The sequence below is a fragment of the Centruroides vittatus genome, unplaced genomic scaffold, assembly GCF_030686945.1.
Source record: "Centruroides vittatus isolate TY-2023 unplaced genomic scaffold, ASM3068694v2 contig_1114, whole genome shotgun sequence".
Classification (NCBI taxonomy): Eukaryota; Metazoa; Arthropoda; class Arachnida; order Scorpiones; family Buthidae; genus Centruroides; species Centruroides vittatus.
The window spans coordinates 27,988-92,206 of record NW_027120716.1 but is presented as its reverse complement, the minus strand read 5'-3'; the positions used below and the strand labels follow the sequence as shown (position 1 = coordinate 92,206).

Sequence of the window (64,219 nt, the reverse complement as noted above, 5' to 3'; positions counted from 1 at the left end):
ATTAACCGTCAAAGAGGCGAAGTGGACACTTTCGTTTTATAAATATATATCTTTTGCCAGTTAATTATATTTTTCAAAATGTAATTTATACACACGTCAGGATTTCACTGAGTATCTTCACACAAAATCATCAAAATCTAACGTGAAAATGTTTTTCTAAAAACTCGGAAAAAGGTGAAAATGATACCCAAGTAGCCTGGGCTACGCCCAGGCAATTATTTACTTATACGTTACGTGTACAGAGGTTGCAAAAATCTCATCACATGCTGCATTCTGTGTTAGATACTGAAGGCAGTAAGCATACTGCATAAAGCCACCGTGAATCGTTGTTAATAATAAAGAAAATTTCCTGTGAACAGAACATATTTATTTAATTGACTGAATTCGAATAAAACAGCTCCTAACAAAACTTGTGCAAAGAAAAAGGCAGATTGACTGCTGTATCTATCGTAAACAAAAGGAGGCATTAAAAACAAATATCAATCAAAAAGGAAAATTTGTGCGGCCATAACATCTGCTGGCACTAATAGATATTGGGCCTTTCAATGTCCTTGATCACTCCGCGGCGCTTTTGTACCACCGAACAGACGATGCAATCACTCCCGCGTTGCAGTAATAAAAAACTCAATTTTACCGATAGCTGATGCAACTTTATCAGATTATTGCGCAATGTTATCAGATTTTCCGAAAATGTTAGGGTGATGCATATTTTTTTGCACATCTCTGTAATTTGCATATTTCTGTTTGAAGTTATGATCGTTCAGTTTTTTAGAATAAACTGGATAAGCTTACTAATGGCACAATTCTTTTCATTTAAAACGAATTATGTCATTTGTTTTCTTATCAGGCAGTATTAAAACAGCATTACCAAGCAACGCACCCAATGTAGTACGAAATGAGCGATTATAAACGAAGTAATCGTTTTTGCAGGCAAGTAACACGAGGACTTTAAACATTTAATTTATCTGCTCACATGTAGGCTCGCATTAAGAGTCTTTTGCCAATGAAATAGCATTTGGCATTACTAAAGGCCGTACCTGAATTTCATCTTTTATGTAGCGAACACATTCTTAATTCGCTTGTGCCAGTAAATATAGGTGGCGTATGAGTCGACCAAAATGGCTGCCACGAAGGGTATAACGTGCTTGACAACGTACGAGAGTTACTTGCGTGTTGTCTTTTTAATAACTTTTCTCTCTGTAGTCAAAACGTTTTATTCGCATTTGTATCCGACATTAATCCTAGTTGATTTCGTAGTTGTTTAAGTCACGATGATTACACTTTGTGACATTTTAGAATATGTGGCTGATCGAAAAAGATGTCTTACAGAAGGAGAGGAAATACTAAAACTGATAACTTCACATCTATCCAGCTCTTTCTCAGCAAACAATTCACTTCAGTTTCACCACAGCTAATTTTTCTGAGCTTAAAATTCTTTTATACAAATGTTTTCACTCTATCTAATATAGGCCATCGTCAGGTTTAATATTATAAATGTTCCAAAATGGAACGTACCGTTTTCGAATATTTTACATATTTAAAATTTAAAAAAATAATTTAACTTTAAAATAAATTGAAAGAAGTGTGTATATTAAATAAATAAATAAACAAATAAAACATAGAAAACAAAGCTAAGTAGAAAGAAATGATTTAAGGGTTTTTAAATGCCATTCTTTTTTCTATTATATATTTCTACGCTGTTGGAAGCGCATTAGCATCCATAGCATTTAGGCAACGGTTTTTCATTTTACTTTTATAAATTTCCACTTTTTCCATCTCCAACGCAATGAATAGAGATGGAAAAGTTTAACTGACTTTAGCCTCTTCCTATTTTACAATCGCTCCTTCAGTCTGTGCCATAATTGCTAATAGTGTTGTGTCCTTTATCAAAATTGTATGTATGTTCTCGCAGACGTACCGCCAGGTTTCTTCTAGTCACACCCACATAATCTTTTTCGATTCTTAACTGTTGATTTTCAAATGGAATTTTATATACCCCAGCTTTACTTTTCTTTTTTACACTGTCTTTATCGTTCCGTAGCAAGCTACAGATATCAGGTGCTCTTTTATAGATCATTCTCGATTTTTATAAAAAAAAGAGTATTTGATACAACTTTGACAAACGACACAACACAATATTATCAATTATAGCACAGACTGAAGGAGCGATTGTAAAATAGGAAGAGGCTAAAGTCATTTAACGGTGCACTCTCCATCTATTGCGTTGGAAATGGAAAAGGTGGAAATTTATAAAAGTAAAATGAAAAACCGTTGCCTAAATGCTATGGATGCTAATGCGCTTCCAACAGCGTGGAAATATATAATAGAAAAAAGAATGGCATTTAAAAACCCTTAAATTATTTCTTTTTACTTAGCTTTGTTTTCTGTGTTTTATTTGTCTATTTATTTATTTAATATACACATTTCTTTCCATTTATTTCAAAGTTAAATTATTTTTTGAATTTTAAATATGTAAAATATTCGAAAACGGTACGTTCCATTTTGGAACATTTATAATATTAAACCTGACGATGGCCTATATTAGATAGGGTAAACACTTTCTATTCTAACAAACTATACCCATAGCAGCCGCCATTATGCAGTTCGCGCTAATACCGCTAGGTGTCAGATCTATCGTTGGCACAAGCCAAGGTCTGTATAAGAAAGTCAGGACACGCTCCCGTGATTCTATGCGGCAGCGGCCATGTTGGGGCATATCGGTAGAGATCACCATACGTGGTCCCTGCGTGAGTCGACTATTATTACGTATATACGTACTCAGAACGTTAAACAATGGGTTATTCTGTGGCACCTAGTTGTAAAAGTAAGTCTACCGACCTTCGATTGTTTAGATTTTCTGCAGATAAGCGGAGGAAAGCGAAATGAGTGCAGAACTGCAGACAGGATAAGTGGCAGCCAACTGAACATTCTAAACTATGTGAGAGTAGTGTATATTATGTATTTTTCTATAGGTACTGTCTTTGAGATGTACACTCAAACCTGTTTTTGTGCGGTGGATAGGGACCGCATAAAAGAAAACGCATAAAAAAGTCGCACAAAACTTCACGAGTAGCTATAAAAAATAGTTTTCGAACACAATTAAAAAGTATTTTTTATGCGGTGGATAGGGACCTCATAAAAAAGTCTCACGTAGAAAATAACTCAAAACCGTACGAAATAACTAGGAATTGCTTTTTTAAACGCGTTAGTAACGAATCGTTCGAAAAGTAGTAGTCTCGCTCAGTGCGCACGCTCCGCGGTGATGACGTATTGAACGAAACCCTAACAAAGCTCACGAAGGAAAGAGTTAGTTTACTTCGTTATCGTGGCGCCCGACGATATCGATGTTTCTAGATCTACTCGAGTGTTTAAATTGTGAATTAAAAAGTGAAATGATTGAAATAACTGTCCATCCGAAGCAACCTAAGAAAAATATTTTGGATAAGGCTGCACTAGCAACATTCATATCCTCGATTTTAGAAACAGCCATTTAGTCATAACGAATCGTTCGAAAAGTCTAACGAAACAAGAATAACGATGATGTCATTCTCGTTTAACTCGTTTGACTTAACGAACGTACTCAATATTTTCATCGTAAGAAAGTGTTTAAAAATAACAATTCTATAAAACATCGATAATATATTAGCGCGATATTAATATTCATTTCATTATAAAATAGCTATCAAATGAAAATTCCGTTGAAGTGATACCCGAAACTCCATTCAAATCCATAATTAAAAACGAGAAAATGTGAAATCATTTGCTAATGTAAAAGCGAAACAATTTGAAATTAATTATATGTTTTTAAATGTAAAATTATAAAGTTTCTATAAATTAATATTTAGAATAATTTTATATTTCCAAAATTAAATATAATTTATGGTTTATTTCCAATTATAATTGTTCATAATTTAAAATCATTATTGTTTGTGTATTTGGCAACACTTTAGCCTTGTGCGGCGAAGTGAAGTGTACGGTAGTGAAATGTTTACGAAAAGAATCTGACGAAGAAATATTTCCTAGTGCTTGTGATTAAGTATGATTTACTATTTTTTAACATTATACAGTCTATTTAAGTACTATCATGGTACTATTTGACTGAAAATAAATTTTTAATGGTTGATTGTATATAGCAAGTGGGTAAGATACGTAGTAAGAGCCTTGTAATCTTAAGAAATTAATCAATTAAAAATGTGATATATTACATGGATTGACTGATAGGCATTTAAATGTTTCCTTATCTGTTTTGCTATATTTTTTATATGTACTTTAACACTTTAATAATGGTTAAATATTAAAAACAAAGGTAATATGTAATTAAAATAGGGGTTAATGTTACCTTAGGTAGCCAAGATGGCGGCTCGTCTCTGATTCCAGCAAGGAAACAGTGGGACTCACGTACAGATAAAGTGGGAACTTGATATATAATTCGTCAATATTTGATCCTAGATAAAACTTTTTTAAAACACGTGGGTCCTATCATTTGTGTTTGAAGAGATAAAGCCTTTCAAACTTGATACTTTATATATGCTTTTGACTCATAAATTTCTATATAATTAGATAGTCAGTTTATGATTAGAAATGACGATAATTCAACTGAAAAAGAGAAATCTGTAAAGTAAAAGAAGAGATCGAATTTGTGACCGAGTTGATACTTTAAGCACGTTTTGTGATGTAAAGAAAGTAGGGCAGACAGTTTGCTAAAGGTGGGTAGTTTTGGATTGGAACCATTCTGGACTTGGAACTATTAATATGTTCTTTGTTTTATACTTTTACGAAAATGGCTTAGCGTGAAACTGAATGCTTTATATGTATTCGTACTTGATTTAAATGGAAATGTTCTGTGAGTTTTTAGGAATAATCAAATTAGTTTTGGGTATTTTAAATTTGTAAAGATATTTTAAAAATTTATGTTTTTATTAGAGTTTGTAATTTGTTTTATTAGTAATGTGCAGATATTTGTGGCATTGTCTCACCAAAAAGTAAGAACACTAAACATTAAAATGAAAACCATATTACAAATTTGGTTATTTTAGCATAGGGTTGTTGTGTTTATCATGAAGTGTCAAGGAGATCAAATTGGGGAAAGAGTTAGCTATTCAAATTTTGTGAAAGTCTACATTTTCCTCAGAGTCCAAGAGAATAAATATGAAAGATTTGGTATGGATTGGACAAAGGGTTTAGGAGTTAATAAGGGGGGATTAAACCAGGGGGCCCAAGCTGTCTTCGTACCCTGAACACTGGGAGTTCGGTTGTGGGTTTGCACCTTGCTTGGATGGGCTGGCCACATGGAGTTTTCCGGGTTTTCTCCACGTCTGTAATGCCTAAATAGAGGCCAGTTTCCCTTAAAAGACCTCCCAGAAGGCATCCCCCTGGCCAGGGATGGCAAACCTTTTTGAGTTTGCACAAATCATTTGTCCTTGTCGTTGTATGCCATATTGTAAGCATACTTAGCTTTAAAGATGTTAATGCGTGCTAAAGTCTTAGACTTCTAATAATGATATTTAAAGAAATTAAACGAATACGCTTTAATTCGAATAAATGTAAAAAATCTGATTGAAAAAAAGATGATCAGGTGATCAACAAAAAAAATGATTGAAAAAGACAAATCATATGATACATTACATGCCAGATGATTTCTCTTACGTGCCATAGGTTCACCATCCCTGCCCTAGGCAGATCGCCCAAAGTGTTGTGTTGTTATAACTTAACAAACAAACAAATGTTAAATCAGGGGAGGGATAATGTATTTAGGGTTTGCAATATTCTATATTTTCTTCAGAGTTTGAGTTAAGCAAGAATAATTTGGAGCAGATTAGCCAAAAAGCTGAGAACAGAGACACACAAACAATCTATTATATATTTAAGACTGATGAGGGATCATTTAGTCCAACAGACTAAGCAGTTATGCTGGAAAATAATGGTACTGAGGAACAATCTAGTCTAATTGTTCTAAGGAATCATCTGGCTTAACGGTTCCAACAGAAGTGGTCTGTTAGATCAGTTCCAACAGTTCCAGTTTCAGAAATGAAAATGGATTTCCCACTTCTTTAGTTCACAAATATAATATCGTTTCTTTGCCACCACTTTTACATATATTTGTTCATTTTCTAGGTGTTGTGATTTATTTGCACAAAAAGACACACACAAACACACACAAACAAACAAACAACTCAAGAGGAGGAGGAGAGATATGGAGGTATATTCATGCCAAATCACCTTAGAATTCCTGAGAATCTTATCCAGACTTGAGTTTAGGTCTTTACAGAAACAGATAATTACTTTAGTTTCTCAATTGTCATCCTGTGCCTCTGCATTTGTTGCAGAGGCACAGGACCCAGGACAAAAGGGAGTCCTAAAATGAGGTATCAAAAAATGATCAGTATTATACAACAGACTCGGTTAACTGGCATCAATAGATGCTGCATAAATATAGTTTCTAGTTGCTTGTAGTTACTATTAAAAATAAGCCTAACTCATACTTTACTCCATACTATATTTTACCATAAACTTTTTATTGACTTGATATTAATATTGAAATATAGAAATTAAAAGCAAATCTGATCCATTGGTTGGATCAGATTTATGATGATAGCTGGAAGATAACATATGAAAATGCTTCTATTAATGGGCACTTCATCAAGAGGATGTGCACGACAGTTATCCAGGAGCAACAGAATTTTACAATTCTCTGGTATTCCCTTGTTTCATAATTTCTTTTAACATTGAGGACAAATGAATAAAGAAACCACTTGCAAAAATAAAGTTAGGTACTCACGCCAAGGTTTAACTAGCTTCTGGTAAAAGATTTCACTGAGTTTGGTGTTAAGTGCCTCGCAGAAGCAGAACTACAAATGTATGAGACGCATCTACAATTCTCTAAAGCGTGTGACTCTTCTACCTATATGTTCAATTAGGAAAAATACAGAGCATAGCATCCAATTCTATGCAGGCGATAAGATAGAAATTGAGCAAAAAACTGCAATGGTTAATTTGTTCATCACACACACAAGAAAGGGTGCTAACAACCACTCCATATTACAGTTATGTGGAAGAGGATGTGCCTGTTGAAGTGCACGACGTCCTACAAAGGGGACCCAAGTACATTCCCCCCCCCAACAACACCGACCTTAACCGGTTAGTGCCAGCTGCTTTAGCAGCAGTGAAGTCCTGCCAGGCAGCAACCATGCACCCACAAATGGTATTAGAAATCATCACGAAGCTTGTGGCGGTGAAGCAAGTAGCTGGTGCACCTAAGCGTTACGTGAACCAAAAAGCAGTAATGCAATTCCTAGCTAGGAATGACTTGAGGCTATTGATTTCTGACAAGGACAATTGATTCGTTCTGTGCAGGAAGGATGATTTTATCATTAGAGCCAATGAGTTCCTATCGCAATCACACTCGCAGGTAGTAAATGACGATCCAACGCCAACAGTACTGCGAAGAGCAAGGAAAATAATAGCATTACCAGGAGTAGCCTCGACCCTAACTGGATGCCTCGATCCTTCCACAAATGTAGCATGCCCTAGTCTATTTTTCCAACCAAAAACGCACAAAACAAACTGGCCATTACTTCCACTAGTAAATAAGAGATCGCATCCTACATATTTCCTAGAAAAGGTGCTCGCAAAGTTCTTGCGTGAACTTCTTTCGGATTCACCATACGTTACCCCTTCGTTGGTGGCTGCTAAGTCCTCCATTGTTTCCAGCATAAGTAGAAAGCATGAATGCTCCTATACTTTCTACAAATTGAATGTGGTGTCCTTATATCCATCTGTGCCTGTTTTCAAAGCCATAATGCTTGCCAATGCCCTGATCATCAGCAAAGGATTTAACATACAACAGGTGCTAGACATACGTGACGCCCTAACTTTCATCACCGAGCACAACTATTTTCTTTTCAACAAGAACATCTACTTGGAAAAGCGAGGAGTTCCTATGGGCTCCCTGCTATCTGCAGTCTTAACTGAGCTCGTTATGAGCGAAATCGAGCGTAGACTTTTCCACTCCCCTCTTGCCATCAGTTATCCGTCACTATATCTGCACTATGTCGATGATATCTTAATAATATGGGAGAACACAGAGGAGGAATTTTTCAAATTTGTGCAGCAACTATCAGGCACATACCCTACGATCAGTTTCACTTGGGAGAAAGAGCAGGATGAATCGATAATGTTCTTGGATTTGTGCATACGAAAGTTGGTTGAGAGGCCACAGTTTGTAGTTCATTACAAATCTAACGAGTTACCGTCTATTATCCCAGCAGAAGCTTTTTAACCGTTGCGGTATATCAATGCTGCCATTGCTGCACTTGTTAGAAGGGCACTATTGCTTCCGTCGACGCAGATAGCAGTAAAAATTGAATTAGACATTGTGAGAGTGGCGGTATCTTGTGCAGGATTCACGTATGGCAAATATGAGCATGTACTCCGCAGGGTAAAGGAGAGTCTATTCCCACGTACCATGCTGCACAGAAAAGAAAAAACATGTGATCCAGATTTCGTTGCCGTATCTCGGACCACCCTCTATACGCATCAGCCGCATCTTTCGGCAGTACAACTTCACTCTACCTATAACCCCTCTATCAAATCTACGTAGGTGCATCTGTAATGATCCTGACAAGCTAACCACTTTAGAAAAATCAGGAGTTTACGCAATACACCTAGAAAATCCGACGACGGGAGCTAGCACAAGATACATAGGAGCAACAACAAGAATGCTCGCCTCCCGTCTCGCAGAGCATCAGGACGATGTAGCCAAGGGAAAATATACTACAGAGCTCGCTAAAAAAGTTCTCAAGCAAGGCTACAACCCCCTGTGGTCCAGAATGGAAATAATAAAATGTTGCAACAATTGAAGGCTTGTGTTCATCTGGGAAGCACTACTTGTAGCTACTACGGAAGCATGCACTGTTCCCACCCTAGATCTACCCTGGGTGTGGGTAGCATTGTATCGGCGTTTAAACAACGAAACACGCTTAACATCGTATTGCCATCGCGGTGTCAATTCCATGCATGCACCGCTCACACCGTAGATTTAAGAATTCGAACATGTCAAAATCTTTTTGCACGTTCTTAACGGAATTACCGGATGCCTGTTTTGAATTCAAAAATTCTGTTCTCCTTGGAACATTCTGCACGTTTGTTTTATTAAAATCGTTCTTTTCACTTGAAGACTACGATTATAAACTTGTTGAAAGTGCTTGTGTTAATGCCAAAGGAACTATTTTAATGCCGAACTCAGTGAAATCTTTTACCAGAAGCTAGAAACCACTTGGTAAAAATTTCTTTGTCTATCCAATTGTTACTCTGTGCATAGTAATTTACAGAGAGGTTAGTTATGCCTTTAAAGTACTTTGGTTTAGCAAATTTTTTAATCAGAAATAACTTTACCTTATGATTTCTTGATGTATTTGCATAAATTAGCATAGTTATATGTTCTTGATTTAGTTTTTGAACCCATGAGCTACCTTCTCATCAACATCAGCCAAAGTAGAATTAGGTAGACACTTCCATATTAATCCAGTCTCATCTGCGTTATAAATCTGCTCTTGGGTTTAAGCTATTTTCTCCATCTGATTCACTAAACATGTCACGAAATGAAGATGCAGTTTTGAAATCATCTAATTTCTGTTCTTCCAACAAATTCATCTTATGGATATCATGACAAATCTTGAATCTGATAAGTCAGCCACTTCAAAATGAACACTGACCTTCAATATTTATTTTCTCATGAAATTTTTACTTTTTTATTTAATATAGGATCAGAAATATAACTAACCTCAGATCTGTTCAGTAAAAACCACTTATATAGGGCCTGGTCGAGCACTTCTATTTTTGAAAGAATTAAATACCTTCTAAAACCGATAACCGGCGTGAAATATTTTCAAAATGGCGAACGTTTTCGCTGCCCCTTCTGGGTTCTTCCCCAGGCAAATTCTTTTTGCTGGAACTGGATTCGATAATCGAACAGCATAAACAAATGGAATGTGTTCCATATTTAAAAGATCGAGTATGTGTGACAACCGCATGCCATTCTAAACATTTAAATTTCTTTTATTCCGTTGGGAAAACGATGCGTGCATCCTATGATTATTACGTGTGACGTTTACCGCTTTACGACCTTTCTTCCAATAAAAATTGCCAAGCAGTGGAAAGATTTATTTTTTCTTTGAAATTGATGCATGTTATTGTGCGATCGGCCTTGTAAATTTCTATCTCTTCCAAAGTTCTCAGATGTTCTTGATGTTGGGTGGTGCGGATCACTTTTTCCTCATTAAAAATCGGTGTTATATCCGGGTTTGCTGCATACGTGGACAATGCCGTTGTGTATTTATGGCGGGTAATGTCGGATTTATGCTCCTTTATTCTAGTGTATAGTGGGCGTTTAGTGGACCCTATGTACAGTAATTGTTTCCGCCATCTGTCGTCCTGTAAAGGGATACTATATACTCCCGACGGGAGTATATAGTATCCCTTTTTAGAGATGACAAATGAGTCTGGCATTTGTCATCTCTAAAAATAACCCATACTTCTTTCCAAGAACTGCACATTTTGAACACTTTTAAATGAATATCTTAACTCGGGTCCCACCCAGTACACCAATAACTACCCTTTTCTTAATGATGAACTTGTCATGCTGACATACCGGATGCTGAGTTAATGGACTTTCACTGCATATATTATAATGGTGATTTGAAAAAATAAAGCACTGTCTGCAAACTATTTTTGAGTTTTTTATAATTAAAAGGTTGATTTGTGTAATAGTAAAAATATAAATTATTGCATAAAATATCATTTCTGAACATATCAATTAGTAAAATTGCTATTGATGATGTAATAAACTAATAATTATTTATAAATTATGATAACATTTAAAAATTTTATTATTTTCTTTCCAGGTAAAAATTTATCTCATGAAGCATAAATTGATATATTGGGCCAAACTGTTATCTAATTCTTACCATAACTGTAATCTGTATCAAAATTATTCACTACATTTTCTGAAGAAATCATATTTGAATAATATTTCCTACAGATATTTACATAAAATGAAGCTTTCTACTCCATTATTTCAAACTCTACTAACGCCAGAAGTTAAAGAACTTGCAAGTATATTTCAACGTTATGGCTATGAATTACGTGTTGCAGGAGGAGCAGTTAGAGATTTACTTATGAACAAACAACCACTAGATATTGATTTCGCATCAACAGCTACTCCTCAACAAATGAAAGAGATGTTCACTGCAGAAAGTAAGATTATCTGTGTTATAAATTTATTGTTTATATATCACATTTTTACTTTTCCAAATGTTATATATAATAAAGGGAATGTATGATGATCAGTCCAAAATGACCACCCTAGATTTTTACATTTTTGGACTTGGGATCTTGAAACATTGAGAAATGCAAAAAAGTTGGGGATTTTGTGTGTATGGGAGCATGATTTTGTTTATCTACTTATCTACTTTAAAGTTTAATACCTCCTGTGTCTTTTTATCAAAAACTAGCAAAGAATGCCCAGAGTTGCTTGGGAGGAGATTGAGTTGTCCTCATTATAGGGTAGAATATGTCTGCCACAGGATGGCAGAGAGTAACTATTTAAAATTTGATGCAAATCAGTCAAAGGGTTGGCAGTTTGTAAGGGATGAAATCAGAGAGGAGTGAGGGATCCTAATTTTATGGTAGTTCATGTTTCCCCATATGATACCAGAGATGCAGGTGCCAACCTAGTAATTGGGCAAGATAGTTATTTGTTGCCATTTTTAAATATACATATAGTATAATTTTAAGGGCTCAGATCTCACACATTTAATTACTTAATTATTTCCAAAAAACTAAAATGATTTATTATCTGAAATTAAGAATGTTTTATTAATTTAATTTTTGTTTCCAATTTTGCCACCCCTAGCAATCTGCCTCCCCTGGCAGCAAGCCCACCTTGCCCACCCCTGTATTGGTCATTGCCATAGAGTTATAAAGAATTTGGTCTAGATCAGTGTTTCTCAACCTCTAACAAATCGTCGCCCCCTTCAATAAAACCGCTACATAGTATCGCCCCCTTCATTTCGAAAAAAATTTTGTTGGGCGTTAGCCTCGGCCCTCAAATTCGTATTGCATTGAATAGAGTAGTGACTAATATAATGTTATTTGTTTAATTATTGTACGATATAACGAATAAAATATCTAATTATTCTTAATATAATGTTTTACTATATCGCCCAAAAAATTTTTTGCCCCCCCAAATATAAATTGTTACTAATCGCCCCAACATAGAAAATCGCCCACATGGGGGCGATATCGCCCCCGTTGAGAAACACTGGTCTAGATCAATCAAAGGGTTTGGGAGTTTGTAGGGAAGATGAAATCAGCAGGTAGGAGTGAGGGATCTGAGTATTAAGGTAGCTTATGTACTATACAGTACATCAAAAAGTAATAAGCTTCCAATGGTCCCTTGACAGGGATATATTTTGTGATAATTGCAACTTTTTTTAAGGCATTTTATTGTTGATATGATTCACTTGCACATGTGTAAAACTGAAAAGTAACCGAAACAACTCACTTAATGTAGGTAGATATCTGATAATATAAGACTATTTCTTATTTGTAAATAGTAATTACAGTAGAGCCCCCTATAACACAGTAGATACGTTCCGTGTTATATGAATCCGTGTTGTACGAGTCACTTAAATACATGAGCTAATCACAGCCTGGCACGTGTGCAGTTAGGGGCTATGGCTGTTTGAAAGGTTTTCTTCCATAAAATTAACTGATTCTAGACTAATTTGACACATTTCCAAATCACGTATAAGTTTTTGGGAATAATCCATATAAACTATGCTATAAAAAAATTGTAGGATTACTTACTGAGTGCACACTGTTTGGCGACACCATTGCTTAAGCTTGTTTTCATCACGGAGCGGCTCATCGAATGGTGGGCGCGTTTCCTGATCAGCGAATTTTTCGCAGAAAAATAACTTAACTTTGGCAACATCATTAATAAAACTATAATTTTTATGGCCATTGAATAATAATTGTTTTTTAGTAGGTCCAGTGCTCGTCTAAACTCAACTGTTTATACGATATCCGCTATTGGTCCAGATTCGACCAATCCTGTCGCGACAAGAGTCGGCTATGACGTTTTACTGTGTTATACGAGTCTCTTTTAGCGTGTTCTATGAATACGATCACAATTTTTTCGCCGTGTTGTATTAACCTGTGTTATAGGGGGGGTCTACTGTATTTACAATTATTTACATTTACAATTCTACTGTACAGTTATTGTATAGTGGGATTAATACTAAGACAATGAACACACAAAAATGCTTTTGGCCTACTTACAAAAGGAAGTAAATTCACTTCTTACAGTTGTAAGTATCTGATAGCATAAGAGTATTATTATAAGAAATGAATGCTCAAGAAAACATAAACAATTCATATATACAACTACCCAAAACTGCACAAATAGAAACTGAAAATATACAGTAATAAATTTAAAAAACCCACCAGGTGGTGAAGGACCTTGAACAGAGCAGATGAATGGCAATGCAAGACAAATGTAGTGGTAAAGACATTGTTCTTGTGCATTTTCCTTGTTTAATATGATAATAGTATATAGCCTATGTATGAATCATATGGAAAGAATAAGCTTTCCAATAGTGAAAAAATTTTAAAAATTGGTTCTGAGATTATCTCTAGCAAACAAACACTCTTGCTTTATATATTAGTATACGATTTCTGAAATTTTGTAGAGAGGTTTATGTATTAGGGACTGATGCTATTAAATTTTGTGGTTTAAAGGTCAAGGGGTGAGGTATCATATCTCAATTGAGGGTTTGACTTTATGAAGATGTTACTTTTATTAACATTTATATTTTTTTTTCTTTTTATAAAACTTCTCTCTATTTCAAAATTAAACTTTTTGCCATTTTATAATAATTAATAATATAACAAGTTTTTTTTAAAATAAAATCTCATAACAGGTGATGCCATAAGCAATTTTAACTCCTTTCCAGAAAAATTATGCAACTTGTTGTTTGATTTTTTCTTTTATAAAATTTACATTTTATGATAAATTAAAAATTCCATTTTGAATCACTAGTCTTTGTAAAATCAGATGACTTTTGTTATGCTTTCTCTCTTTTTAAAAATGTGATTATTTTTGCCATGTCTCTTTAAAACAGCTGACTTCTGCCCTGAATCTCCATAGCAATAAACCAAACAAACAAAAACAACTAAATAAATAAATAAAATAAAATTTGTTTTTATATTAATTACAAGAATTATTGTAAGAATTTATTAGCAGCATTTGATCTGGGAACCTATTCTGAGCTCTTCCAATAACTCAATGAGAGCAATACACGGGACATTTGATAAGTCTTCTTAGCAAAAGGCAGTTAACAAACCTTAGACAAATTACTATTCTCTTCTCTTCTCCATATTAAGTGGGTTTTGCTATGGGTAGTCGGTCGAGTTGCATCTGGGTTCATGCTATCGATAGCTGTTACACTTTAAGCAATCCCAATCACAGTTCAGTTAATATTGTATTTTTGCCATGTGACTGAAACCTGCTGTTTTCCAAGTGAAGCATGTGTTTTTAGTTTCTGTAGCCAAATTTTTGTTAAAATGTCATCAAAGAAGGGACAATGCAGCCAGCAAACTATAACCTCTCAGTTCGAGATATTAATTAAAATACTTTGGCTCTATCCAGAGTATTTAGGCATTTCAAGGCCCTTGAAACTGTATGAGGCCCCTTATCAACACCTTACAATTTTAGAAATCAATCTTATAAAAAAAAGAGAGAATTAACATAAACATATTAATTTTAATAATACTTTTTAACAATAAAACATTTAATTGCAATATATTATAAAATAAGGTATAATTTAAAAAAGGGAAACACTAAAATTATCGTTTTCATCAATTTTTGATTGCAGAAAAGTTACTACAGAGCTATAGGTAGCTTTTCTAAGCTACCTATAAAACTCAAATAAATTTTATATTAAAAAGAAATCACTAGAAATGTAATATAAACAATATTGGTTATTAATATAATTAAATTCTACACAAAATAAAAAGTAAAGTATATTTTATTGGTTTGTAAAAAAAAATAATTATTACAAAATTTGACTTCAATTTTTTTTTTTGTAGAAATTTTTGAGCTCCCTTGAAACTCAGGTCCTAAGCTACAGCTTACATAGCTTACTTGTATATCTGGCCCTGGCTCTATAGCTTTTCTCATAATTCATTGCATAATAGTAATGGCTTCAGAAGACGACAAATTTCTTTAAAGCATGTATCATTCAGCCCAAAAGCATTATCTCAAAGACAAAAAACTGAGATTTGTGATGTGTCATGCTAATTTTCTCTATCTCCAATTGCTCATGAAGTAATATTGTCCTTACACCTAAAGTTGCCATGTTCTTTTTAGTTTCATTACATTCCTAACGGCACCTCAAGAATGATTGATAAGTAAAACTTGGTTATTGCACATGGCTATTGGAACTGAAAACAAAACATATGGCTCAGAATAGCATTTTCACAGTTGATTAAATGCCAATCACATGGTTCCAATAGAATCTAGTTTTTATCATATTCGTTAGCTTAACAATACAACTCAGAATAGGTCCTCTGAACAGAAAGAGGCAAAAGCTGAATGAAACAATTGTTTTTAAAATAATTTTATGTTTGACTCAGAGTACATTCTACCTTTTGTTAAAAGCACATGGCATTTGCTTGATTGTAAAAGCAATAGATTTTATCTTACTAATCTTACTATCTTACTTATCTTACTGCTTTTTCTTTTACTTCATATTTAAAGCTTTTGCAACTTACTTTTAAGCTTATGTTTGACTTTAATTATACAATCCATTATATTAAATTAATCTATTAAAATGCTATTTAACAATTAATTTATTTGCTTCAATATTTTTATTAGATATTCGCATGATAAGTGCAAAAGGAGAATCACATGGGACTATTTCTGTTCGAATAAATGACAAAGAAAACTTTGAAATTACATCATTGAGAATTGATGTTAAAACTGATGGCAGACATGCTGATGTGGTGTTTACAACAGATTGGCAGTTGGATGCTAGTCGGAGAGATCTTACAATTAATTCTATGTTTCTCGGTAAAAATATATATTGTATTTATATAGTTCTTCGTGTTTTCTGTTTTATATAACTACTTAAAATATACATTTGTTTTAATATATTCATTTTGTATCAGTACTGTAGTTAGATATGCATTGATTAAAGAACTGAAACTTATAACGATGAAACTTTTTAAATAAGTTACATACAGACATAACCATAAAATTCCAAAATGTATGTTTTTTTGGCTAAAATATTGATTATTTTTTCTAGGGGACAATATTTTTGGAATTACAAATTGAGAAAATTAGTCTCAATTTTTCAGAACAGTTTTGAAATTATATTCAGGATTTTATAATTTAAAAAAAAATTTAGTTGCCAAGAGTTGAGATGATGACACATTTTCAGAATTTTTTTTAAATGTTGGCATTTTTCATAATGATAAAAAAAAGAATATTAAAAAGACTATATAATGTAGAATTTGCATTTTTTCAAGTATTATATTATATAATAATTATATATGTAATAAAATATTATAACAAAATAGTTTATGAATAAGTTGTTATGATTATTATTAACAGATAAGTTATTACAAGATTGTGATTTAGACAAAAATAAATTGAGTATCCATAATAATCAAATTATTTCTGATCCAGAATGAATTAAAGTGAATTAGATAATTAAAAAAAAATATATTGAAAATAGTTTAATTGAATTATATTTATTATTCTGAAATAATTCCAAAATAATAAACTAAATAGAAATACAAATTTGAGATTTATAGACTATCATTGAATCAATTTTTAGAGAAGTATAAGAATTAGTCAAATGTTTATTACTTAAGATATCAGTATGTCAGAAGTTTGATTAAAAGTAAACAGTTTTCAGAATTTATTCTTTTATTTCTTGTAGGATTGGATGGTACGTTATATGACTATTTTAATGGCACTGATGACCTTAATAAGCATAGGGTAATTTTTGTTGGTGATCCTACTTTACGTATTAAAGAAGATTATTTAAGAATATTGAGATATTTCAGGTAAATTAAATTATTTCTTAGGTTAAAAAAATTAAAATACAGTAAATCATCGGTTATCCAAATACTGATCAACCAAAACATTAGTTAATTGAAAACATTCCAATTGGCAAATTCAACTTTTTGCTAGTGCTGTGGTGCTGCAGCACTCTTCCCCTCCCTGCCAACCTAAACTGTAGGCCTACTTTAATGTACTACTTTATGTAAGGTATGTATTTGTAAGACGTGTGATACAAAACATATAGAGTACAGTTTCATGTTTACCATATTTTTCATAAATGATCAGTTATCCGAGCAATCAGTCCTGAATTGTTTGGGATAATCAATGCTCTACTGTATGTGATTTTTTTTCCTCATATACTTTCAAATTTTTTTGTAAAAATAAATTATTTATTATTTATTAGATTGTCATTTTACAAAAGAATTTTAGTAGTAATAAATTACATATGAGAAAATCACAATGACTATGTTAATTTGAAATACAGTAGAGCGTCGATAAGTGGAACCAATTGGGGACTGGGGTCCTTCCAGTTAATGATTTGTTCCAGTTTCCGACTTTGTACGAAAAAATACATTAACCTGTCCTATGTTCAAATTTTTCTTTGTTGCGTATCGCTTCCTGTTGAATTTTTCTCCGTTGCGTGTCGCTTTGTGTACAATTTTCGTCGATTTTAAGCCTAACGAAAATTTTTATAATAATCATCGAGGCTATCGTATTGTTAAAAATTATTTCTGCATTTTGTACAAACAAAATAAATATATTAAAGAATATAAAAAACATGAAAATTATACTTTAGAAGTAAATTTAGTATCAAAAACGTTCGATTCAGCACGACACAGTCCGACTGAAAATCGTTCCACTTTTCGGCCATTCCACTTACCGACGTTTTACTTATCGACGCTCTACTGTATTGAGTAATATTGTGAATGAAAGAATTTAGTTAAAAGATTTGAGTAATTGGATAACTCTGAAAAATTTTTAAAAAGTCTCCAACCATTTTGCCAGTTTAAATGATTTTTGCCACTTCAAATTATTTATTGCCATTAGTTTTACTTACTTATTAATGCAGTTGCTGGTAGCCTCAGTTTGGAGTATGGAAAGCAAAAGTAACATGTTAAGCTGTCTCCTAGAAATAGGAATCATTAAAAAATTATTCTAAAATGAATAATTATGAAAAACTTATTTGATTACAATGCTTAAATGGTATTTCACAGGTTCCGTCATGTCAAAATTTTTATGCTTTAGTCTACTGAAGAAAGACTCAAAGTGAAAAATATGTCACTCCAAAAAGTTTCCCAAATGTTGTCAGTCAATAAAAAAATTCCCAATCTGGAAACGCCTGGTGGTATTACATGAAAACTATCTTTGGTTCTTAACATTACTCTGCTTTCCTGTCTGAACTTACCATGTCATGTCATAACATTGCCAGGTGTGTGGTGCATGGGACTCCCATTGCACCAGAGCTCAACATTCCTCTTTTTCTTGAAGCATTCTTTGAGATTACGTCTCATGCTGAATGTCAAAGTTTTATAGCAATTGGTTGAATGGCCTAAGAGTGTACAGTAAACAAACATCCTCATTTATATGTATAGATCATTAATTTTATAAATGACAAAGAGTTATATAATTTGCTTGTTTGTTAATTTATGGCAATGCAACACTTGGGCGATCTGCCTAGGAGGTTGCCTTCTGGGAGGTCTTTTTAAGGGTAACTGGCTGATGTTTAGGCATTACAGAGGTGGAGAAAACCCAGAAAACTCCACACGGCCAGCCCGTTCTGGCAAGATGTGAACCCACGATCAAACTCCCAGTGTTCAGAGAATGGAACCACTTTGAGAAACCACTTTGAGAATGGAACCACTTTGAGAAACAGAGAATGGAACCACTAATGAGGCCACTGGTAGGCCTCATTATATAATTTAGTTTTGAATATAGGAAATTATTAGTTATGTATTTGTTTCAATTTTTATATTCTACATAATATAAAAATTGAAACAAGAAAAGATTATTAATTTCACATAATATTAAAAAGTTTTCTCTCAGATTAGAATTTTCATTTGAACTTATAATTTAGGTTTTATGGCAGAATAGCAGTTGATCCTAATTGTCATGATGCAGACACTCTAAATGCAATAAGAGAGAATGCAGAAGGTTTAGGAGGCAAGTATTGATTATTATATTTAAAATTAAAGTTTATATATAATGAATAAAGCTTTAAGAATTGATTGCACACTGTGCTTGAATTATAATACAGTAGTGCCTCGTATAACGTACGCCTCGAATAACGGACGCTGCGAACAACGGACTTTCTGTTTGGCCGTTACGTGACTCGAGCAATGGACTGGCTGCGAACAACGGACTTTTCGGCATAATTGGTGACTGCTCCATGGGTGCGTTCTTTAATAGCAGTCGCTCTGCGTCTCCGCTACTATGAGAGTGTGCTGCTGTTTGTAGGCATTTAGGAACGACGGTGAAAGAAAGAAAGATGGCAGCGTCAGCACTATCGATAGTATCGTGATAGAGGAATCTATAATTCTAAAATACGAGCTTTTAAAGGCAAAAGAAGGGTCTCAATTGTAAAATTTAACCATAAAATGGATTATTTGTTGAAAGAGCATTCAAAATAGCCACGAAAAAAATTAGAATGCCGGCTACCATTCGAAGAAAAATTCGAAAAAAACACTTACATCACCACGTGCACTACTCGCGCTTTCACAATTTCTAAATTTTCATTCATTAAACCACATAATGGACCCGGAAACGAAACTATCTGAGCCATGGAGGACGCCATGTTGCTTTCCACCGTAAACTACTGCTACAAGCGGCCGTTTTTGCCGTTCGACAGCGCGCACTCCCACCGGAATTTAGGAACGCATTCCGCAGGAATTTTTAAACGGATGTCGCTCGCGCAGAGTTACGCGGAGGAATAAAAGAACGCACCCATGTTCATTTTTTTAAATGATACAGTACGGTTATTTTATGCTGCGGAACGAATTAGATGTTTTAACGTGTATTTCTATGGAAAAATGCGTTTCGTATAACGGACGTTTCGCTTAACGGACGTGCACCTGGAACGGATTAAGTACGTTATATGAGGCACCACTGTATCTAAAGAATATGAATGAAGGAAAAGTATTGAAGAATATAACTGAATTATACAAATAATAATTTTGATTGTTTATAATTATTAATAAAGTCTTTTGTTAGAAAATTAATTATTTCAATGATGAAGTAAAAAATACAACTACTTGTCATTAAAAATTTTGTGAATCTTACTGTTCAGAAATATGTTGTTAACATTGATTTTAAAAATAATTATTGTATAAATTTTTTAAAAATTAATTTAATAATTCTCTTAGAAATTGAAGTAAGTTTAAAAGAATAATTGTAGCTTAATATATTATTCACATAAATATATGAATATAGTTAATAATATATCAGTTTAATAAAATTATTTTATAGTCTTACTTTTTATAAATGTTTGTAATTAGAGATAAACTAAATTATTTGTTAAAATTAAATTTCTTTTACATAAAAATCTTATGTATATACTAATAAGACAAGATATATGAAACATATATTACTAATATAAAAGCTGTCGTGTATGTGTGAATTCCTTATAACTCCTGCAATTTTTGTCCAATCTAGATGAAATTTCAATTATATTTGTTTTATGTTCTGATGGAAAGTATAGGCTACTTATTTTTTAGAAATATTAGATATAGAATAAACATTTTATTGATTTTGGATCTCTGGTCACACTTATATATCAGTGATGTCAGTGACTCATTAGTTTATGCTTGACAAAAGAATTTCCTTTAAGTTGCATTTTTAAATATTTGGCAAATGGTAATATATTCGAACATAATTTTCGAATATATTTTAAAGCTAAACGTTCCTTGAAGGATAATTCAAATAATTGGAAAGCCAGTTTTCTTTTGTTCTTGTGTTCTTTTAACCTGAAGCAGACCTCGAGTGAGGCCGAAAACGTTTGTTTTCTGGACAGTGAAGAAGTACCGGATACAAAGGTTCAAAAAGTGAGTACATATTATACGAGGACTATTTTTTAAATAAGGTCTGTTTGTGAATGAAAGTGAGAATAATGCGCAATCACGGCAGAATGCATGCGCTTCTGCTCCGAGCAAGCTTGGCACGCGTTTTGACGCCATTTGCAGCCATATTGTCTGTCTGTATGCTGAGCTGTAGAAGTTTAAAATGTTTAAGAAAATTGAGTCTCCCGCCGACTGTGAGATACGATCTGTTATTCGATTCTTGAATGCAAGAAACTTGGCAGCAGTGGAAATCACCGTCAGATTTGTGAAGTTTACGGTGATAATGGTATGAGTGACAGTAAAGTTCAAAAATGGGTAAGAATGTTCAAGGATGGGCGAGTTAATGTGCATGATGAACCACGCCCTGGCCGACCTTCTCTGATTTCTGAAGATTTGATTCGTGATGTGGATAACAAAATTCGAGAGGACCGACGATTCACGATTTCAATGTTATCAATTGAATTTCCACAGATTTCAAGATCAGTTTTGTATACCATTGTTTCGGAGAAACTGAATTATCGAAAATTGTTTTCTCGGTGCATTCCAAGACTGCTTTCTGACGATCACAAAACAAAAAGATTAAACAGTGCTTTATCATTTTGACTCGATACAATCATCCACACAGTCCAGACCTTGCACCCAGTGATTTTCACTTGTTTCAATACTTAAAGGAGTTCCTTGGTGGTCAACATTTCAACAGCGAAGAAGTGAAAACTGCAGTTGTGGATTGGGCTTCTTGACAGGCAGGCAGATTTCTTTGAAGTCGGAATTCAAAAAATTGTTGAGCGGTATGACAAATGTTTAAACAAAATGGAAATTATGTAGAAAAGTAGATAAAAGTATGTAGTATATAGAAAGAAAATAATTTTAACGATATTTACAGTATTTTTCTTCTTATTAAAAAACGGACCTTATTTAAAAAATAGTCTTCATATTTATACTGTTATGATTAATTTATTGAGTTGAAATGTTTAAAGAGAGAGTCTTTCACTATTTCAAAAATACTTATAACTTATTAAATTTTGATGACTTCTATTAAAATACTGTTTTGTTTTTCTTTTATATTGATATATATTGAATATTGTATGGCAGGCATAGTCAGCAAGTTGATTGGTTGATGATTATATTATTTTTGGTCAATCGCATATAATAGAGCCTATTGAAACTCTAAAAACATTTGTAATTTCAGTAGGAATATTAATTTCATAATTTGCATGGAGAAATCTTAACTATTACTGTGAGTTGGTAACTCTGTGCTGTGAGAGATAACTTGTGGTGATCTTTCTTTCTGATTTTGGCATAGTGAAAAGAATGTGTAAATACTGTACAGGAACCATGCAGAAATGAAATATGCTCTATGTTGATGTTGCAATTAGGCTATATTGTTTTTTTTAAAATTATTTTGTCATTAACAATTCCAGTATAAAGTCAGTGTGGAAAAGAAGAGCAAAATTTGTGATTTACACATTGAAAGGAAATAAAAATTTTTTTATAATGGAAAATTAGTTTTTAATGTTAAGTAAAAAATTTTGTCTTAATGTTTTTACCAAATAGAGGTAATATAAAATTTTAATTGTACAGTAAATAAAAATGTGATGATAGATCCTTGATACTTTTGACTCATGAAAGTAGATTGTACCCCATTATAAGTTGGCCTGATAAATGGTATAGATATTCACAACCAGTTTAATTTATGAAATATTAATTATATTATTTTGAAATTTTAGAAAATAGATCAATTATGTCTATTTAAATTAATAAAACAGTTTCATTTTGAATAAGAAAATAAACATTTCATATTAATTATTTTCAGGAATATCAGGTGAAAGGATATGGATGGAATGGAGTAAAATTTTAACAGGAAACCATTGCAAAGAAATAGTTAAAACAATGATTGAAATTGGTCTTTCACCCTATATAGGTAACTTGTTATATATTTGTTTATTATCTATTGATATTTTGCATTGTGAGAATATTTCTATATATTTACATGATTTATTAATTATGACTTGTGCAAACACTCATCTTACAGATTAAATTAATTTACTATAAACTGAATTAGTTAATTAGCAGCATATAAAGAAAATAAAACTGAAACAGTTTTGGATTCAGAGGTCAAAGTTCTGAATTTTATAAAATCTGTGTCAAAAATAAACCAAAAAGTTATAATTTTGAAATTTTAACATTATCAAGAATAAAATACTAAATATAAATAATAATCTATTTTTTTTTATTAATAGCTATATGTATGATGATATAATATTAGTGCATAAATATTTTGCAATGAATATTAAAAGTAATTAGTTATTGTTAATTAGTTGGTCATATAATAATTTAGATAATTAAATAGAAATATTTTTATTAAAACAAAAGAATCAATACACCTTTTATAACTTCAGCAATATACTTAATCAACCAAAAATGTTTTGGATCTACTTTCTTAGGTCTTCTTTAGTTGGAACATTAAACTTAGAACAATGAAAAAGAACAAAAAAGACATTCAAAAAACATATTAAATGCAAAGATGGTATATCTACACCAACAGTTACTGTAAGCCCAATTATCAACTTGTTTTCTTCCCACAACAGTTTGTTCGATCTGTTCTCCATGAAACTCTTGGCATTCAGGTTATTAATATGGTGGGCTTACACCCATTGCACAAATATCATTGATACCTACATCAAACTAGATTATATTGAGAAGGTTGCCGAACAGCATGGGTTTTCTTCTGATTCGATGTGAAACTTAATTAGCACTTTTGAAACAGCAAGATTTACATTTTTACATCCAACTTCTAAGAAGAGATTACATTATGGAACTTAGTGTAATGTAACCCTCTTAATAAGACATTCCTGCATTAAGACAAATAGACAAGGAATTGGGTAAAATGAACAATGTAAGCCTTGGATCTATAAACATAATCCAACAGTTTTTGAAATTTACATAATGACAAGGATTCACTTAGCTATATTAACTCCTTGTGTGTTTATGCCATTTTAATTGAGGACCAGAACTTCAACACACAATTAACATATGTGGGAATTCTGGATGCACTCTACCACAAAGAATTAAGGAACACAAATATACCATTCTTTTACTTACTTGTACTATATATGTTAGTACACGGAAAATTAATCTCCACTCTTTTCTGACACCTCCATAATAAATATACCATTTAAAAAATCTCAACATAGACTTAGTGGCTTATATCTCCCAGTAGGATACACAGATAAAATGAGATGAAGTTAAGATCATTAGGCTCATCAGGAACCCTAATTTTGTCAGGTTCTTAGTTATTAGAAATCTTTAAATCTAAAAAAAAAAAAAAAACACTTTTGTATAAATCATAGGAATGCTGACATGTTATCAACAGCATGGAAATCTGTTTGAGCTTTAACTTGGGTATAGTCTTCCAATAATTTTTATTCATTTTTATTTTATTACTAGTAAACATATTTTATTTTTGAAAATAAAATATGTTTGCTTGTATTTATGTTTTAAGTTTTCATTTATAATATGCATTTACTGATTTTTAAATCTCTTGTATTTGAATTGTATGAATGTTTTATTGGTTTAGAACAGCATTTCTCAACCTAGGGGTCGCAATGACATTAAAGGGAGATCAGCAAAACAATAATGATATCATTTTACGAGAAAAAATCATTTATAAACTTATAAATGATTTTTTAGAAAAACTTATAAACATTTTACTTAACAATAAGTACACATGTAAAGATAAGAAATTATTGTGATGGCTGCATTTGTTTTTCATTTAAAATTTTCTCCATATGTGGATCTACCTTAGAAACACACAAAAGCAAATTGTTTTCTTAATTGGTTATTATTCCTTTGGGTGGGGGTTGCAAAATATTAATTTTATTTATATTTACTATTTGGGGGTTGCAGAGCTAAGAAGGTTGAAAATCGCTGGTTTAGAACATACTTCCTATTCCTTTTAATTTAAATTATTTCTGTTGTGTTTGATATGTTTTTCAAATATTCTTTTTGTTCTTTTCATTTAAGTTTGATATTCCAACTGAAGAAGACTTATAAAAGTAGATCAAAACATTTTTGTTTGTTTAATTATGTAAAGGCACCAGTTGTGGAACAGGGACCAATTGCAGATCATAATGATTTATGTCATAATTTTTTTCAGTTAGCAACATATCGAACAGGCACAAGTAACTTTGAACCCTTTAGAGCTCCTCTTCACATTATAGCTCGAGTGCAGTTGAAAGTGAGCATGTTGCATGGAGTTGATTTTGATTTAGCCAAAGTTTGAAGAGAAAATTGAGGAGAGTTCATTTAAAAATTCGTTTTAAAATTATACTAATAAATATAATACTTAGAATTTATGTAGTTATAATAGTGTAAGGTATAATTTATCAGAAAAAATAGTCTGTCCCTTTGACTATGTTTGTGGGATGATTTTTCTCACTTGGGTTTGCTCCTTGTGATATGGTGGCAGTGTGAATGCTTAGTTTTAAGGACTAAACAAAACAAGCAAGAAATTTTAAAGAAATTTTTCCTTTTTTTAGATGGCAAAGAGTTAGTTACAGAAAGGAAGCTCCTTGAAAAAGCTGTAAATGTAGTTATGAACGGTGGTCACAGTATTAGGGAAGCTAAATGAACATATGGTGTACTCTTCAATACAATACAAAGGAGAGTTAATGTTTCATAGATATAAACCACATTGTAAATAATTTCTGCTTAAATATAATGTTCTTAGGCCATGTACAGTTGAGTACGAGCCAAAATCTTAAATTGTGTGAAGAGATCCACAAGTGGTCCCTGGAGTTCAATTGTGGATAAAATGCCATAGTGCTTATAGATATTTTAAAAAGGAATGAAATAATTTTTTATTAAAATGAAGGGGTATAATGACAAATATAAGAATCTGATAAAGAAATAAATGCAAAAATTGTTATTATTTTGCTAATATGCATGCTAATATACAGACTTACGTTTAGGCTGGTCTGAAACTGATGCCTTTACCTTATATTGCTCTAGTTATACAAGGTGTACTGCTTTTTTCATTTGGTTACTTCTTCAGTTTTGTCAAATTATTTTGTGATATTTTTATTAACTAAAATTATATACATAAAGCTAAGAATTCATTACAATATTTTTTACGGTAAATAAATTATTTATAATGCTTTTTCTGACTGTTGTAAATATTGCAGTAATATGATGTGAAAATAATTTTTATATTATGATAAATTATTCAATAAATATTTAATATGTAAGACCTAAGATTTTATGTATATTTTTGTTTTAAGGTTTACCAAAATCTCCAAATGTTGAAGAATTTACAAAAGTTTGTTCAAGAAGTTTATCCTTAAAACCTCATGCTATGACTCTCTTAACAGCATTGCTATATAATGATGATGATGTTAGTATAAATTTTAATAATTTAACAGTTTTTGTTATTAAATAATATCAATTTATTTTAAATTTATATTATATGAACATTGAATATTTATTAAGGTTCTATAGAAGACTATTCTTATACAAAATGAAAAAATATGAAAGATTCACATAAATACAATAGAATCCACTTAACAAAATCACTTTGGGATTTGCCTATATTTATAATAATAATAACTCACTGATAATATTAAGCAGGGCAAGAAGACTACAGTTAATAGAAAGTCTCATTTTATTGACTTGACATTCAAAAAGACTTATTAGAACAATTAAAAAATACATAACTTAAGATTTATTAATTAATAATAATTCATCTAACATATAATTAAAATAAGAAATGTCATCAATTTAAACTAGTATACTGCAGCAATTAACAATTAAAAATTTTATTGTTTAACATTTATAGCACTAGCTAAGAGTAATTGCAATAACTGATAGCGATGGCTCTCTTGTGGCAAAAGTTAAAACAGGTTAGACAGACTAAGGTAATGGAATTGTTTAATATGCACATGTAAATATGTATTGTCTAGCCCAGGGGTGGCCAACATACGGCCCACATAATGGGTTTATGTGGCCTGCGATTAATTTTTCAATATTAGCTACTTAACTTCCAATAATTGATCGAATGGATGATTTGCGATATTTCTTCATTTTTTAAAAAACTTACAAAAGTTTAAATCTCTACAATGAATTTGTCTGTTATAAATTTACACTATTTGAAGAACGAAAGACCCCACACTCACTGAAACTCATCTGCCAATCCACCATATCACTCTGTTCATGCTGACATGTGACGCACAGTGCCGCCTGCCTGTCGACTTTTTGTTTTCTTGTTTGTTTGTATGTTTCTTTGCGTTGTAAAATGACATTGTGCATGCGTTAGGAACTTCTGTTTGAACAAACCTCACCTGCCGCATGGGTCAGCATATTTGTATTTAACATGATATAATTTTAATATTTCATTTGGCCCGTGAAAAAAATTTTTCTTTCCAATTCGGCCTGAGGGCAAAAACTGTTGGCCACTCCTGGTCTAACCTGTACATATAAATTTAATTTATTAAATTTTCTGTTCTAAATTGCTTTAAAACGATGTTGTATTTTACACAAATTTAAATGCAGGTACAGTACATGCTCCTATATACAAGAGTACACTGTAGGTCTACAGTATAATAAATTGACAGTAAGGATACAGTATTTATCATACTGTAGACCTACAGTATTTTTCTTGATGTATAAAGTATTGTACACGATACAATTAATTGGCTGATTTCATCGTTTGATAAAATTTGTGGTAATGTTTTGTTTTGTATGTTTGAACTGCGACAAGAAATTTATATTTTTCTTAAAGAGGAAGACCACAGGTATGACAAAAATTTTGTGAATAGAGTTTTTGGTAATTCTAGCATAATTATGTGATATTTTTGAAAAGCTGAATGCTCTGAATCTCTCCATGTAGGGAAGCTACATTCACCTTTTAAAGTCAATTGAGAAAATTTTAGTTTTTATAAAAACATTAAAACTACTGAAAAGAAAAATAAATGAAGATGGAGGAAAGAATGTTTCCCATTTACCTCCAATGCTTCAATGGAATTGATTTCTCTCGTGGTATGAAATTTATTTTTGGAAAAAATTTATCACAGCTTTATTTGGTTTCAAAAATATTTTCAAAATGGTAATATCAATAAATTTGCATGGATTCAAGATCCATTTAATGCTAGTGCTCCATCTGAATTTACTGCTGCAGAAGAAAATCTTATTGAGTTGTCTTACAACAAAATGTTGAAAACAGAATTTAGCAGCATGGAATTAACTGAATTTTGGATATCAGTAAAAGATGAATATCCCATTCTGCATGGTAAAGCTCAAAGAATTTTAATTCTATTTGTGACTTGTTATTTGCGCAAAGCTGGATTTTCGGCTGTGATATGAAAATCAATGTGGAGGAAATGAGGGTGGCTGTGTCCAGTTTGATTCCAAGATTTGAGAAAATGTGCAGTGATCAACATGCTCATCCATCCCACTAATTATAATTAATTGAATTTGTTCAATTACATTTTTTTTTGTTATCTTAAATGTGTGTTTTATTTTATGTTTTACTTGACACCCTAGCTTTTTAATTAAAAACATTATTGGCTATTTCATTATTTTGCAAATTTTACTTGTTAGGATTTGACATAGGGTGCCTTGGGAAAACCTGGATTTAGCAAGGGTGCTGAGAATTGAAAAAGTTTTGGAACCACTGCCTTTTGCAATGGAAAAATAACAAAGCCTATCATTTTGTATCTGAAATTTGGACTTATAAATCAGTAGTAATTTTGTTGTTATCAGCATGACATATCATGTAATTATTTATAATGCTTCTTCTTTTTTGTGGCTGTTAGAAGAAGTTTAATTTGTATTCTGTAGAGGTGTAATTTATATTCATACAGTATGCAGCTAACTGCATACTGTATGAATATAAATTACACCTCTTATTGATAAGAGTAATATTTGCTATTACTCTTATCAATAATCCACTTATTTTAAAGTTGCATAGATGAAGAAAAAGTCTTCTTGGCAAATTCTTTCATGAATAGAATCTTCTCTGTATGAATGCTTGCATTATTTATTTTCATTAATTCCTGTAAGCAAAGCAAAAACTATTTTTGTTTAAAATAGTTCCTTTAAGCAAAAAGTGTTTTTGTTTGCTTAAAATTTATTAAAAAGTAAATCAGAAGAAGTTGCTGCATTTGTCTAAAATTATATTACTCATGTCAGGATACATTTATCATTAAATCTTTATCAAAGTTTAATAAGAATTTGATAAAGTTTTTGTTGATTTTAGAGTTGATTATTTTACTATGATCATTTATATTTATTCTCTTTGAAAGTTAGCAAATGGTGTCAACATTTTAAAAATTATAAAATTGATAATTTTGATTTTTAAAACTGATATAAAAGGTAATAATTTTTTATATTCTCTTTACATAGCTTAAAAACCTGCGTCTTCGATTAAAATTTTCCAATTATGAATACAAGTTATCAAATTTTATCATCAATCAGAGGTTGGATGAAGTTTATAAAGAAGATTTAAAACCATATCAAAAAATAATGTTAATGACATCAGATAAAGTTAGTGATGTTCAAGAATGGACGTGTGAATTATTCAAATATCAAGGAAATAAGAGATTGTTGAATTTGTTACAAAATTGGAAAATTCCAAAATTTCCTGTTAATGGCAATATGCTACTAAAAGAAGGCTTCAAAAGAGGACCAAAGTTAAAAATCATAATGGATCGTCTAAAAGAATCGTGGATAGAGAGTGACTTTACAATGACAACTGAAGAATTGTTGAATGAAATATCATCTGTTCTAGAAGAAAAGAAATCTGTTGAAAATATATTGGAAAAATCAGCTGGAAAATAAATATAGTAAATGTGTTTTAATATATTCATTAAATAACTTTATTTGAACATTTGCTTTAATTATTACATATAATATACACTTGTAATACAATTTTATAACAGAATTCAGTTCAATTTTTTAACTTGAATTGACAAACTAATCTAAAACATACAGTAAGACCTTGCTTAATGCAGGGGATGCATTCCTAGACAAAGTGCTAAACGAAATAGCGTTAAACGAGGTCATTTTAACATAGAGTAAATAGGGATAGGGGAACAACATGCGACCAAAAACAAACAGATTTTACTTTAATTTTAAGTTATTTTTATATTAATTTGTATAATAATATATGTGAAATAATACATATGCATGCAGAAATGTAAAGTTCATTTTTTGTGACGAAGGTCTTGACTTTTCTGAAATTCATTTTTTTGCAATAAAGTCACAGTTTCATTTGTTGCTTTTTTCTTTCCTTAAACAAATGTCAGTAGCAGAAGAATGCATCCAAAATGCTTCGTTTTACTTCTGCACTCCTTTCAAAATCTGGATCATTCACTACAATTTCATCAACAATTTTGGTTATCGTTACCAAACTTTTACTGAAGAAATTTGTAATTTTTTGGGTTCTTTGTTTTCAGAATCTCTATTTTCCAGTTCTACACAAATTCCTTGTTCTGCCAGTTCTTGAAGATCGTCGTTGGTAAGACTCTTACCAGAAACTTGCGTGACTCCTTAATATCCTGCTCGTCTACATCTAGTCCTGCTGTATCGATTAGTTTGACAATTTACGACAACCTAACGACACAGCGATAGGCTCTTCTCATTGAAAATTCTTGGATACCTTTAGCCATAACTTCTTCCACACTGTTTGTGCATTTGTCAGTTAATTCTTGCCAAGAGAAACTGATATTTCCTATAGCATCCATGAAGTTATATTTTTTTCCAAAATTGCACCAAACAAACATAGATTTAAAGAAAGTGCACCTTTTTTGCCACCTTTTTCTGATTGGTTCATGTTTGTAAATAATTGTATTATATACGAATCAGTGAAATGCCGTGGTAATTTAAATCGGTGTAAATTTTGAGCTTTTTTTTAGGCTTCGAGCAGACTAACATTCTATCGAATCAGCGTTAAGCGGAGTCTTACTGTACTTAAAGATAATAGAAGGAAAGCAAGAAAAAAAATCTTTGTTTTATTTGAATTTACTATACAATTTAGTTACTGAAAATATACTCTATTTAAGAAACTGACATATAAAACTGTAAAACAGTTTTCATTTAATCAGCTATCAAAATTAAATACGAATTAGATTTATCCATTCATTTGATTGATATTAAATGAAATTTTTATGTCAGAATATGAAATATAGTAGACAAAATTGTTCAAAATTGCATACTCCCCAATGATTAATAATTTTTTTCTGAATAATTTAAATAAATTTGACTTAAAAATTACACAAAATACAGAAATACAGAATATTTTATATTAAACTGTATAGTGATTTATAAATACACTCATATTAGAGGGTCAAAGTTTGATTTTACAATCTATTTAAACTGTTATTAAAATCAGTTCATTGGCTGATGTAAAATGAAGAGACAGAACTATCCACCATTTGTCTTTGAACAACAAACATCAGAAGTGATGGCTGTATTACATTTGAATATTCATTTATGTATCATCTTTCTGTCACATTCGGGTTATTTGTCAAATCCGGGTGTTATTGTCAAGTCCGAGAGTTCGGCACAACTTGATAAAATAATCCTTCTTTTCACCGAACCACTGAAATCCGCCCTAAGGAGATATTCCGCCAGAGGCTCTCTCTTCCATCTCTCAAAATGAACGCCAACTTCCTTCTCGAATTACTCCGCAATGTCTGCAAAATTAAATCCAAGATTAAATATTTCGTCAAAGAAAGAATTGAATTAAGAGAACGCGCAATCTGCCAAAATGTGCACTTACCCAGATATTGGCTATCGTATCCCTGATTGCAATATTGTTTAAAGTTGTTTGAATAATCATCGGCTTTGGATTTCTCGCCTTTGCCAAAACAACAGCAAGTGAAGTTCCAGTCTATCTTGAACTTCTCTTTATTTTCAGGTGGATCTCTGGACATTGCGCGCTGGAAATTGACTTTGATTTCCAGCTCCTTTTCGTACTCTACGAAAGCCTGTTTGAGTCTTGCTAGCTTGGCGTTGTCCCAATAAATCTCGAGATTCTCTCGCTCTGTAGGTTCGAAAGAATGCCATGAAGACTCTGAAGAAGGTCCACTGATGCCTGAATCCTGAATCTCCGAGGACTCTGACGAAAGTCCTCCATCTTCTGGAACCTTCGGATTTTCCGAAGATTCTGATAGAAGTCCACAGACTTCTGTCTTTTTCTCTCTCTCTTCAACCTTCTCTTCACTTGGAGGTCTTCGTCCGAAGATCCTTCCAATCCACCCCCAAAAACTCTTCTTTTTACTCATTCTCAAAAATTGCAAGAAAACTCTCCAACAAAACGAAAGCGCTTCGAAATAACAATCGAAAACCAAAGATATTGTTGGCGTGCGTCAACAATTATTATTCGTTGTCCATAGAATTTTATTAATTTTAGAAATTTCGTTTCTACCCCTCAAAAAGATTTAAAGTATTTTAAATCACTCTTTAGTCGTTTTGTAAGTGTTATAGTTTTTTTCCAATAATTTCAAAAACAAAAGAATATTTCGAGAGTAATGATCGAAAATGAGAAGAAATTTATTTGGCTACGCACTTTCATAGCTTTATGAATATAAAGTTTCATTTCAATATCTTTGTATGAGAAGGATATAACCGAACCTCAATACAACATTCCTCTATGTGGCATTGTTCTCCTAAAGCACCAACAAGTACTGTCAGCGGATGTTTTCAGTTCAGTTATAACTGTTCTCTGTGTATTCTTTAGTGTATGAATTCGTAAATGTCCGATTTTCCATTGAGAATGATAATCTTATCACAAATCTCGTGACCTTCAAACTTACTACCGATTTCTACACACGTGTTGTTGCATTCTAGCGACTTGTGCCTAGAATTTAGCAAATAGAAAAGAAATATTTGTCTTAGCCCGAAAATCCGAATAGTCTCTGATAAACATGACAAAATCGAGAGCGAAGTACAAAGAACAATTATAGGGGTAACGTCAATAAGAGACTTCCTATTACAATGCTTAACAGGAAAATAGATGCAAATTGCAATTTTATGTTATCTGTGACTGATCTGTCTTTGCTTTACTGTGTTTACATGTGTGTTTATGGAGAGTTACAAAACAGTTTTTACCATTTTCCAACCATTTACCATTCATTACGTTTAAATTTAAAAACACAATAAATAAAAGTATTTGGAGCTTCGTTAGATTACATGGTATTAGGTTTTAAGTTCACATGTTGGCCTGAAAGAGTCGCCGAGAACAGGAGAGGATGAACATTTGCGAAATATTGTGAGGATATTCCTCAGATCAGTGTTTCCCAACTCGCGTGCCGCGACACACAACTATATCGCGAGAGTGATATCGTGGAAATTTTAAATATTTTTTTAGAACATTAAATAAGCTGTTTTTTAAAATTTCGTTTATCTTTCATCTTTTTTACCGCTGTCCGGCCGAAGTGAGATGTGTCCCTAAAATGTCGATTGTTGCAAAATTTGGGGCATCAGAATATCCTCGAAACTTCGAAGTTTGAAAAGTTTTAAAGCCAACATATTTGCTATAGTAATTTATTGGGCTTCATTTTTTAAAAATTGTAAACCTATAAATTATAAATTCCCACTGTTGTCCGTTTGTCTTTGTTTCCTTAATTTCCTTAATCTTGAGAATGGAATTAGATAGATGAAATCCGAGAACATACCTGGAGACTTTCGCGGTAGAAGGCCCCGATTAACTATATATATATAAATGTCCGGTGCAAACTCGAAGTTGCTTTACTTCAATTCAAATATTTTCCCCTGAAAGGCGTTAGATAGATGATCCATTGCTATGACGTACGGGGCAAGACACTATAGTATTAATCGGAGATGGAGAACATATTTTAAATTAAATAAATTAAAAATTGCAACCCGGCATTGTGACGATGTCACAATAAATAATTGCTCGTTACGCTTATATATACTCTTCTATAGTTACTGTACCTAACATAGTATGGTCATTAACTCTTAAATGTCACCCATAATTAATCGGGCCAGCGTCGGTACGGTCAAATATTTTTACAGACTGCACCGGTCCGCGGACCGGCGGTTGAAAAACACTGCTTTAAAGAGTTTTAAGTTTAAATCTGTTCCAATATTAGAAATATATTTTTAATGTATATGATCCTTTCTCAAATCCATTAAAATTAATCCTGGTGGTTCCTGATCGGAATAAAGGGAAGAAAATAAAGAAATAAGGACTCGAACTTATGTTTGTATAACCTTTGTAATTGAAATTTGAATTTAACTTTAATTCCCGAGTTTTGTACGAGAATATACGAATATAATACATACGTATGTGTATATAATAATTTATTTAAATATGAATAGTTAAATTAATAACGTTAGTGCGCATCTCTTTGTTTATTTAGATTAAGCTGCAATTTAAAAAATTGTAAACCTAAAATTTCGCACTGTCGTCCATCTGTTAGTCTGTTCTTCTATAAAACGATTATTGATGCTAATGTGTAAAATTCTGTTTAATCCATGCAAGATATGTAATTACCAGAGCCCTTTCGGCCGCCAATTTAAAGTTTCTTAATCTTTAAAATTGGCGTTTCCACTTCCCGGGACGAGGACCCAGGGGTTGGGTTTGTGGGAAGCGAGTGTTCGGGTTGTTTCATTGTGTAGAATTACACAGAACGAGGCGCTTGGCGTATAAGTGAGTGAGTGCGAGAATTCGAGTAAAGGTTAAACGGTGTATATCTTCGTGTACAGTGATGTTATGTCCGTGTGTGTATGTGTGTGTGTGTGTGTGTAATCGAAGAACATCTTCGGCATGTCTATAAACAGGAAAACAGTAAATTACAATAAGAAAATAAGATGTGTTAAAAAATGAAACGAAAGAGTTCTTACCATCGGAAATTTCGGAAAATATTCACTTGTCCACTTGGTCCTCTTGATGGTAAAGTTGGGGAGGGAGATTCTTCTCCCTCCCAAATGTTCCTAGAAAACACAAAGACAGTGAGAAAACGAGAAGGTTCATTTATTTATTACCTGAGGTTAATATTATTACCTTTATCAGACAGTCTTTTTTTTCCTGAACAGTGTTATGAGGAGCGAAAAACCTGACCTGGCCTAGCCTAGCCTAATCTAACCTAACCGGAAGCTCAATCCTCATAACAGCTGTTTGGGAAGAAAGGTTGACCGAATGTCGCATCCGGTGAGTAGAAGTGTCAGGTCCGGGTGGTCACAATCGGGAGTCATATCCGTTGTTGTCGGACTTGTCTCCAGAGTGTCACGTTCGGGAGACAAGTCCGTGGGTCACGACCGAGTAAGAGAAGTCACGTCCGGGAAAAGGTGTCGAGTCCAGGTGAAAAGTGTCGAATCCGGTAAGAAAGTCGCATCCGGGTGAAGAAGAGGAAATCGAAGAGGATCACCGCCTAGGCCAAGGGAACCGCAGCCGTCCGCAGCAACGAAACCACGGACAGCACGGACCCTCAACTTCGGCGGCTCTCTCCTCCGATTCCTCCCCGTTTTGACTTCGGCAAGGCGGTGGCGTCGCCGTCGCGGACGAACGGGCAGAACGCGACCAACCAGAAAATGTCAACTCGGACGAGCTGTCATTCTCTACATCCGCCACAGCAAGGTCTGTGGCCGGATGACCCCCGAAGACCTTGGCCAAGTGCACTGGACCCAGGGTGTAGCGTCGCATCATCCCGACTCCGGGAGGATGCCACGCCACGCGCACTTGGGAAGGTCTTCTTCACCCGTTGCCTCTCGCTCGTCGATTCCCCGCTCCTCCAACGGCACGGAACGACAGACTCGTTCCGCGTCGTTCGAGGAACCCCCTCCCTCCGGCGCCACCGTCTGCCTCCGCCTGAACCTCCTCCAAAGCCGCACCAACGTCGCCATTCTGTAAAAAAAAATTTGCAATTAGTCCGGTGAAAACAAAAGCTTAAATTAATGCTCAAAGTCCTCCGAGAAAAGCAAAATGCTGACCGCAGCTGCCTTTTTAAATCTAAAAGATTCGAATCCGAAACGCAAACGGCCGACCATCGATGTGCCGAGATGTCTTCTGGGACCGATCTTTCAAGTAATATTAAATAAATTCTTACGTCTAAAGTCAATATGGACTAAGACTTACCTGAAAAATCTTTAATCTTCTCTGTAAAAGTCTTCAAACCGCAAAAAACAGCAATCAATCGAAGAGCACAACAAAAGCACGTCCGACAATAACAAGAAACACAATCGAACTGCAAATCGTCATGCGTGACGAATTTCGAACAAACGTTAAAAGACGCGTCAACAATGTTCGAATTACGTAAACATTCAAATTAAAAAAAAAAATCAATTTTATTATTTTTTTAAAATTAATTTATAATTCTTTTTAAATTTTGCTTCAATCATTTTCTTGTGTTTGGAATTTGATAAATAAATCGTCTTCTGCATTTACATGGTGCAGAATGGCCACCGTGGAGAGGTAAAAGACCATCTTTTGAAATTTCAGTCTCGAGGCTTGACCATCTCCGAAAATTGCCCGAAATACGTTTGAATACGCTGATAAATATCTTTATCGTCCGTTTTCGGCGGAAAAAGATATTAATCGGATGAAATTAATCAAATTCTTAGGATTTCCATTTATTTCGCCCAATATTATTTCGCTTTACGGAAAGATTCATCGGTCGCCGTCGAGGTTGCGAGTTTCGCGTATTAATGCGAAACTCGCAACCCCGACGGCGACTGATGAAAATATATTCTGTCATTTTGTTTTGCACTCGTTATAACCTCGATCATTTGGTGTAGTGCCGTAATCGTACTCTTGTTTTTACGGAATCCGTGCTGGTTGGTGTGGAGAAAATTTGTCTTCTCCATTGTAAATTCCAGTGTTTTACATATTAAGGCATCAAGGATTTTTTCAAAAATTGATAGTAGGGATATAGGGCGAAAGTCCTTCGCTCTTACGCTAGTTCTTGTTTGGGCTTTAGGTATAAGCTTGATTTCAGTCCATTTCCAAGCTTTGAGAAAATACTAGAGTTGAAGACATTTGTTGTAAATTATTAACATGGTAGTTGGAATTGCCTTGATAATATGCTTGGCCGTGTTCCCCGTAATTTTGTCTACACCTGGAGCTTTCCTCCAGTTTATTTCCTGAAATAATTTGGCTATTTCACTGGGACTAAAGTCCCTGTCTGTATCAGTGTTTAAAGTGGGGGGGAGTACTCCTTCCTAATCTTCACTTGACAGCAACTGTCAGTATCCTCGTGGTCCGTAGAAAAAGGTCTGAGAGATGGTATTCGTATGTCTCTGTTATAGTTTCTGTGAAGTTTCCATCTGCCTTTCTCACAGAGCACCTTCTAACAGATACCTTCTCACAGATACCTTCTCTCAGACCTTTTTCTACGGACCACGAGGACACTGACAGTTGCTGTCAAGTGAAGATTAGGAAGGAGTACTCCCCCCCCACTTTAAACACTGATACAGACAGGGACTTTAGTCCCAGTGAAATAGCCAAATTATTTCAGGAAATAAACTGGAGGAAAGCTCCAGGTGTAGACAAAATTACGGGGAACACGGCCAAGCATATTATCAAGGCAATTCCAACTACCATGTTAATAATTTACAACAAATGTCTTCAACTCTAGTATTTTCTCAAAGCTTGGAAATGGACTGAAATCAAGCTTATACCTAAAGCCCAAACAAGAACTAGCGTAAGAGCGAAGGACTTTCGCCCTATATCCCTACTATCAATTTTTGAAAAAATCCTTGATGCCTTAATATGTAAAACACTGGAATTTACAATGGAGAAGACAAATTTTCTCCACACCAACCAGCACGGATTCCGTAAAAACAAGAGTACGATTACGGCACTACACCAAATGATCGAGGTTATAACGAGTGCAAAACAAAATGACAGAATATATTTTCATCAGTCGCCGTCAGATTTTCAAGGGCGTTCGACCACGTGTGGTGGCCGGCTATCTTCTCGGCACTAAAAGATACAAATTACCCTAAAAACATCTACGGGCTCTATAAGAGTTTTCTTATGGAAAGAAAGGCAAGCATAATGCTCGGCTTCAATGATATTATGAGATGTATAGACAGAGGGTGCTCACAGGGCTCTAGGTCTGGGCCAATTTTGTGGCTTGCACAATATAATGATATTTTCAAACTCCAAGGAACATCCTCACTGGACACTACTATCGATATATTAGGATTGTGCTGACGATGCAATGATACTGATGTCAAACAAAAACCAAGAAGTCTTACATATTCACATGAACAAACTTTTAAAAATCGTAAACTTGTGGGCAGAAAAGAAAAACTAATAATCAACCCAGCTAAATGCTCAAGTTTACTTTTCCCACGGCATCACCCTCTTAAAAAGAAACCAGTAATTGAACTGCCTGGGCATAGGATTAAACATAACAGAGATCAAATACTTATTTCTTGAAGATTGACTAGACTTTAAACATGGAAAATCGCACGTCAGCCACATACCACAACAAGGCAGTTACGATGGCCCACTCCCTACGCTGCATCTTCCGGAACACTTGGGGACAGTGGCGTAGCGTAGTGGGGGCGGCAGGGGCGGCCCGCCCCGGGAGGCACTTTTAGGGGGCGGTAAAATTTCACAAAAAATAATATCATGCGAAAATAACTAAATAAGAGGGCGGCGAAATTTTCCTCCGCCCCGGGCGGCTGACACCCACGCTACGCCACTGCTTGGGGAATAAATTCTAACACTAGCCAGACAATCTATAAATGTGCAATCGAACCAGCCATTACTTATGACCGGCTGCTGCTTTCCAGATCTCCGGGCAGAGATCTGGGGAGCAGCAGCCAACAAACAAAACATTAAGAAATGCCTTAACTCTATCTAACGAATGAGTTTAATATCGATAGCTAAAGCATACAGAACGAGCCCGATGAACGCATTGCAAGTAATTTCAAACATTCTACACCTAGACCTAAAAGTTTTAAAAATGTATTGGAAATACCAACTTTTAGGTCAAAGGGCAAACAGCATTCAAACTCCCATTGTCCATGCTTTCTATGGAGGAACTTATAAAAGACATCCAGAACTACGGCCTGGACGCGACAGCAAAAGGCTAACATAGTTCACCCTGCTGAACCAAACCCGGAAATTACCGAGGCACCAGCAATAAATGACAAAACGTACAATGTGTTTACTGACGGTCGAAATCTGCCGAGGGCGTTGGGTGCGCATTAGTTGTTAATAACACTTCTGGAAAATCAATTTACCAGGCCTGCTTCAAGCTAGGAAGGCAATGCTCAAACAACCAAGCCGAAAGGTTGGCTATTTTGAAGTCGTTGCAATATATTAGAGACAAGCCGATGTTCAGAAATAAGACAATACGCATCAACAGCGATAGCAAAACGGTCCTAGCCAAAATCAGGAAACTACGCAGAAAGTTAACTAGTTAAACTATCTACTACTACGAGTAGAGATTAAGAGGGCTGTCTATCTTGTTGACTGACTTAGCCCTGAAAGAAATGAAAGGAAAGAAGAAGTAAGAGCTGATAGATTAGATGAAGATTAGAGTACTAAGGTGAAGACAGGGAAGACGGTTCTGCAAGTAGTCGTCTTGCTTCGGCATACATTAACAGAACAACAACTTATGAAAAAAAATACAATTTAGGCTACTTTGCCTACATTGAGACTTACAATGTAAACAGTTGTAACAATATATTACAATATGTACAAGATGATTCAGTTGTTTGTCGACAATTAATCAATTTCTTCACTTGTAGTAGTATCTTTCATTGTCTTCTGGTGATATTCTGACTGTTTTCTTGCAGACAGTTTTTTCGTTGCTTTTATAAATGTACAGAGGTTATCGAATAACATTTTACTTTGCACAAGTGCTGTGCGCTTTGGTGGCCAATGATCCGACAAAACGCAAGATTGGGATGCATATACTTTTAGTTTTGTATGGATCGATCTGTAAAATCGGATCAGCCCTTGTCACGTGATACAGATAGCTTCTGTCATAGCAGAAAATATACAAGTAGGATCGAAGATGGCGACAAACATTTGTTAGTTAATAATAGTCTTCTGGCTTTTTTTAAAATATTATACGTATAATATCTTTAAAACTCTGTATATATGTTAACTAACAAGGATCAATTAATTAAATTAAAATAATCCATTTTATTCCTCGATATTAAAACAGTAGTTGGTACTAAACGACATACGCTGTTATGAATTATCGTTTATTTGACAAAATTGTTTGTGCTCATTCATACGAATTTTTAAATCGTATTAAGTTTATCGGATATTTTAATAATAATGTTTTTACTTGCCATTTATAAGTTTTAAATACGTTTCTCTGTCAACAATTACACGTATTTCCTCGTTATTTACCACAAGCTTGACTTCTACCATGGAGGCCGCCATCTTTAATCTATTTTATCCGATCCAAACGATCCTACCCTCCGCTAGGATTAGTTTGATCGCGATCCAGTTGATCCTAGATGGCGTTTGTATACGCAAATAGAGATTGATCGGATTGCAGTAGTTCCTTTGTATACACGATTTGAACGATCGAAGTGATCTCGGATCAGTTTGCATTCCAAAGAGTATAATGCACACCATTGTCTCATAAAGTTTTCACGAGGATGTTCGTATTTGCTGCACTGGAATAAGTAATGTGTCACGTTGTCAATGCTGTCACTGTCTATATCGCACTTATCAGTATTTCTCTTTCCAAATCGAAAGAGATATTCATTAAAGTTACCGTGTCCTAGTAAACATTGAGTAATTTCGTAGGTAGGTTTAAGATGTCTACATGCTCTTCTGACGGCGATCGTCGGTATGAAGCTATACAAAGTTCTACCTGTGTTCGAGTGTTCCCATTCTTCTTGCCATCTTTGATCTATTATTTCTTTAATTTTTTGCTTAACTACTTTGATTGGTATTCTACTATATGTTATTGGTAGGTTACTTTTTGCTGCTTTCTTAGCCAGCATGTCGGCAGTCTCGTTTCCCTCGTACCCTTTATGGCCAGGAATCCAATGGAATTTGAGTATTTTGTTGCCGCCAATTCTATGAGCCAATTCAATTGTTTCGTGTGCAAGTAAAGTACTTCTAGTTTGGTTTTTAAGGGTGTGAATAACTACCCTGCTGTCGGTGTATATTATTGTAGGTCCCTTGTACCATTGGGATTTTTTGTCAATATGTTGTAAGGCTTTGAAAACACCCCAAAGCTCTGCTTGGGTGATTGTGCAATAATTCGCCATTTTAAGGCTAGCCTGATAAGTCTTAATGTTCTTTGGGTCAAAGATTACAATCCCACAACCAACTCCTTCTGCCCTCCTCGAACCGTCCGTAAATACTCTCCAGCAGTCTTCTCTGTTGACATTCTTGTTGTCCATGTTTGTTTCATAGTTGACATCTTGTGCTGGATGTTTATCCATGTCTCCGTTGTTCCTTACCCTCTCAATTTGATTATCTTTTATTTCTTGTATGAGGTTATTGCTATTCGGGGGTAGTAGCCCATTCTTAATTTTGTTTTCAATATCCTTAGCATTAAGGCTGCTGATGTCTTCTTTTATTAATGTCCATTCCCAGTTAAGTTGTTTTGCTTTAAGGTCAACCGGTAGGATGTTTGCCAGTACTAACAGACCATCAGTTGGTGCCGTTCTATACGCTTTACAGATATTTATCATAAATTTTCGTTGGATCGTTCGTAGTTTCCTCTTTATTTCTATTTTGTTAATGGCTTCTCCCCACACTTGTATCCCGTATAGAATTGTCGGCTCGATTGCCGCTTTATATATTAACTTTGTGGATTTGTAGTTGAGACCCCAAACATTACGAGATATTTGCAAAAGTATATTTATTTTTTGGAGCATTTTTTGATGAATTTGGTTTACGTGACTTTTCCAGGTAAGGGCCCTGTCAAAGTAAATTCCTAGATATCGCATCTCATTGACATTTTTTATCTTATTCCCATTTATGTATATTCCGATTTGTCTCTTTAATTGTCCTTTCCCTATCTTTTTTGTACTCACTAGTATTTCACATTTCTTATAGTTAATCTGAAGATTATGTTTTTGGCTCCACTCAGCTATTTTCCCTGTTGCTTTATTGCCTTTTTCTGCTAGTTTGTCACAGTTTTTATCCGAAATCATCAATATAACATCATCGGCAAAAGCCTGTATTTTTGTATCTTCCCTTTCATTGAATTCTTCTAGCAGGCTGTCAAAGCCCAGATTCCAGAGGCCTGGCCCACTTCTCGAGCCTTGCGGGCAACCTCTGGTAACCTTTCTTTCAATTGTAATGTTGTTGGAGTAGTATCCTGCTGTCCTGTTGTGTAAATAGTTTCTTAGAATCATTTGAATATTGGCAGGGCATTCAGTCTCGTTCAAGCGTTTGAAGATGCTCGGCCACCATAGAAAATCAAAAGCTTTTTTAAAGTCTATTGAGATGAGCATGGAATGTTGACCCATTTCCCAAGCATTCTTGATGAAATTCTTGACTCTGAGGGCTGCTTGGATTGTAGAACGCCCTTTTTTGAATCCAAATTGAAGGTCACTTAGTTTGTTATTCTTTTGTAGATGATGATAGACTCTGTTGATTATTAAGCCATCTAAGATTTTCCCTAATACCGGGAGTAGGCTTATTGGCCTAAACTCCTCTGGGTCACGTGCGTTTTTGGTTTTTGGAATGAATTTCACATTTGCTTTTTTCCAACTGTCTGGAAAGTATCCCTTTCTCAGACATTCATTATATAGATAGACAAAGGCTATTGGTATCTCGTTAAATGCGGCTTTTACCATTTCCGCCGTAATGCTGTCTAGTCCCGGTGATTTCCCATTTTTAAGAGTATGAATAGCCTTTTGGACCTCCTTAAAGGAGAATGGGGTATCATTGTTGTGAGTTTTACATTGGCCATGCTCAGTTCTGATTAACTTGTGTATTTCAATGTCTAAATCGGGATTGTCACTCGGGAAATGGAATTGTAGAATTTTTTCTATGTTCTGGATGATGTCTAGATTGTTCTGGCTATAGGTTTCGTTCGTGATGTCTGGCATGTGTGTTTTCTTCCTATTTCGGAATACCAGTTGGTACGGAGTATCCCATGGGTCTTTCTTGTGATTTTCTCCACAAAATTTTTTCCATGCCTCAGACCTTGTCTTATTTATTTCTTTTTTGAAGTTTTTAAGTGCCTGCTTGTAGTCTTCTTTTAGTCGTTCTCTTTCTTCGGCGGTGTTTCTGGTCATTTTTCTTCTAAGTTTCCGGACCTGCTTTTTCTGCCTCTCTAGTTTGCTTGTCCACCAAGGTGTTTTTTTCCGAACAGTATTTTTTATTTTGGTCGCTTGCTGTCCAGCCGTTTGCATTGCTTCAGTTATATGTGTTACATATTGATCAATGTCCGAGTTTGTAGTAAGTTTTCGGAAGTCATAGTTTCTCCATTTCCTAGCAAACACCTCTCTAAATAGGTCCCAGTTGGTCAGTCTGCATATTCTTCTCCCAGTGATGTATTCGCCTATTTGAAAATTGTTAATTTCTGTGATAATGTATCTGTGATCGCTCCCTGAAGGTATAAGTAAAGTCTCACAATTTTCTATTCTGTGGTCTAGTTCTTCAGTGACTAAGACTACATCGTCCCAACCCTCTGCTGTTGCAGTGTAGAAAGTGGGAGCTGTGCTCATATTTGCTGAAGTCATCCTGTTTTCATCCATCATATCTGAAATTTTTCTTCCTCTTCTGTCTTCCAGAGGATTAAACCATATGGGAGATTTTGCGTTAATGTCGCCCATTACAATTATATTCCGGCTATTCAGTTTTCTTATAATATCTTCCAGTTCGCTAACACAAGCTTCGTCATCTTCTGCTGGGGAAAGATAGACATTTATTAAGTAAATTTGTGGGTCTTGGTATATTATACTGGTAGTGAATTTCTCATTTGAGAGTTGTGGGATCATTGCTAATTCTAATTTTTCGTTTCGAACAATTATGCCACACTTTGGCCGTTTGTCGCTCTGATTCTGCAGAATTCGCCAGCTCCCAAATCTGACTATATTATTGCCAATTACGTATGGTTCCTGTATTACTATGAGATCCACCTCCAGATCGTTCGCTGTCTTAACCAACAGGGAGCAGGCCGACTTGCTCTTTTGTGCGTTAATTTGAAGTATTTTTATCGTTCTTAAAGTTACAGCTTTTGGTTGAAATGAGTTGACAGAATTTGTGTTACTGTTGGGTTTACTCCCCATAATTTGTCTGCATTATAACTGCTGTCTTTGTCTTTTGTGATATCGGACATTTTGTTAAGAAAGCATTATGATCAGGGGCATATCTCTTACTCTCTGGTAAATTTTTATTATTAATAGCTTCCTGACAATTAACGCACGTTGGCTTTTTGTCTCTATTTGGACAATCTGAAAAACGGTGGTCTTCTGCACAGTGGCTACACCTTTGCCGGTTCTTACAGTCCCGGGCAAAGTGGTTGTAGCCACAACACCTGAAGCACCTGAGTAAGTATACAAAGTCATCCACCTTAACATTGCTCCAGGCGAGCGCTACGTGTTTGCTTGCTATCAAAATTTTTCTTACTTCTGGGGCCACACCCAGTACCACATGCCGGCACCCTTCTTTAACGTTGCCTTTATTAAGGGTCGTGGTTATACAACATTTCTGCTGAAACTCCTCAAGGCCCATTCCTCGCCATAGTTGGTTTTGTTCGTACAAAATTTTAGTTAGCTTGTTTTCTTCTATGTGGTTTGGGACATTTATTAAAATTATTTTGGGGCGTCTACCCTCCGCTACTTTTGCTTTCACTTTGCTTGTCACTTCAGGGATTGCCTCCACCGCATCTTTCAGAATGTTTCCATCTTTTCGCGTAGCTACTTTAATACAAATTTCATTTCCACTTATTCCCCTGATTGAGCGTACTGTAATTTCGAGTTTATTAGGTTGAATTTTTTCCCTTATCACTCCTGTTATTTCTTTCATGTCTGTATAGTTCCCTGTTTCTGCCTCCCTTGGGTATAACAGGAGAGCCACTTCTTCCCCTGTCCCCTCTTTGTTAATTTTTTCTTTTATTGTTTTACTTATTTTTCTTGTTGTAATGCTTGGAATGCCTGGGGTCTTGACAGCCGCTGCATAGCTTTTCGTCGTGTGGGTGTTTGTTGTAGTTGCAGTCCCCATTCTTTGGTTTCTCATATCTTTTAATACTCCATATATTTGATGCACGCAGCCGTGCAATTTGAAGACAGCGTCGCGAATTTTCTGACGCACCTTGGTGTTTGGGCCGGTCTTCAATGATGCAGGACATAGCCCCATGATTTTCTCCAAAAGGAGTGAGGCCTCCTTTACCACTTGCTCCTCTAGTGGCTCTAGTGTGACCTCGGCCGCTGCACTTCTGTCCCTGTCACCCGAGTTGTCAACCTCAATATTCATGTCGACCGAACAACCTCAAAATGGAACAAACTGACATAAAGACACTTAACACCGAACCTAATTGCAAGTAATTGTGAGGTTTGCCGAACGACTGCGTTAGTCAGAATGTCGCGCGGTCACGATCCACGTGTGGGAGTGAAAGAAACTCTCAAGAGACAGGTTTTCATTCGTAACCCGTTTATATAACAAAAGGTGCTTACAACTACGATACACTTTTATCGGCGGCGGCGTTCGAGTCTTCTGGGTCTTCTCTCGGAATCGAAAGTCCACAAGAAAAGTCCTCCGATGTTTCGCAGGAGTATGATGGCCCCGGGGCGCACTGTTCAGCTTCTCGAGGGAAAGTTCCGGACGTAGGGACGATTCCGATTACAGGTGACAAATCCAAGGGAGTGGGTGATCTTCCAAAAGAGATGTAATCCAACTGCCGAAGATCACGGGAAAAAAACCCCGTCGTAAAATCGCGAGACAAAGCTCTAAGAGCCAAGAACCGAGAGAACTAATGACCGAGAGAACGTCACATCCCTTTTTCTCAGGGTTTTTATAACTTTCTTTTGAGTCCCAGATCGAACATTCCGATAGGTCGATGTCGATTTGACTCCGCTCTCTAATTGGCCCCCCCCTCGTTACGCATTGTAACGAGATCGGAACCCCGGTCGTCGGATGAGTCAACATCGACTGACAATTCGATTCCTACCGAAGATGTTCGATCTAAGTACTCAAATTCATCTATTGTTTCAACCTGAGAAGAATAACTTTCTCAGAAATTTCTACAGTCATGTCCTTTTATGGACATGTAATATTCACTTTTCGTTTAACTATTTTTTTCTTGTCTGACGGTTTCTTTTTACAACGTTAATTTATAATAACAACAATTATTATTATTTGCTTCTATACAAAAATTACAAAAAAAAATTTTCTTATTTGCACAAATAGTAGGCCCACTTCCGAAGCTTCACAGGGCTCTCCGCCATTTTTAAAATGTTGCTTTGGAGTAGCGACATTTTACCTGAGAGCGTTGTACGCTGTCAGTTCATTCTCCGCTTGCTTTTCTCGCGCACGTTTGGTTTCGCGTGACATCACATGACTATATCCGAAGGTTTCTACAAATGATCAAATAACAATCGCGGTTACATTGAATAACAAAATTTTTAACAAGGTATGAATTTTTCCGGCAATTTTAACTTTTATATTTAAATTCTATGCTACATTTCTTTCCTTTTTTTTGTGCAACATTTACGAACGTTTGGTGTTGTATTCAATTCGATTTGAACATTTAAATTACAATTGTTGGTACGCAAACATTTTATGTTTCTTAGACTGAGCAATTCATAACAATCATCATATTCCATTTCCATTTCTGAAAAAGCCAAAAGAGGGGTTTTAAAATCGAATATGTTCGCGTTCCTTTTCAGGTTCTTAGGAACACAAACAGGAATTCGATACTTAGTTCAATCGGTTTTTTTTTTAGCTCTTTCCGCCCTGTGGGCACTAAGAGGGCCTCTTTTAGTAGGCCCATTATGGGTTCGGCCAGACCCACAATGGGGCGACCGGGTGGTGAGGGACGGGGCCCGACATATCCAAACGGACCACCCCCGAAAAATTCCTGGGGATTATTCGACCCGTTCGGATTCGATCCCGGTCCCCCAGAAGCGGTAGGCTGCCACCTTGACCGCTCGGCCATCCGGCCACTAGTTCAATCGGTTTGTCACCTGCAAAATGTAGAAGCTACTTCCGACGCACGTGGACATGTAGAGTCTGAAGATCGCGTGTCATCAGTAGATGTGTTTTTCTTCCTTTCTCTCGAAGTTTTCCAACAAAAAAGTTTTTCTTTTTTTTGGACATTTGGAGTGGACTCCTCCATTTCCGTTCTGAATCGTAAGAGTATGATGGGATGTCTGCACAGACAGTGAAAGTTTGTGTGTTCCCCATTTTCTCCTCAGACATGCCAGTTTTCTAGATGTCAGTCTTCTGAACAAGAGACAGTTATCTGTCATCAGAGTTGATGCAGATTACCACTAATCGAGGTCATGTAGTTCGAAGATGACAATTTCTTCAATTTTGACTCATTCTGTTGAAAGTTCGACGTTTCTTGGACCTTTTCTGATGATGATTTCAACTTTCTCTTTTCGAATATCGTCATTTTCTTCCGAATCGGTTCTTTTGATGGTTGCTTTGGTTGTGACAGACAGTTGTTTTGCACGCGTTTAAAAATGGGAGGGAAAAATTTTCCTCATATTCCGATTATATAAATTACTCAATCTATGACAGATATTTGCGCCTCGTGTTTCTCTCGCGACAATTTTAAACTCGTAAAACGCTGGTGTACACAGAAAATTTCACGTTCAAGGTTTACAAAGTTGACATAACTAATAGTTCTGGGTTCGCGACATAAAAATAAAAATCCCGTTTTTTTGCCTCTAATCAAAACTTTCATTTATATTTTAATCGTCAATGACTCCTCCTCTTTTTCTTATGATAGTCTCTTTTGCTGGGTGATAGAGACTACCATTTACAATCTTTGAAGAGTCCGATAGGTGTAGGTGGCGGCAAGCGCTCATGACCCTGGCTTTGTGGTAAAGTCCTACTTTTTTCCGCGTCTGTTCCCATCGCGTCAATCGGTAGTGTGATTTTTGACGAGGTCGGAAGAACCCATGGATATTCTTGCACAGATCCCCGACTTCTAAGGGCATAATTATGTGAAGGTTGTGCAGTGGATGTCTGTTGGTTGCGTACTAGCGTTTCTGTTGTGTCTAGTTGGTCCGGCTGAATTGATTCTAAAATAAATTCATCCCAAGGGTCTCTAGATATAGGCAACTGATGTTCTGAGGCGGATGACTCGGTAGCCTTTGCTTCGGACTTAGTTTCGTCCGTCGCAAAAGATCCGAATTCCATACGCGCCAAAGCGGGCTTCATCCGGTTAGCGTGAGTGTGCATCCTTTTCCCGTTATGCACATGCTGGACGATAAAGTCGACCGGACTTGTCTCCGCTACTATCCTATAGGGTCCTTGCCATCTTGGAGCTAGTTTTCGCTTTAATCCCGATGGAACCGTTACTTCCGTTACGAAAACTCTGTCGCCTATAGAAAATTTGTAGGGCTTATTCCTTCGCTGTTGATACGCATTTCTATCCAGTGCGGCTTTTTCTGCATGTTCTTGGGCCAGCTTGTGTGCTATCGCTAGTCTCGCCCTCAGTTCGCTTGCATAATTTTCGCTAATATCGTAACTCGGTCGGTTGGGTTCAGTTACGACATCAAATGGATAAATTGGGTCTCTTCCGTACACTAAATAATATGGCGTCTCGTTGGTACTGGAATGAACGGTGGTGTTGTACGCGAATAGGGCGTAAGGAACCATTTCATCCCAATTGCGCTGGTCTTTATCTACATAATGCGTTAGTATATCTATTAAGGTTTTGTTTAAGCGTTCCACCATGCCGTTGCATTGTGGGTGGTATGCAGTGGTGAGAAGTCTTTCTATGTGCAAGAGATCACAAACTTCTCGCATCATTTTCGAAGTAAAATTTGCACCTCTATCAGTCAATAATTGTTTGGGGACTGAATGTCGTAAGATCACTTGTGTAACGAACGCTTTGGCGACGGTTTTAGCAGTAACGTCTGGTAATGGCACTGCTTCTGCCCATCTAGAAAAGTGATCTACAAAAACTAAGAGATACTTGTTGCCATTATTAGAGGTAGGAAAAGGACCTTGTATGTCTAAAGCCGTTCTCTCAAATACCTTTGTGATTTTAGGGAATGTTTGTAAGGGAGCTTGATGTCCGTGTAGAGGACGTCGTCGCAAACTACATTCCTGACACGTCTGGCAATAATGTATGATGTCTTTGTTCATTTCGGGCCAATAAAACTGCGTCTGTAATTTTTTTCTCAGCTTCTTCGCGCCTAAGTGTCCCGAACTTGGAATATCGTGGAACAACTTCAAAACGTATTCGACCAAAGTTTTAGGGATGACTAATCTGTCCCAAGTTTCGTTTCTTTCCGGGTTTGTCTTTCTATGATATAAGGTTTGATCTGCGTCTAAATAAAACTCGCTACCATCTGTGTTCAGACCCTGTTCCGACGGGGATAGGTTTTCTGTTAGGCGTCGTCTGATTTCCTTACAAAAAGGGTCCTCCGATTGTTGTTCCCGAATCTGAGCCTTACTATATATTGGGTGCATCTCAATTATTGGAGCTATAGGTACTCGACTTAATGCGTCCGCATTAGCGTGTGCTTTTCCTGGACGGTGTATGATCTCAAACTGGTACTCTTGTAATGCTAAATTCCAACGACTCAGCCTTGAACTTTCGTCTTTGACGTTGATTAGCCATCTAAGCGGTCTGTGGTCAGTTATGATTTTAAATTTTCTACCATAGAGATAAGGTCTAAAATATTTTATTGCCCATATAACTGCTAGACACTCTTTTTCTGTTGTACTATAGTTTCTTTCGGCTTCCTTGAGTAACCGACTAGCATAGGCTACAGGGAGTTCACCCCGCTCGTCTTCCTGCGATAATACGGCTCCAATTGCAGTGTTCGATGCGTCGGTTGCCAAAATAAAAGGACTACCAAAATCTGGTGATCGCAAAAGGGGAGCAGACACCAAAATTTCCTTAAGCCTTTCAAACACCTCTTCGTGTTCTTTGGTCCAGTGAAATTTGTTATCTGCCTTTAGCAGGTCTGACAAAGGCTTAGATATTCTTGCATACTGAAAAATGTGCCTCCTATAGTATCCCGTTAATCCTAAAAAGGCCCTCACCTCACGCTCATTGCTTGGTCGAGGGAAGTTTTTCACGCATTCGATCTTCGAGGGGTCGGGTCGAATCCCTTCTTCCGAGATTTCGTGCCCTAAAAATTTTATCTGTCGCTTCATAAAACTGCACTTTTTTGGCTTTAGTTTTATTCCAGCACTTGCTAGGCGTTGAAAGACGAGTTCTAAGCGTTCTAGATGCGAGTCAACGTCAGAACTAAACACCATGATATCGTCCATATAGACTAAGCAAATTTTGTGTTTTAGACCCGTTAATATCAGATCTGCAAGCCGTTGAAAGGTTGCAGCTGCATTACAAAGTCCCATAGCCATCCGGTTAAATTGGTAATGTCCTGATGTGGTACTGAATCCGGTCTTTTCCTTCGTGTCGGGATTCAGGGGTAGCTGCCAATACCCACTTAAAGTGTCCATTGTGGAAAAATACTTTGCCTTCCCAAGTAAGCTTAATGACTCCTGGATGAGGGGCAAAGGGTAAGGATCTATTTTTGTTACTTTATTTAATTGCCTAAAGTCCACCACAAATCTCCAATTTCCATCACGTTTCTTTACCAAAAGAGCTGGTGCCGACCACGGGGAGCTGGACGGTTCGACTACCCCGCTGTTCACCATTTCGCTTACTAGATTATCCATTAATTCCCGCTGAGCATACGGAATGCGATAAGGAGCACGATATATTGGTGCGCTATTTCCTGTTTCTATTGTATGTTGAATTAAATCGCAATACCCTAAGTCAAAGTCGTGCTTTGCAAATACTTGCTGATATTTGTATAATAAATCGATTAAAGGGGTTAATTTGTCCTTACCTACTTCCTTCAAATCAAATAAACTAGCAAATTGGGCTCTGGTCATGGGATTCTCTTCCACCCGAGATATCCTATCTTGTTTCGCCTCCTCCTTTGATTCTTCTTCCGCTTGAAAGTACGCGCCTACTTTACTTCCTCGTTTTAGCTTTAGGGGCTGCGTGCTTACATTCATTATCCTTATGGGAACAGTTCCGTTTTTGGGGACCTTCACTAACACGTTAGCGACTATCAGATCCTCCCTTTCAAGTGGACATGGCTCAACTACACCTATCTGTCTATTAACGTGCTTGCCACATACTCTCCCTTCTATAACGACTTCTGACCGAGGGGGAATGGTGGAGTCATTCTTTGCTACCACCACTCTCTGGTCATTTTCCTTTTGACTGCTCTTTTCTACAACTCTTCGCTCTAAATTTTTTTTGTTTTCTTTTCGTTTTTTTCTTTTACTCACTTTGCTACCCTCTCTAAAATCGTTTGTTCGGGTTAAATCTCTCAAATCTCCTTGACATAGACTATCCTTCCCGTTCTTTTGTCTTTCTACCATTGCAAACTCGCTGTCATTCTTACTCATGTTACGTGGGTTATTAACATTATTATGAAGGTTCGCTAATCCCCAGAATGTAACTTCGTTACCGCTAGGGAAAATAAGCTTCGCGTTTTTTATCGAAATCGTAAGGTCGTATTTCTCAATCACGTCTCTACCTAGGATCCCGTCATTAGGTTCTGTTATTTTGGGGTCCACTACATAACAATCGTGTCTAAAATTCAATTGCCCGATTCTAAATGCTAAATCGAATTTTCCGAGCGTCTCTATTGTGTGTCCTGTGACACTAAGTAACTCTACCTCTCTGGTTTCAGCTTTCTTTAACTCGCGTAAGTTCGAAAAGAAATCTTTTGATATCAAAGAAACTGCCGCGCCTGTGTCTATTGTTAATTTCGCTCTTTTATTTTCGATTTCACAAACTAAAGTGCAAGGGGGTAAATCTTCATTTATAAATTTAGATTCTCCGACACCCGATAAACGAGTAGCTTCGCGCGGATAATCTACTATTTGCTCTAAATCTCGACGCTGTTCTTTTGCTTTCACCGAAGTTATTCTACTTCCGTCTCGATTAAACCTTACACTATCTTTATTTAACTCCTGTGATACATTATTTGTTTGCCGAAGGCTTTCCTCCGGACTGGGCAACGCTAAGTATTTAGGAAAGGTCGCGTTATCTAAGGCCCGCTCGGCATTAGGGTCGTTTACGAACCAGCCTTGCGCGTAACGCGTCGGGTTAAAAGGCAAATATTCAGAGTTCTGATCATCCCTAGGTCCTATCTGTCTATACTGTTCTCGATAGGCGGGCATTTGTTCCCGATATCGCGACGAAAACGGATTATTTATAACAGGAACCTGCCATTCTGGAGTGTTAGAGTTTCTTCTCCACTCCCCTCGATTGGGCGGAGGGAAGGTATTTCCTCCATACCAATCGGGTGGTGGGAGCGACGCATAAATTCGACTATCTAACCAATTTGGAGTAGATCGCCGATAATTTGTTGGTCTCCATTCGAAATTCGGCCTAAAAGGAAATGAATTATATCCGGAGTATCGTCTAGAAGGAATCTGGGCAGAATAATTCACTGACGATCGGTTATTTGTAGGAAAACGCGGTTGTTGTAAGCGCTGCGGCTGCGCGAATCGGCGTTGAGAGCTCGAATAGGTATTGGGATTACCTACTTCCTGTCTCCCTCGTAACGCGGGTGAAGGCATTCGTCTATTTTGATTGGATTCTCCTCCTCGCGCGCTAGTTGTTTGCGCTATCGAGGACCGATTGTCTAATCTCTTCCCTAACGTTTCTATCTGTTTAGCGATTTGACTTATTTTCGTTTCTAATGCATCTTCCTTATGGGGTTTTGTCTCGTCGGCTTTCGGTGGGGAATTCTCTGCAGACTCCTCTACGTTTCCTATATAATTCCGCTGTTTGTTAGTCAATTGCTCTATTGTTTCCTCTCTTATCGCTATTTTTAACGCTTCCGAAAATGTAGCTGGGTCATGGGTCATTACGTTACGTTTCATTTTTTCATTTAAGCCGTGCAAGAATTGAATGCGGAGCTTCTCGTCCAATTCCTGTTGCTGACACCGCTTGATAATGGCATTTTCTTGCTCGTTTGTCCCGGTTCGATCTACAATTATCGCGCTAACTAACGTTTGTAACCTAACGGCGAATTCTTGAACTCTTTCATCTTTGCGTTGCGTACACGCGTGGAATTTCTGTACCCTAATAGAATATGGTTCTCGGTCAAATCTACTTATCATTAAGCGTTTAAAGCTTGCGTACTCCGTTACTTCCTTCATTTGGAGGTCGCGCCACGCAAAATCTCTCGCTATCCCTGTCAGTTTACACTTAGCAATGCTTAAACATTGTCTAGGGGTCCAACCTGCTAATCCTGCGACTTCCCCTAACGTATCGAAAAAATCTGTTACGCGCCCCGCGTCTCCCGAGTAGGTAGGTATCATCCCACTAAAGGCTGAAAGGGCGCTAATTGAGCCGCCTCCTAGGTCGCGAGTCGGCGCTGGAAAACCTGTCTCTGTTTCCATGGTTCTTTCCCACTTTTCTCTCGGCTGCCTCAACAATTATTGTGGGACTGAAATTGTTTGCAATTGTTGCAAAAACAATCAGAAAGATCCCGCTTTCTGACACCAGTGTGAGGTTTGCCGAACGACTGCGTTAGTCAGAATGTCGCGCGGTCACGATCCACGTGTGGGAGTGAAAGAAACTCTCAAGAGACAGGTTTTCATTCGTAACCCGTTTATATAACAAAAGGTGCTTACAACTACGATACACTTTTATCAGCGGCGGCGTTCGAGTCTTCTGGGCCTTCTCTCGGAATCGAAAGTCCACAAGAAAAGTCCTCCGATGTTTCGCAGGAGTATGATGGCCCCGGGGCGCACTGTTCAGCTTCTCGAGGGAAAGTTCCGGACGTAGGGACGATTCCGATTACAGGTGACAAATCCAAGGGAGTGGGTGATCTTCCAAAAGAGATGTAATCCAACTGCCGAAGATCACGGGAAAAAAACCCCGTCGTAAAATCGCGAGACAAAGCTCTAAGAGCCAAGAACCGAGAGAACTAATGACCGAGAGAACGTCACATCCCTTTTTCTCAGGGTTTTTATAACTTTCTTTTGAGTCCCAGATCGAACATTCCGATAGGTCGATGTCGATTTGCCTCCGCTCTCTAATTGGTCCCCCCCCTCGTTACGCATTGTAACGAGATCGGAACCCCGGTCGTCGGATGAGTCAACATCGACTGACAATTCGATTCCTACCGAAGATGTTCGATCTAAGTACTCAAATTCATCTATTGTTTCAACCTGAGAAGAATAACTTTCTCAGAAATTTCTACAGACATGTCCTTTTATGGACATGTAATATTCACTTTTCGTTTAACTATTTTTTTTCTTGTCTGACGGTTTCTTTTTACAACGTTAATTTATAATAACAACAATTATTATTATTTGCTTCTATACAAAAATTACAAAAAAAAATTTTCTTATTTGCACAAATAGTAGGCCCACTTCCGAAGCTTCACATAATTGGCCGTTTCGACCCGTATTATAACCCCAAAACTTTAGTCCCAACAAAAGTCTAAGATCCCCCTAGTAACGTTTAAAGAAGGCTAGAAAGTTAAACCTAGTCTGTCGATTAATAAATGCGTTATATAAGTTGAAAATTTCAATAATTTAGTAAATGAAAACGACCGTTAAAAGTTCGTTAGTGGCCGTTAAAGTCCGATTGCCGCAACCAATCGATTTTTAATTAGTTCGTGTAAAAATTCTAATTGTCCGAAAAATCTGAAAAAATTATTACCTGTCTAATTTTTCTTCAATTTTATGATGCGCTATTCATTTTTTGCTTAAAGCGTTCCGTTATTTTTAATTAATTATTGGTGCCGAATCGGCACTATGGCGCGCGTTATCGCGGATTTCAATTTTGAAATTTCCCGCCAGTCGTTGTTACTAAAAATAGCCGCAGCGGTGGCGCGCGCGCTTCTTTGTTTATAATCGCGTTATTTTAAAGTGAATTACTTCTAATAAACTGAAATTTGACCGGAAATAATTTAATTTCTTACAATGGTATTTTTTAATTATTTTTTAAAGTTTTATGACACCATCACAACATTTCCCTGAGTGGAAGAACACAATTAGAAAGTTAACACTATATGAACGTATTCATTTTTTATATTATCTATTTTTCTGTATTTTTTTTATTTTCTGGGTTAGGCATAAGGGCTTGCTTTCACGGATTTGCAAACAGGACCTTTTGGATAAAGTATCCAACAAATGAATGACATTTATTGATATATATATCAATAAAAGTTGTTCATTTGTTGAATACTGCATCCAAAAGGTCCTGTCTGCTAAATCAGTGAAAGAAACCCCGTATGCCTAACCTAGAAAATAAAAAAATTAACTTTTTTGCACACGCTAATTATAATTTTTGCAATACAAGATGTACATAAAGTTTTAGCATTGTATAATGTAAAATGTATAAACGAATAATAGAAATGAATATTTAAATGTATAAATAAATAATATATAATATAATTTTATTTGTATTACCAATTTATACTGTTTATCTTAATTATTATTTATATAACTCTTGTATTGAAAGTAGAATAGATGTAAGCAAGAGACGAGATAATTGACATCCAGGCGACACTTAACGCCTGGATGTCAATTATCTGGTCTCTTGCTTATTCAGAGATCGGCGTGAAGTCCACCATCGTTAGGATTATTATAGATCTAATAGAATAGATGTAAAAAACATTTTCGTGTAGTATAAACATTTTTTTTTTCTATTATATTTTTGATCCGTTTTTTTATTTTTTAAATACAGTCAGTAATTAATATATATTATTCCTATATAGATTTATTAATTATAATAAACATACACTATTTAATATTATATTAAAATAACACTCTTTAATTAACATCTGAAATGAAGAAGTAATTGAATCGAGTCCCATCGCCATCTTTAGTAACGCGCGACAGTAATTAATTGATTCTGAGCGCGTCGCGTTGCATCAATTTAAATAATTTATAAAAATTAAAATTATAAATATGTTTATAAAATAATTGACGATATCTGTTCGCAATAGTATTGTAAAACACACTGTACTTATAGTTCAGCATTTCTGATAAATTTTAATAAATATTTGAATTTTCGTATATTTTATATATAAAAATCGAAGAAAAAAACATAAATTTGTAAAACTTAATAAAAAAAATATCTGCAACTTCATAACACATATAAGTATGAGAATCCATCAAAAAAAGATAGTTAATAATAATTAAAATCGAAAAAAAAAATAAAACTTTCAAGGTAAGGTAATTTCTGTCGTAAAATGTGAGGTAAGCGATCACGTGACGCCCGTCTCCCCATCTTCAGTAACCAAAACGGACGAGGTTGAAATAAAAGCCTAATCACCAGTAGAACTAAAAACATACATCGGCGCGTGCCTAGAGCAATAAACTTGAACGGGAGCGAAGATGAAACACGACACTTTGTAATTTATGCTAATTACCTTCTAATATTAAAAAATTAAAATCATCAATAAATTATGATGAAATTAAAACTTTTTTGACTGAATTCGATTACAAACATATTAATAAACTGGATTAAAGTAAAAATACCCGTTTTTCGACGCTAAATTTTTATTAATTAATTTTTTAATTTGGTGCCGATTTGACCGAGCGCGCGTGATTTCGATTTGACTGCGCACGCGCGTGATGAAAACGACCGTTAAAAGTTCGTTAGTGGCCGTTAAAGTCCGTTGGCAACGGAAGAATTTGAAATTTTTCATTAACTCTAATACTACAGAATATAAACCCTTATTACTCACTTAAAACTTTAACTACCTCCACCCAATTTAAGGTACCGATATAGTAAATGACCCAGCACTAAACCTCCTAGTGCCGCCCCTGTTAGTTTATTTTCCCCCGCTAAATCTGATCGAAAAACGCTAAGATTAAATTTAAATTACTTCCCCGTTAATTTAACTACAGACATAAAATTGAGGTCAAACGAACCAGGGTGAGCTCCTGCACATGGCGGTATAATTGGGTAGTCCGTAAGTCCAAAAGTTCCGTTGACGCTTTTCTTTTTTGTGTCACCTCCAAAGCCATGGAGACCTTGTCTTTTGTACACACGCAACTGTATTAATTTGTTTTGTTTTATTTTATTATGTTGCCTCCTAAGCCATGGAGAGCATTGTCTGTTTTCCCCCAAAGGGGCTGTTCATACGCGTTTTGTGTGTTGAGCACCAAGGCAAGTCAGCCGTTATGGGGCTCCTAATAATGCCTCAAGATGTAGAGGCAGTTATTCCGTACACAACTATATGTTTGTAATTTGTATTCATTGATGTTATACAATTGGCTCTCTAGTGGTACACTGTAGTCTCATATTTCACACTTTCCTGTCATTCTTTTCTTTTCTTCATTCTTCTAACTTCTATAACTCTCCATACCTCATTTTCCAAGGCTATACATTTTGCTAGAGGCCTTCTAATCCTTTGGCAAATGTAAAAATGTCAAATATATTCTCATCGTGGCTAAAGGGCTGGCTGCATGATGTTTTCTGGGATATTTTCATTCACATGTCTAACAACTGAATAGAGACTAATTTTCCATATAAGATCTGTTTGAACGCATTTTTCCCTTGGCACACAGCACATACATAGTTGCATTAAACTCACAATCCAATATGTATTTCTCTCATTAGATGATTTATTTATAATTTCTTAAAATACTAGAATATACTCAACTGGATATACTCAACCGGTTATGAAACACAATTTTAGCTTGAGACTATAGTTGCTACCATGGTTGATGTGAAAATCTGTAAGCAAATTCTATATTAAAAAGTCTTATTTAAAAGATCTCTACTAATTCTTGCACCCATTAGAAACAGATAACATCTGCTATAATTTAATAATCCTAATATTTGTTATCGTTACTTTTTGCCCGAGCAACGCCGGGCTCATCTGCTAGATTCAATAGCCATCGTCATCTCTTTACATGTATGTAAGTGAAATCGCTAAAACTCCTACTATTTTAATCCACTTCAGGTGAGATTTTTTTGCTCTTTATGAAACAACAGATAATATAAACATTTTTATTTGAAAAATATTAGCAACATTTTTTTAAATTTCTTCAAACCCTACTCTTTACAATTTTCAATCCCCCACTTTCTCAGAGAAAGTATTCCATAACGTTTAAATATGGAATTTCTAGTGTATATATACCAGGGGTGGGCAAGCAAGAGTTCAGTAGGAGCCGAAATGTGGGTTTTGCAAAATGCATGGAAGCCGCAGTTCTGTACTGTCATGGCGAATAGTATAGAAAGGCGCGCGATTTTATTATATATATATATAAATATAATATAAAACAAATATGAATTTTTTTAATAAATATATTTTCACAAAATTATAAAAATAAAATTGTAATAATAATAATAATAAACAGAAATTAACACTTTCAGCAAGAGCCGCATGTAACTCAAACAGTGAAACAAGCGGCTCTCAGGAGCCGCATTTGCCCATGCCTGATATATACAGACTGTCCCAAAACTCTCAATACAGTGACATAAATAAAACCCACCAGCAGATGAATAAATAAAATCATTGAACATTGGTGTTTTGAGGATTTTAGGCCTGACCAATGGGCCACACATTGTTCTGGGTTTTCTTCATGTGTCTAACACCAAAATAACATCCAGTTTTCACACAGTAAGTCCTGTAATAAGTTTTTACATTGGCAGATCACCAATGTGTTCCTTTTCATTTCTACATCAATTTACTGACATAAAATATTTGCATTAAGATTTTATGTAAGTGAATTAATAGAGAAAGTCGAAGAAACACATCCATGATCATACAATATTAATGCAAAGGGTTTAATATGCAAAGATTTTAATAGCTTGTGAATAAAGATATGTTTCATCTTTGTATGTATGAACACTTAAAACGCTCTGCATGAGTTCAATATACTGTATATTGCAATACAGTATATAAAAAAAGTATACTATACAGAACTTATATATATATAAAGCTTTTATGTTCAAATTTTATTTTATAATGCTCTATAAATGAGATATAATTTCTTATTTTTGTAGTAATTTTATTTAACGTTTAAAACTATAACAGCCTTATAGAGTGTCACCAAATGATTTTCTTGAACTAACAAATTTCATAATTCATTCAAACACTTTCATTCAAAACATTTGATTTATTAGAAAACGTTTTTAACATAATAAGATTACATATTTATTATTTATTTGAAAATTTAAAAAGCAACTATACAAAATATATCAAACATATTTTAATGATATTTGAAAAATTATAATATAAAAACAACAAAAATTTTTTTGAATATAAATGAATAATAAATAAATAACAAATAATATTTTTTAATATAAACGAATTAAATATAAATAACAATAAAACTTTTTTTGAATATATGAAAACGAACAAATAACATATCAAATTTTTTTTCGTATAAAAAAATAAAATTTAAATAGCAAAATTTTTTTTGAATATACAAAAAGGAATAAATAACATATGAAATTTTTTGAGTATAAACGAATAAAATATAAATAGGAGAAAACTTCTTTTTGAACATATATAGAAAAATAAATAACATATCAATTTTTTTTCATATAAAGGAATAAAATTTAAATAGCAAAAAAACTTCTTTGAAGATACAAAAACGAATAAATAACATGAAATTTTTCTTAATGTAAACGAATAAAAAATAAATAGCAAAAAATCCTTTTTTTAATATATATAAACGAATAAATAATATATCAAATTTTTTTTAGTATAAAAGAATAAAATTTAAATAGCAAATTTTTTTGTTTGAATATACAAAAAGGAATAAATAATATGAAATTTTTTAGTATAAACGAATAAAATATAAATGAGAAAAACTTCTTATTGAACATATATAAACGAATAAATAACATATCAATTTTTTTTTCATATAAAAGAATAAAATTTAAATAGCAAAATACTTTTTTTTGAATGTACAAAAACGAATAAATAACATATCAATTTTTTTTTCATATAAAGGAATAAGATTTAAATAGCAAAAAACTTTTTGAATATATAAAAACGAATAAATAACATATTAATTTTTTTAGTATAAAAGAATAAAATTTAAATAGCAAAATTTTTTTCTGAATATACAAAAACGAATAAATAATATATCAAATTTTTTCAGTATAAAGGAATATAATTTAAATAGCAAAACAACTTTTTTTGAATATACAAAAACGAATAAATAACATATGAAATTTTTTTAGTATAAACGAATAAAATATAAATGAGAAAAAACTTCTCATTGAACATATATAAACGAATAAATAACATATCAATTTTTTTCATATAAAAGAATAAAATTTAAATAGCAAAAAAATTTTTTTGAATACACAAAAACGAATAAATAACATGTCAGTTTTTTTCATATAAAGGAATAAAATATAAATAGCAAAAAAACTTTTTTAATATAGACAAACGAATAAATAACATATCATTTTTTTAGTATAAAGAAATAAAATTTAAATAGCAAAAAGAATTTTTTTGAATATATAAAAACGAATAAATAATATATCAAATTTTTTCAGTATAAAGGAATATAATTTAAATAGCAAAAAAACTTTTTAATATACAAAAACGAATAAATAACATATCGAATCTTTTTAGTATAAACGAATAAAGTATAAATAGCAAAACAACTTTTTTTGAATATATATAAACATATAAATAACATGAAATTTTTCTTAATATAAACGAATAAAATATAAATAGCAAAAAAACTTTTCTAATATATACAAACGAATAAATAACATATCAATTTTTTTAGCATAAAAGAATAAAATATAAATAGCAAAAAAATTTGCTAACAAGAAACAAAAAACAAAATCCCATTTTTTACAAATAACAACTGTCGGTTAACAATAAACAAAATTCCCTTTCCTACAAATAACAACTGTAGGTTTGCAAGAAACAAAATCCTCTTTCCTACAAATACCAACTGTAGGTTTACAAGAACAAAATATCCTTTCGTACAAATAACAACTGTAGGTTTACGAGGAACAAAATCCCCTTTCCTACAAATACCAACTGTAGGTTTACAAGAAACAAAATATTCTTTCGCACAAATAACAACTGTAGGTTTACGAGAAACAAAATACCCTTTTCTACAAATAACAACAGTAGGTTTAACAAGAAACAGAATTCCTTTTTGTACAAATATGAACGTTCCTTCTTTTGAATATGAATGAGTAACAAATAAGAAACATATAAACTAACATACAATGTATTTAAACACACATTTAGAATAAATCAACAAAAAATAAACTTCTTTTTGCAATAGCAATGAATAATAAATAAATGGAAAATAACAATTTTGTCTTTAAATTATAAGTATTTATTTTAACTTTTTAGAAAATTTTCAAATTTAAAACTTTTTTAAAAATTTTTCAATTTTAAACTTTTTTTGGAAATTTTAAATTTTAAAATTTTTTTGGAAATTTTCAAATCTAAAGCTTCTTTGGAAAGTTTCAATTTTAAAACTTTTGGAAATTTTAAATTTTAGAACTTTTTTGAAAATTTTCAATATTAAAATTTCCTTGTTATTTACAAATTTGATTTTTTCCATTTTCGAACATATTTCAATGAAAATAATAATAATTACGAACAGAATTAAGATTCATAAACTTGAAAGTTAACAAATACAAATAATGTATCAATAAATTGAAAATATATGATGGAATATACAATAGTAATTCTGTTCAAATAGATGTAAATTCTAAAATTCTTCTGTGTTCTGTAAAAATAAAATAAAAGTAAATAAAATTTTCATCTAAAATATTCAATTATCTAAATAATTTTCAAATCAATAGCTATTTTTTTCTAATTTAGGTTAGTTAACCAACTAATTCAGTAAAGTTGTTATTCTTAAACACTTGTTTAGACTTTTATTATCTACCTAGTTGTTCGTGATTACGAATCGAAAGTGTACACAAATCTACAAATTAAGCAATATGTAGAAATTCAATTAATATTTTGAAGGATATGTACGACTTTATTTAAGTTAAAAAATATTAACATAACCTCAAGTGTTATAAGAATTTGTCAAACAGCCTATGTGTGCATATCAAATATATATTTATATAGGCTACATATATTAAACATACATACCAAAAGAAGAATTTAAAAAATTTTCTTAATTTAGCGAATCTTTTCTTTTTTGGTGCATGGTTCATCAATTTTTCATGCACATTGGATGTCGTATCTTCTATTATCCTGTTGTATCAAAATGAAAAATGTAAATCAATTGTAAACCATTGATAATACATATTTATCATTCTTAACAAAATATTAAACAGTAAAATAAAATTGAACATTTAAATGGAGGAAAGTATTGATTTTTCTGCTTGAGAGAAAGTGTTATCTATCAAACTTTATTACAGAATTAAATGTTATTGATGCGCGTAGCCTTTCATATAGAAATATTCGGTAGATGAAGTTATGCTACATTGTCTTGATGTTTTCCAATGGAAGAACGTGATATGAGTTGATACTATCTTTTTCCCTCAAAGGCACTGTTGATTTATAAACGTAACACCTTCATCTATGGTAAGTGTTAAAAGTAGTATAACACCTTACTCTCATACAATGGCGTTAAAAGCATTTTACAAGTTGGACAATAATCATTAATATAATATGCTGTCTACAACTAAAAAGCTTGTACAGCTTGCCCTGGATTTTATGAAACACGGCTGAAGTAATACAGGTACAGTACATATTAATCCACTTAAGGTGCAAGAACCAAATGAAAATGTTTTTCCTACAACTTTGCAGTTCTAAAAGATTTTATCTGAGATAAATCTAGTTTTACAGTTTTCGAATTCATGATTGTCTGTGATAAAGACAATGCTATATTTTTTACGTGGAACAGAAATAATAAAGCAACAGAGAATGAAAAGTCTATATTAACTGCTAAGTATTCTACAATCAGAGATACTGATCTTTTAATAATAAAGTTTTATGTCTGACAGAACAAGAATTTTTAGATGATTTGTCTCTTTCAGTATCTGTTGACAAAAAATTATTTCAAAAATACTGATCATAGATTTACTGAAAGTAGGTCACAGCTATGTACATTCAGACAAACTTCCGATAAATAGAAAAAGTTTTGTGAAAACATGAAAATTCATCAACTTTAATAAATATTAAATACTTAAATTAATCAAATGTAATATTGTATAAATTAAATCTTTAGATCTTCCGCTTCGATTTTTCCAGAAACAAGTTTTAAATGCAAAAGAATAATAATCATTGTCGAAATCGAATTTATCATCAATTTAGAACTGCTCATTATCATTAAAGTATAAAAGAAATAGCAAAATTTAATTACGATTAGATGTTTCATTTTATTATTTTTCTTTAACTACATAAAATATTCAGAATTAAATGTTATTGTTATTGAGAAAAATTGAACATGAATATTAAATATTAATTTTAATAATGAATAACATTTTTTTATTTTTCTATAAATCATTTCATTTTTAACATAAATACAATACAGAAAATGAGATAAAAATTTGTATTAAATATAAATAAAAATCTCACCTATTGGATTCATCTTTAATATCTTCAAGCTCATCTATCTCATCAATAGATGCAAGATGATTTTTCAATTTATCGCAACAAAACTGAACATCGTTTTTACTATCCTGTTGCAAATTAGAATCGATATCGTTTAAACAATCTTCAGTAAGATCACGTACTGCTTTCAAATAACCCGTTTCTTGGTAACTTTGCAATTCCCAACTGAAGAAACAATCCCAATTATTATATCTTTGTAATTTCGTACTAGCAGCAGGATGATCCAATTTGTATTAAATATAAATAAAAATCTCACCTATTGGATTCATCTTTAATATCTTCAAGCTCGTCTATCTCATCAATAGATGCAAGATGATTTTTCAATTTATCGCAACAAAACTGAACATCGGTTTTATTATCCTGCTGCAAATTAAAA

General features: G+C 34.2%; 1 protein-coding gene across 2 annotated transcripts; it reads left to right on the top strand.

Annotated features, from left to right (window-relative positions):
* The first annotated feature begins 3,945 nt into the window (after positions 1-3,945).
* On the top strand, positions 3,946-30,062 carry LOC136977484 (CCA tRNA nucleotidyltransferase 1, mitochondrial). Of its 2 annotated transcripts, none has more exons than XM_067272989.1 (8): positions 3,946-4,036; positions 11,039-11,253; positions 15,938-16,132; positions 17,007-17,133; positions 19,206-19,291; positions 22,997-23,104; positions 26,463-26,575; positions 29,581-30,062. In XM_067272989.1, exons 2-8 carry the CDS (start codon positions 11,052-11,054, stop codon positions 30,013-30,015), a joined length of 1,266 nt encoding a protein of 421 aa, XP_067129090.1. In that variant the 5' UTR covers positions 3,946-4,036; positions 11,039-11,051; the 3' UTR covers positions 30,016-30,062. The 2 variants fall into 2 exon arrangements, with proteins under 2 accessions (XP_067129090.1, XP_067129084.1); XM_067272983.1 differs by having other exon boundaries at positions 3,959-4,036; positions 10,902-11,253.
* The last annotated feature ends 34,157 nt before the right edge of the window (positions 30,063-64,219 follow it).

Bases quoted from the DNA above. Each gene is read 5' to 3' on its own strand.
- LOC136977484 (XM_067272983.1), top strand. From the start codon at position 10,917: ATGAAGCATAAATTGATATATTGGGCCAAACTGTTATCTAATTCTTAC. The intron at 17,134-19,205 runs GTAAATTAAATT...CTTATAATTTAG, and splicing joins AGAATATTGAGATATTTCAG to GTTTTATGGCAGAATAGCAG. The intron at 19,292-22,996 runs GCAAGTATTGAT...AATTATTTTCAG, and splicing joins GAATGCAGAAGGTTTAGGAG to GAATATCAGGTGAAAGGATA.